The sequence below is a fragment of the Scyliorhinus canicula genome, chromosome 6 (assembly GCF_902713615.1).
Source record: "Scyliorhinus canicula chromosome 6, sScyCan1.1, whole genome shotgun sequence".
Classification (NCBI taxonomy): domain Eukaryota; kingdom Metazoa; phylum Chordata; class Chondrichthyes; order Carcharhiniformes; family Scyliorhinidae; genus Scyliorhinus; species Scyliorhinus canicula.
The window spans coordinates 218,163,158-218,234,991 of NC_052151.1; the positions used below are offsets into that span (position 1 = coordinate 218,163,158).

General features: G+C 52.5%; 1 protein-coding gene and 2 long non-coding RNA genes across 3 annotated transcripts in view; 1 reads left to right on the forward strand and 2 right to left on the reverse strand.

The window, feature by feature from the left end:
- The first annotated feature begins 15,901 nt into the window (after positions 1-15,901).
- On the forward strand, positions 15,902-29,491 carry LOC119966871. The gene is made up of 3 exons (XR_005460869.1): positions 15,902-15,965; positions 24,888-24,998; positions 29,247-29,491. It is a non-coding gene; the product is annotated as an uncharacterized LOC119966871 (long non-coding RNA).
- A 12,564-nt stretch (positions 29,492-42,055) lies between these two features.
- Positions 42,056-47,945, reverse strand: LOC119966872. Its single transcript, XR_005460870.1, has 3 exons — positions 47,923-47,945; positions 47,226-47,336; positions 42,056-42,406 (listed from the first exon to the last, which is right to left on the reverse strand). It is a non-coding gene; the product is annotated as an uncharacterized LOC119966872 (long non-coding RNA).
- Positions 47,946-66,236: 18,291 nt separating this feature from the next.
- Positions 66,237-71,834, reverse strand: part of LOC119967876 (vacuolar protein sorting-associated protein 37C-like) — a 22,401-nt gene continuing 16,803 nt past the window's right edge. Inside the window, exon 3 of the mRNA XM_038800958.1 lies at positions 66,237-67,224. Within this exon, the coding sequence (XP_038656886.1) occupies positions 66,664-67,224 (561 nt within the window). The 3' untranslated portion in view covers positions 66,237-66,663. The remainder of the gene's footprint in view (positions 67,225-71,834) is intronic.

Below are 71,834 nucleotides of genomic sequence, written 5' to 3' on the forward strand. Positions count from 1 at the left end.
TAGACATATTTGCAGTAGTTCCATAGGAGTTGTTTAGTTTGTTGGTTAATTTACCCTACTTATCTTATCACACTTTATTGTCTGATACACAACATGACAAATGCTCTATCCCAGCAGGGTATATGAGAATGGAACTCTATCCCAGTAGGGTATATGAGAGTGGAGCTTTGTCCCAGCAGGGTATATGAGATCGGAGCTCTTTACCGGCAGGGTATATGAGATCGGAGCTCTATACCAGCAGGGATAGAGTTCCACTCTCATACACCCTGCTGGGGTAGAGTTCCACTCTCATATACCCTGCTGGGATACACTTCCATTTTGCAGCTTTATCCCAGGAGGCTATTTGAGAGTGGAGCTTTGTCCCAGCAGGGTGTATGAGATTGAAGCTCTATACCAGCACGGTGTATGAGAGTTGAACTGTATTCTGGCTCAGTATATCAGTGGAACTCTATCCAAACAGGGCATTTAGAGTTGAACTCTATCCCAGCAGGGTATATGAGAGTGGAACTGTATCCCAGTATTGTATATGAGAGTGGAACTGTATCCCAGTAGGGTATATGAGAGTGGAACTCTATCCCAGCAGGGTATATGAGATCGGAACTCTATCCCAGTAGGGTATATGAGAGTGGAACTCTATCCCAGCAGGGTTTATGAGAGTGGAACTGTATCCCAGTAGGGTATATGAGAGTGGAACTGTATCCCAGTAGGGTATATGAGAGTGGGACTGTATCCCAGTAGGGATATGAGAGTGGAACTCTATCCCAGCAGGGAATATGAGAGTGGAACTCTATCCCAGTAGGGTATATGAGAGTGGAACTCTATCCCAGTAGGGTATATGAGAGTGGAACTCTATCCCAGCAGGGTACATAAGAGTGGAACTCTATACCAGAGGGTATATGAGAATGGAACTCTATACCAGTAGGGTATATGAGAGTGGAACTCTATCCCAGTAGGGTGTATGAGAGTGGAACTCTATCACAGCAGGGTATATGAAAATGGAAGTGTATCCCAGCAGGGTATATGAGAGTGGAACTCTACCCCAGCAGGGTGTATGAGAGTGGAACTCTATCCCAGCAGGGTTTATGAGAGTGGAACTGTATCCCAGTAGGGTATATGAGAGTGGAACTGTATCCCAGTAGGGTATATGAGAGTGGGACTGTATCCCAGTAGGGATATGAGAGTGGAACTCTATCCCAGCAGGGAATATGAGAGTGGAACTCTATCCCAGTAGGGTATATGAGAGTGGAACTCTATCCCAGCAGGGTACATAAGAGTGGAACTCTATACCAGAGGGTATATGAGAATGGAACTCTATACCAGTAGGGTATATGAGAGTGGAACTCTATCCCAGTAGGGTGTATGAGAGTGGAACTCTATCACAGCAGGGTATGTGAAAATGGAAGTGTATCCCAGCAGGGTATATGAGAGTGGAACTCTACCCCAGCAGGGTGTATGAGAGTGGAACTCTATCCCAGTAGAATATATGAGAGTGGAACTGTATCCCAGTAGGGTATATGAGAGTGGATCTCTATCCCAGCAGGGTATATGAGAGTGGAACTGTATCCCAGTATTGTATATGAGAGTGGAACTCTATCCCAGTAGGGTATATGAGAGTGGAACTCTATCCTAGCAGGGTATATGAGATCGGAACTCTATCCCAGTAGGGTATATGAGAGTGGAACTCTATCCCAGCAGGGTTTATGAGAGTGGAACTGTATCCCAGTAGGGTATATGAGAGTGGAACTGTATCCCAGTAGGGTATATGAGAGTGGAACTCTATCCCAGCAGGGAATATGAGAGTGGAACTATATCCCAGTAGGGTATATGAGAGTGGAACTCTATCCCAGCAGGGTACATGAGAGTGGAACTCTATACCAGAGGGTATATGAGAATGGAACTCTATACCAGTAGGGTATATGAGAGTGGAACTCTATCCCAGTAGGGTGTATGAGAGTGGAACTCTATCACAGCAGGGTATATGAGAATGGAACTGTATCCCAGCAGGGTATATGAGAGTGGAACTCTACGCCAGCAGGGTGTATGAGAGTGGAACTCTATCCCAGTAGAATATATGAGAGTGGAACTGTATTCCAGTAGGGTATATGAGAGTGGATCTCTATCCCAGCAGGGTGTATGAGAGTGGAACTGTATCCCAGTAGGGTATATGAGAGTGGAACTCTATCCCAGTAGAGTATATGAGAGTGGAACTCTATCCCAGTAGAGTATATGAGAATGGCACTGTATCCCTGCAGGGATATAAGAGGGGAGCTCTAACCAGTAGGGTATATGAGAGTGGAACTATATCCCAGTAGGGTATTTGAGTGGAACTGTATCCCAGTAGGGTATATGAGAGTGGAACTGTATCCCAGTAGGGTATATGAGAGTGGAACTGTATCCCAGTAGGGTACATGAGAGTGGATCTCTATCCCAGCAGGGTGTATGAGAGTGGAACTGTATCCCAGTAGGGTATATGTGAGTGGAGCTCTATCCCAGCAGGGTGTATGAGAGTGGAGCTCTATTCTAACAGATTATTTGAGAGTGGAACAGCAGTCTAGCAGTGTATATGATAATTTAACTGTATGAGAGGAATGTTTTATCTGAGCAGAGAATATGTAGCACTGTGTCCCAGCAGGGTGTATCAGAATGGATCTGGCTCCCAGCAGGGTATTTGAGAGTGGGGCTCTACCCCAGTAGGGCTTATGGGAGCGGAGCTCTATCACAGCAGGGTCTATGAGAGTTCAACTCTATCCCAGCAGGTCATATGAGAGTGATGCTCTATCCCAGCAAGGTCTATGGGAGTTGAACTCAATCCAAGCAAGGTTTATGAGAGTTCAACGCTATCCCAGCAGGATTTATGAGAATGGCACTGTATCCCAGCAGGGATATAAGAGGGGAGCTCTACCCCAGTAGGGTATATGAGAGTGGAGCTGTATCCCAGTAGGGTATATGAGAGTGGAACTGTATCCCAGTAGGGTATATGAGTGGAGCTGTATCCCAGTAGGGTATATGAGAGTGGAACTGTATCCCAGTAGGGTACATAAGAGTGGAACTATATCCCAGTAGGGTATATGAGAGTGGAACTGTATCCCATTAGGGTATATTTGAATGGAACTGTATCCCAGCAGGGCATATGAGAATGGAACTCTATCCCAGTAGGGTGTACGAGATTGGAACTGTATCCCAGTAGGGTACATAAGAGTGGAACTGTATCCCAGCAGGGTATATGGGAGTGGAACTGTATCCCAGCAGGGTAAATGAGAGTGGAGCTCTATCACAGCAGGGTACATGAGAATGAAACTGTATCCCAGTAGGGTACATGAGAGTCGAACTGTATCCCAGCAGGGTATATGATAATGGAACTGTATCACAGCAGGTTATAGGAGAATGGAACTGTATCCCAGTAGGGTATATGAGAAAGGAACTTTGTCCCAGTAGGCTATATGAGAATAAAGCTCTATCCCAGCAGGGTATGTGAGAGTGGAACTGTATCCCAGTAGGGTATATGAGAGTGGAACTCTATCCCAGTAGAGTATATGAGAGTGGGACTCTATCCCAGTAGAGTATACGAGAATGGCACTGTATCCCAGCAGGGATATAAGAGGGGAGCTCTATCCCAGTAGGGTATATGAGAGTGGAACTGTATCCCGGTAGGGTATGTGAGTGGAACTGTATCCCAGTAGGGAATATGAGAGTGGAACTCTATCCCAGTAGAGTATATGAGAGTGGAACTGTGTCCCAGTAGGGTACATGAGAGTGGATCTCTATCCCAGCAGGGTGTATGAGAGTGGAACTGTATCCCAGTAGGGTATATGTGAGTGGAGCGCTATCCCAGCAGGGTGTATGAGAGTGGAACTATATCCCAGTAGGGTATATGAGAGTGGAACTCTATCCCAGTAGAATATATGAGAGTGGAACTGTATCCCAGTAGGGTACATGAGAGTGGAACTGTATCCCAGTAGGTATATGAGAGTGGAACTCTATCCCAGTAGAATATATGAGAGTGGAACTGTATCCCAGTAGGGTACATGAGAGTGGAACTGTATCCCAGTAGGGTATATGAGAGTGGAACTCTATCCCAGTAGAATATATGAGAGTGGAACTGTATCCCAGTAGGGTACATGAGAGTGGAACTGTATCCCAGTAGGGTACATGAGAGTGTATCTCTATCCCAGCAGGGTGTATGAGAGTGGAACTGTATCCCAGTAGGGTATATGTGAGTGGAGCTCTATCCCAGCAGGGTGTATGAGAGTGGAGCTCTATTCTAACAGATTATTTGAGAGTGGAACAGCATTCTCGCAGTGTATATGATAATTTAACTGTATGAGAGGAATGTTTTATCTGAGCAGAGAATATGTAGCACTGTGTCCCAGCAGGGTGTATCAGAATGGATCTGGCTCCCAGCAGGGTATTTGAGAGTGGGGCTCTACCCCAGTAGGGCTTATGGGAGCGGAGCTCTATCACAGCAGGGTCTATGAGAGTTCAACTCTATCCCAGCAGGTCATATGAGAGTGATGCTCTATCCCAGCAAGGTCTATGGGAGTTGAACTCGATCCCAGCAAGGTTTATGAGAGTTCAACACTATCCCAGCAGTGTTTATGGGAATGGCACTGTATCCCAGCAGGGATATAAGAGGGGAGCTCTACCCCAGTAGGGTATATGAGAGTGGAGCTGTATCCCAGTAGGGTATATGAGAGTGGAACTGTATCCCAGTAGGGTATATGAGTGGAGCTGTATCCCAGTAGGGTATATGAGTGTGGAACTGTATCCCAGTAGGGTATATGAGAGTGGAACTATCCCAGTAGGGTATATGAGAGTGGAACTGTATCCCAGTAGGGTATATGATAGTGGAACTGTATCCCAGCGGGGTATATGAGTGTGGAACTGTATCCCAGTAGGGTATATGAGAGTGGAGCTGTATCCCAGTAGGGTATATGAGAGTGAAACTCTATCCCAGCAGGGTACGTGAGAATGGAACTGTATCCCAGTAGGGTACATAAGAGTTGAACTATATCCCAGTAGGGTATATGAGAGTGGAACTGTATCCCATTAGGGTATATTTGAATGGAACTGTATCCCAGCAGGGTATATGAGAATGGAACTCTATCCCAGTAGGGTGTACGAGATTGGAACTGTATCCCAGCAGGGTATATGAGAGTGGAACTGTATCCCAGCAGGGTAAATGAGAGTGGAGCTCTATCGCAGCAGGGTACATGGGAATGAAACTGTATCCCAGTAGGGTACATGAGAGTGGAACTGTATCCCAGCAGGGTATATGAGATTGGAACTGTATCCCAGCAGGTTATAGGAGAATGGAACTGTATCCCAGTAGGGTATATGAGAATGGAACTGTGTCCCAGTAGGCTATATGAGAATGAAGCTCTATCCCAGCAGGGTATGTGAGAGTGGAACTGTATCCCAGTAGGGTACATGAGTGGAACTGTATCCCAGTAGGTTATATGAGAGTGGAACTGTATCCCAGTAGGGTATATGAGAGTGGAACTGTATCCCAGCAGGGTATATGAGAGCGGAGCTATATTCCTGTAGGGTGTATGAGAGTGCAACTGTATCCCAATAGGGTATATGAGAGTGGAACTGTATCCAAGCAGGATATATGACAGTGGAACTGTATCCCAGTAGGGTATATGAGAGTGGAACTGTATCCCAGTAGGGCATATGAGAGTGGAACTGTATCCCAGCAGGGTCTATGAGAGTGGAATTGTATCCCAGCAGGGTTTATGAGAGTGGAACTGTATCCCAGTAGGGTTTATGAGAGTGGAACTGTATCCCAGCAGGGTTTATGAGAGTGGAACTGTATCCCAGCAGGGTTTATGAGAGTGGAACTGTATCTCAGTGGGGTGTATGAGAGTGGAACTCTATCCCAGTAGGGTATATGAGAGTGGAACTGTATCCCAGTAGGGTATATGAGAGAGGAGCTCTAACCCAGCAGGGTTTATGAGAGTGGAACTGTATCCCAGTAGGGTATATGAGTGGAACTGTACCCCAGTAGGGTATATGAGAGTAGAACTGTATCCCAGTAGGGTATATGAGAGTGGAACTGTATCCCAGTCGAGTCTATTCTGACTGTGTTTCATTTTCTTGTTTTACAGAAATTTGGGAAGTTCTTCTCTCGGGTCAGTCAACTCCATGTTCCGGAGAACTGGAACTGTGGGTGGGCGATTCTCGGAAAGCCCTCTGCCCGAGTGGCTTCTCCATGCGGGAGGCGGACATGGTCTGCAGGGAGCTCCTTTGTGGTTCTGCGCATGCGATCGTGCCTGGCAGTTTATTTAACGCTTCGGGGGCTACTGTATGGAATCAGAGGCTGGAATGTTCGGACAATGCAACCCGGCTGAGGCAGTGCTACATCGTCCCGCAGGAGTGTCACGGAAAGGGCAGAGTGGGGATCATGTGCCAGGGTAAGGCAGAATCTTCATCCGTACTCCCCCTTCCCCCCCGACCCATTTCACAACGACCCTCCTTCCCGGAACGCCTTCCCTTCTCCCCCCCCATGTCACCTCCTCATTCCATCCACTCCCTGGACCCACCCCCTCTGCCTTTCACCCAGCAACTTCCTCCACCCTCCTCTCCTCCTCCTCCCAACACATCCACCCTTCCCTTCCTCCTGCTCCCATTCCATCCTATCCAATACTCCCCACCCCTTCAGTCTCACTTTCCCCTCCCGCTTCGTACTTTGCCCCGTTTCTTCATCATTCCCTTCATCCCAACCCGTCCCTCCTCCTGCCTCCGTCCAGTTTTCTCCACTCCCTTCATTCACACTTACGTTTTCTCTCTGTCTCCTTTGGGTCAGTTTCTGGTCCGCGTCACACTCTCTTGCTCTCTCTTCACCTATACTCTCTCTGCTTCTCTTTATTGTCATGTGAGAGTACCTTTAAGAAATAGGTGTTTATAAATGGGTATGTATATAAATATCTGTAGTGAGAGTACCTTTAAGAAATGGGTGTTTATTACTGCAGTGATGTCAGAGAGTGGGTGGAGCTGGGCTGTCTCAGCTTTTTACTTTTGTTTTAGACTGTTTGCTGCAGGGTGTGTTTTAGTTTCATTTTCAGAGTTGAATAGCTGCAGTTACAGCCAGAAGGTGTGCGGATCTCTCTCTGTAATCTAAAGGCTGTAAATCGATCCTGGTGATTTAAATCCTGATGTGCTTCTGGTAAAAGGTATTTTAAGTCGGATGGATGTTAAAAGGAAAGCTTAAAGGATTACTTAGTGCTGTATTATTTGGGGGTTGTATTTGAATTGATGGTTGGTAAGATGTTCACTGTATGTTTTAAAAGTTTAACTTGAGTTCATAGAATAAACATTGTTTTGTTTTAAGAAATACTTTTCCATTTCTGCTGTACCACACCTGTAGAGTGGGCCGTGTGCTCCCCATACCACAATCTAGTAAAAGTTGTGGGTCAGGTGAACTCCATGATACACTTTGAAGTTCTCTAAATCCTGGCCCATGACACGATACTTACTGCATTTTTCTCTCACTCCTTCTTTGTCTCTCTCTCTCTATTATCACATCATCCCTCTCTCTCCCTCAATTTTCCTCCCTCTCATGCTTTCTTTCCCTCTATCTCTCTTTCCTCCTGCATCACCCCTTCTCTACTCTTCTCTCCCGCTGTCTTCTCTTCCCTCTCTCTTCTTGCTCGCTCGTCCTCTCTCTCGTCATCTTTTCTGTCCTTTCTTCTCTCTGTTTCCTGTTCTTGCTTCCTCTATTCCTTTGCATCCTCCCTCTGCTCCTTCCTTTCCTTCTTTCAGCTCTCGTTCCCCTTTCCACTTTCCCTCTCACTCTGCTTCCACTCTTTCAGTCTCCATGCCTCTCTCTATATCTTTCTTTCTCTCCTCTCTCTTCCCCCTCGTGCATTACTGTTTAATATGCTCTTTCTTGCTCTCTCTATCTGCCCATCTCCCCCCTTCTCAATCTCCCTCACTGTCTTCCCCTTAAGTTCCTCTCTCTATCTCTTTGTTTGCCTCTTTACCACTCTCCACCTTTCTGCTTTCCCCTCTTCATATTCTCTCCCTCTTTCTCTCTGCCCCCACCAGCTAGTTATTTAACTTCGCCCTCTATCTCTCTCTCTGCCCCTACAGATGGGCACTACCAGCTGCGGTTACAGGGTAGAGCTGACGGTTGTGGAGGAATTATACAAATCTACCATACTGGTTCTTGGCATGAAGCCCTCCATACAAAGACCCTGTCTGAGGATGCGGAGTGGGTGTGTCAGAGGCTGCACTGTGGCCATGCCGTGAATGTGACTCAGAATACGATGGCACGTGACTCGACCGACCATGTGGCAAACTTGACCTGTTTGACGGCAGGACGAAACGCCTCCAAGTGTCTGAAAGAAGGAAAAAATGGGAACTTGCAGAAAATCCTCCTACATTGCTCAGGTAATCGTCAGAAATGACTTGTATCTGCAAACTCCCCAGCAACACTGCAGCCCCGGCTAGGTGCCCGTTTCAGCAGAGCAAACAGGGACCAGAGGCCACATCGAGCTTTCAAACAACAGACTGATTGGATAGTTATCGAGGATAGTTTCACTTGGGGGAAGATCCGATTTCATAAGACGTTTTAATGGGAGCTTTACTCTGTTTCTAACCCCGTGCTGTCCCTGTCCTGGGAGTGTTTGATGGGGACCGTGTAGAGGGAGCTTTACTCTGTATCTAACCCCGTGCTGTACCTGTCCTGGGAGTGTTTGATGGGGATAGTGTAGGGGGAGCTTTACACTGTATCTAACCCAGTGCTGTACCTGTCCTGGGATGTTTTATGGGGACAGTGTGGAAGGAGCTTTACTCTGTATCTAACCCCGTGCTGTACCTGCCCTGGGAGTGTTTGGGGACAGTGTAGCGGGAGCTTTACTCTGTATCTAACCCCGTGCTGTACCTGTCGTGGGAGTGTTTGATGGGGACAGTGTAGAGGGAGCTTTACTCTGTATCTAACCCCGTGCTGTACCTGTTGTGGGAGTGTTTGGGGACAGTGTAGAGGGAGCTTTACTCTGTATCTAACCCCGTGCTGTACCAGTCCTGGGAGTGTTAGATGGGGCCAGTGTAGAGGGAGCTTTACTCTGTATCTAATCCCGTGCTGTTCCTGTCCTGGGAGTGTTTGATGGGGACAGTGTAGAGGGAACTTTACTCTGTATCTAACCCCGTGCTGTACCTGTCCTGGGAGTGTTTGATGGGGTCAGTGTAGAGGGAGCTTTATTCTAACCCCGTGCTGTACCTGCCCTGGGAGTGTTTGATGGGGACAGTGCAGAGGGAGCTTTACTCTGTATCTAACCCCGTGCTGTCCCTGTCCTGGGAGTGTTTGATGGGGACAGTGTAGAGGGAGCTTTACTCTGTATCTAACCCCGTGCTGTACCTGTCCTGGGAGTGTTTGATGGGGACCGTGTAGAGGGAGGTTTACTCTGTATCTAACCCCGTGTTGTACCTGTCCTGGGAGTGTTTGATGGGGACAGTGTAGAGGGAGCTTTACTCTGTATCTAACCCCGTGCTGTACCTGTCCTGGGAGTGTTTCATGAGGACAGTGGAGAGGGAGCTTTACTCTGCATCTAACCCCGTGCTGTACCTGACCTGGGAGTGTTTGATGGGGACAGTGTAGAGGGAGCTTTACTCTGTATCTAACCCCGTGCTGTACCTGACCTGGGAGTGTTTGATGGGGACAGTGTAGAGGGAGCTTTACTCTGTATCTAACCCCGTGCTGTACCTGTCCTGGGAGGGTTTGATGGGAACAGTGTGGATGCATGTTCTTCCCAGTTTTCCTGCTTGATGAACGTGTTGATTTATTTTTACAGTGGGCGAGGTGACGCCGTTCAGGCTGGTAGACGGAAGGAGCCCGTGCGAGGGCAGGGCAGAGGTGTTCCATCGTGGCCTCTGGAAGCCGGTGTGTCAGGTGAAGAGCACCAGGGGCTGGGCTTCGCCACTCCAGGATCCAATCTGCTCGCAGCTGGGATGCAGCAGCTCGGAGACCAGATTGAGAGGACCTGGATTGAGAGGGAATCCCAGGAAATCTCAGAAGCACTGTGTCAAGTGTACGAGCCTCGGGGTCAGAATGCTGATGGACAATTCAAGCCTCTGGGATTGTAAGGAACTGGCGGAATTCAAGGAAATGAACATCACTTGTCCAGGTAGAATATGGGAAAACCTCTAATATTCCGATTCCAGTCTTTGCTTCCACACAAGGCTGTTATTTGTGTGAGGAGTATGCGCTGAACGTACATTATTGCTACAGATCCCCGTTGCCCCTTTGAGGTGTATTATTACCCTCTGAGGGGGTGCAATAAAGACTTATTGAGCTTGGAGGAGAGGTAGGTGATGCGATTATTGCGTCTGTGTGTCTGGGTGGAAGGAGCTGGTGAATGGGATCCCAGAGTGTAGACGCATCGATCTCGTCAACTGTGACACACGTTAGCAAAGGCACGCAGGTAGCTGGCTCTATCTGTCGAGGGAGAGGGTTAAAGAGCGTAGGTGTTATGCTGAACTTGGAGAAAGTTTGGTTCGATTGCACGTAGAGTTCAGGTGAAGATATAAGAAGGATATAGAGACAATGGATAGAGGGTCTGGAAGATTTATAAGGATGAAGCTAGATCTTTGTGGGTACACATATCAGGAAAGGAGTGACAGACTGCATTGCTTCACTCTTGAAATGGATTACCATCGCTGAATCCCCCACAATTAACGTCCTGGGGGTTATCATTGATCAGGAACTGAACTGGACCCAGCCACAATTGAAGGTGATTTAGCGGTTTGGATCAGTAATTGGCTAGCTGAAAGAAGACAGAGGGTAGTGGTTGATGGCAAATGTTCATCCTGGAGTTCAGTTACTAGTGGTGTACCGGTTTTGGGGCCACTGCTGTTTGTCATTTTTATAAATGACCTGGAAGAGGGTGTAGAAGGATGGGTTAGTAAATTTGCAGATGACACGAAGGTCGGTGGAGTTGTGGATAGTGCTGAAGGATGTTATAGGTTACAGAGGGACATAGATAAGCTGCAGAGCTGGGCTGAGAGGTGGCAGATGGAGTTTAATGCGGAAAAGTGTGAGGTGGTTCACTTTGGAAGGAGTAACAGGAATGCAGAGTACTGGGCTAATGGCAAGATTCTTGGTAGTGTAGATGAACAGAGAGATCTCGGCATCCAGGTACATAAATCCCTGAAAGTTGCCACCCAGGTTAATAGGGCTGTTAAGAAGGCATATGGTGTGCTAGCCTTTATAAGCAGGGGGATTGAGTTTCGGAACCACAAGGTCATGCTGCAGCTGTACATAACTCTGGTGCGGCCACACCTGGAGTACTGCGTGCAGTTCTGGTCACCACATTATAGGAAGGATGTGGAAGCTTTGGAAAGGGTTCAGAGGAGATTTACTAGGATGTTGCCTGGTATGGAGGGAAGGTCTTACGAGGAAAGGCTCAGGGAATTGAGGTTGTTTTCGTTAGAGAGGAGAAGGCTGAGAGGTGACTTAATAGAGACATGTAAGATAGTCAGAGGGTTAGATAAGGTGGACAGTGAGAGTCTTTTTCCTCGGATGGTGATGACCAACACGAGGGGACATAGCTTTAAATTGAGGGGAGATAGATATAGGACAGATGTCAGAGGCAGTTTCTTTACTCAGAGAGTAGTAGGGGTGTGGAACGCCCTGCCTGCAACAGTAGTAGACTCGCCAACTTTAAGGGCATTTAAGTGGTCACTGGATAGACATATGGATGAAAATGGAATAGTGTAGGTCAGATAGGCTTCAGATGGTTTCACAGGTCGGCGCAACATCGAGGGCCGAAGGGCCCGTACTGCGCTGTAGTGTTCTATGCTCTATGTTCTAATACTGTGGCTACAGAGCAGGTCAGAGGCTGGGAATCCTGCGGAGAGTAACTCACCTCCTGACCCCTCCCAAAGCCTGTCCACCATCTACAAGGCACAAGTCAGGAGTGTGATGGAATACTCTCCACTTGCCTGGATGAGCGCAGCTCCAACAACACTCAAGAAGCTCCACACCATCCAGGACAAAGCAGCCCCGCTGGATTGCTCCCCTTCCACAAACATTCACTCCCTCCACCATCGACCCACAGTGTCAGCCGTGTGTCCCATCTACAAGATGCACTGCAGCAACTCACCAAGGCTCCTCAGGCAGCACCTTCCAAACCCACGGCCACTACCATCTAGGACAAGGGCAGCAGATACCTGGGAACCCCACCACCTGGAGGTTCCCCTCCAAGTCACTCCCCACCCTGAATTTCGCCATATATCCCTATTTGGCACTGTTAGAGAATACTGTTGATTATTCTGATTGCCCTCATTGAAGTATTATGGGATGTTATCATATACTCCCCGTGCCATACTGAGGTGTTGGAGAATATTTGTATCGGTCTCCACTGTAGGGTATTTGAGGACACTGCCACACGCCCTTTACCCACAATCCAGGGTTAAGGATGAGGATAGTGGCTGGTTCGTAGCGGTTTTTATTAAATCAGTCAGTGAGACTGTGCAGCCCCGTTCTGTGCAGCACGGTGTGAGACGTGGCCCCCATGCTGGCTTTGGGCTTGCCTGAGCAAGGTTAGACTGAACGTTTCCCGGACAGTCGGTTCTGTCTCTGATCGGGTTAACTGCGTGGCATTAAATGGTGGCGGCTGTACCTGTGCCAGTCTGTGCACTGGTGCCGCTGGTTGCTGCGTCTGGCGTCGAGGTTAGCTGCTCTTCGTCTGTTCCTGGCCTTTAATCTCTAACCTCTGATCTTCCTGTGCTCCAGGCCACACGCTGCATCACAATCGCTTCTGAGGTTGTCAAGCCTTGCTCAGCCTCCAGGCTGCTGCACGTGTGCACCTGGCTTTGTGTGTCCGCTTGTCTGTGTGTGTGTCTGTGTGTGCGTGTGTGCGTGTGTGTGTGTGCGAATGTGTGCGTGTCTGTGTGTGTGTCTGTGTGTGTGTCTGTGCATGTGTATGTGTGTGTCTGTGTGTGTGCGCGTGTCTGTGTGTACGTGTATATGTGTGTGTGTGTCTCTGTGTGTGTGTGTGTGTGTGTGTCTGTGTGTGTCTGTGTGTGTGCGAATGTGTGCGTGTCTGTGTGTGTGTCTGTGTGTGCGTGTGTGTGTGTGCAAATGTGTGCGTGTCTGTGTGTGTGTCTGTGTGTGTGTGTGTGTCTGTGCATGTGTATGTGTGTGTCTGTGTGTGCGCGTGTCTGTGTGTACGTGTATATGTGTGTGTGTGTCTGTGTGTGTGTGTGTGTGTGTATGTGAGTGTGTGTGTGTGTGTATGCGTGTGTCTGTGCGTGTGTATGCGTGTGTCTGTGCGTGTGTATGTGTGTGTGTCTGTGTGTGTGTATGTGTGGGTGTCTCTGTGTGTGTGTCTGTGCGTGTGTATATGTGTGTGTCTGTGCATGTGTATGTGTGTGCACGTGTCTGTGTGTGTGTATGTGTGTGTGTCTGTGCGTGTGTCTGTGTGTGTGTGTCTGCGTGTGTATGTGTGTGTGTCTGTGCGTGTGTGTGTCTGTGCGTGTCTGTGTCTGTGCGTGTCTGTGTGTGTGCGTGTCTGTGTGTGTGCATGTGTATGTGTGTGTGTGTGTCTGCGTATGTGTGTGTGCGTGTCTGTGTGTGTGCATGTGCGTGTGTCTGTGCATGTGTATGTGTGTGCGTGTCTGTGCGTGTGTGTATGTGTGCGTGTGTGTATGTGTGTGCATGTCTGTGTGTGTGTGTGTCTGTGTGTGTGCGTGTCTGTGTGTGTGTCTGTGCGTGTGTGTATGTGTGTGCATGTCTGTGCGTGTGTGTATGTGTGCATGTCTGCGTGTGTGCGTGTCTATGTGTGTGTCTGTGTGTGTGTGTCTGTGTGTGTGTATGTGTGTGTGCATGTCTGTGCGTGTGTGTATGTGTGCATGTCTGCGTGTGTGCGTGTCTATGTATGTGTGTGTCTGTGTGTGTGCATGCCTGTGTGTGTGTCTGTGCGTGTGTGTATGTGTGTGCATGTCTGTGCGTGTGTGTATGTGTGCATGTCTGCGTGTGTGTGTGTCTATGTGTGTGTGTGTCTGTGTGTGTGCGTGTCTGTGTGTGTGTCTGTGCGTGTGTGTATGTGTGTGCATGTCTGTGCGTGTGTGTATGTGTGTGTGCGTGTCTGTGTGTGTGTCTGTGCGTGTGTGTATGTGTGTGCATGTCTGTGCGTGTGTGTATGTTTGTGTGCGTGTCTGTGCGTGTGTGTATGTGTGTGTGCGTGTCTGTGCGTGTGTGTATGTGTGCATGTCTGCGTGTGTGCGTGTCTATGTGTGTGTGTGTGCTTTCAACAAGCTCACACTCATCATGATTCTCCTCCCCTGCATCGTGCCAGACAGCTTGGCCATTGTAAGGAGGGTCAAAGGTCAGAGTCTGACCCACTGACCGCCCCCCACTGCCTCCACCCCCTCCCCCCCCCCTTATCCTCTTGTCTCCCCCCTTTCCCACTGATCCGCTGACTTCTTGTTTCCGCAGCACCGCGAAACTGGGAGGAGCCGAAGGTGACGGGGCGGTTGTCGGGGGGAGTGACGGCCTGCATTATCCTGGCAGTCCTCCTGCTCCTGCTCCTCTTGCTGAGCTACGGGTGGAAGGTGTACCAGCGCGACGGGAAGGAAGGTGAGAGCGCCGATCATGCGCGGGCGGACACGTGCAGCCATGCACCCACACATCCGGGGCGGGACGGAGTGGGGTACCCTGGGTGATTTGACCGCCCTCGAGAGCAGTGGTTGGGGGGGGGGACCCCCAAGGCGCAACCCAGCCAGACAGCTGCAGGCGTGGTCACAGAGGCATGGGCACAGCGTGGTCACAGAGGCATGGGCGCAGCGTGGTCACAGAGGCATGGGCGCAGCGTGCCCCTTGCACACACGCACGGACCCATTGTTATTGGGTCAGGGTTTAGAGAACCCCAAAGTGTAGCATGGAGTTCACCTGACCCACAACCTTTAATAGATTGTGGTATGGGGAGCACACGGCCCACTCTACAGGTGTGGTACAGCAGAAATGGAAAAGTATTTCTTAAAGCAAAACAATGTTTATTCGATGAACTCAAGTTAATCTTTTTAACACATCCAGTGAACATCTTAGCAACCATCAATTCAAATACAACCCCCAAAGAATACAACACTAAGTAATCCCGAATAACTTCCCAAACAACATCCAGAAGACAAAAGAAACACCTTTGACCAGAAGCATATCAGGTTTACATTCACTACTGAGAATATTTATAATTCAGAATTCACCAAATGATCAAGAGATAGTCTTTTCATGGCAGAGAGAACAACAGTAGACCTGCTCTGTCTGACTTCAGCTCCAACACTGAAAACGAAACTAAAACACAACCTGCAGCAAACAGCCTAAAACGAAAGTAAAAAGTTGACAGACAGCCCAGCTCCACCCACTCTCTGACATCCTGCAAAGGTAAACACACATTTCTTGAAGGTACTCTCACATGACACCCATACAAACGCACATGAACATGTTTCCTTACATGCATGCACATGGAGGCAAGAAAGTGCACACGGTGCGTACAAAATGCATAAACATGAGGGGCACACCTGTGCATGCCTACAGGCACACATGCATGGTCAAATTCAGGGACAGGCATGCACACATGCAGGAATAAAGAGACCAGCGACAAGGCACACATGCAGTCACGCCCACGTGCTTGAAAATGCAGACACACACGTGCAGGAAACATTCACACAGGTACACCAGTGCACAGGCACACGCGCAGGCATGAAGGCAAATGCACATGTAAATGCGACACACACACACACTCACTCACTCACTGGCTTTGCGAGCATCCTCGATGTTAACCACTTTCTAAATCTCTCCCCCCCCCCACCCCCCCACCCCCCCCCTCCCCCCCCACCCCCCCCCCCCCACCCCCCCCACCCCCCCCCCCCCCCCCCCCCACCCTCCCTCCCCTGCCTCCTCACAGTGTTCCGTCGCAAGCAGACACAGCGACAGTGGATCGGACCGACCGGCGCCGCCAATCACGCAGGTAAGGACAGATGTCGCGGTTAAAGGAACTTCACTGTGTACCCCTCCCCAACCCCCCCCCCCCCTCACCGTACCCCTCCACCCCATCCCAGCCAATCACATCCGGGCAGGGAGAGAGCCGGATCACCGGGGAGCAAGGTCGGAGGACCGTGAGTTTGTCCCCTGTCTGGAGACGGCTCACACTGCAGCACTCCCTCAGTACTGACCCTCTGACAGTGCAGCACTCCCTCAGTACTGACCCTCTGACAGTGCAGCACTCCCTCAGTACTGACCCTCTGACAGTGCAACACTCCCTCAGTACTGACCCTCTGACAGTGCAGCACTCCCTCAGTACTGACCCTCTGACAGTGCAGCACTCCCTCAGTACTGACCCTCTGACAGTGCTGTATTCCCTCAGTACTGACCCTCTGACAGTGCAGCACTCCCTCAGTACTGACCCTCTGACAGTGCAGCACTCCCTCAGTACTGACCCTCTGACAGTGCAGCACTCCCTCAGTACTGACCCTCTGACAGTGCAACACTCCCTCAGTACTGACCCTCTGACAGTGCAGCATTCCCTCAGTACTGACCCTCTGACAGTGCAGCACTCCCTCAGTACTGACCCTCTGACAGTGCAGCACTCCCTCAGTACTGACCCTCTGACAGTGCAGCACTCCCTCAGTACTGACCCTCTGACAGTGCAGCACTCCCTCAGTACTGACCCTCTGACAGTGCAGCACTCCCTCAGTACTGACCCTCTGACAGTGCAACACTCCCTCAGTACTGACCCTCTGACAGTGCAGCATTCCCTCAGTACTGACCCTCTGACAGTGCAGCACTCCCTCAGTACTGACCCTCTGACAGTGCAGCACTCCCTCAGTACTGACCCTCTGACAGTGCAGCACTCCCTCAGTACTGACCCTCTGACAGTGCAGCACTCCCTCAGTACTGACCCTCTGACAGTGCAGCACTCCCTCAGTACTGACCCTCTGACAGTGCAGCACTCCCTCAGTACTGACCCTCTGACAGTGCAGTACTCCCTCAGTACTGACCCTCTGACAGTGCAGCACTCCCTGAGTACTGACCCTCTGACAGTGCGGCACTCCCTCAGTACTGACCCTCTGACAGTGCAGCACTCCCTCAGTACTGACCCTCTGACAGTGCAGCACTCCCTCAGTACTGACCCTCTGACAGTGCAGCACTCCCTCAGTACTGACCCTCTGACAGTGCGGCACTCCCTCAGTACTGACCCTCAGACAGTGCCACACTCCCTCAGTACTGACACTCTGACAGTGCAGCACTCCCTCAGTACTGACACTCTGACAGTGCAACACTCCCTCAGTACTGACACTCTGACAGTGCAGCACTCCCTCAGTACTGACCATCTGACAGTGCGGCACTCCCTCAGTACTGACCCTCTGACAGTGCAGCTCCCTCAGTACTGACCCTCTGACAGTGCAGCACTCCCTCAGTACTGACCCTCTGACAGTGCAGCTCCCTCAGTACTGACCCTCTGACAGTGCAGCACTCCCTCAGTACTGACCCTCTGATAGTGCAGCACTGCCTTAGAACTGACCCTCTGACAGAGCGGCACTCCCTCAGTACTGACCCTCTGACAGTGCAGCATCCCTCAGTACTGACCCTCTGACAGTGCAGCACTCCCTCAGTACTGACCCTCTGACAGTGCAGCACTTCCTCAGTACTGACCCTCTGACAGTGCAGCACTCCCTCAGTACTGACCCTCTAACAGTGCAGCACTCCCTCAGTACTGACCCTCTGACAGTGCAGCACTCCCTCAGTACTGACCCTCTGACAGTGCAGCATTCCCTCAATACTGACCCTCTGACAGTGCAGCACTCCCTCAGTACTGACCCTCTGACAGTGCAGCACTCCCTCAGTACTGACCCTCTGACAGTGCAGCATTCCCTCAGTACTGACCCTCTGACAGTGCAGCACTCCCTCAGTACTGACCCTCTGACAGTGCAGCACTCCCTCAGTACTGACCCTCTGACAGTGCAGCACTCCCTCAGTACTGACCCTCTGACAGTGCAGCACTCCCTCAGTACTGACCCTCTGACAGTGCAGCACTCCCTCAGTACTGACCCTCTGACAGTGCAGCACCCCCTCAGTACTGACCCTCATACAGTGCAGCACTCCCTCAGTACTGACCCTCTGACAGTGCGGCACTCCCTCAGTACTGACCCTCTGACAGTGCAGCACTCCCTCAGTACTGACCCTCTGACAGTGCAGCACTCCCTCAGTACTGACCCTCTGACAGTGCAGCACTCCCTCAGTACTGACCCTCTGACAGTGCGGCACTCCCTCAGTACTGACCCTCTGACAGTGCGGCACTCTCTCAGTACTGACCCTCTGACAGGGCGGCACTCCCTCTGTACTGACCCTCTGACAGTGCAGCACTCCCTCAGTACTGACCCTCTGACAGTGCAGCACTCCCTCAGTACTGACCCTCTGACAGTGCAGCACTCCCTCAGTACTGACCCTCTGACAGTGCAGCACTCCCTCAGTACTGACCCTCTGACAGTGCAGCACTCCCTCAGTACTGACCCTCAGACAGTGCCACACTCCCTCAGTACTGACACTCTGACAGTGCAGCACTCACTCAGTACTGACACTCTGACAGTGCAGCACTCCCTCAGTACTGACACTCTGACAGTGCAGCACTCCCTCAGTACTGACCCTCTGACAGTGCGGCACTCCCTCAGTACTGACCCTCTGACAGTGCAGCTCCCTCAGTACTGACCCTCTGACAGTGCAGCACTCCCTCAGTACTGACCCTCTGACAGTGCAGCTCCCTCAGTACTGACCCTCTGACAGTGCAGCACTCCCTCAGTACTGACCCTCTGACAGTGCAGCACTCCCTCAGTACTGACCCTCTGACAGAGCGGCACTCCCTCAGTACTGACCCTCTGACAGTGCAGCACTCCCTCAGTACTGACCCTCTGACAGTGGAGCACTTCCTCAGTACTGACCCTCTGACAGTGCAGCACTCCCTCAGTACTGACCCTCTGACAGTGCAGCACTCCCTCAGTACTGACCTTCTGACAGTGCAGCACTCCCTCAGTACTGACCCTCTGACAGTGCAGCATTCCCTCAGTACTGACCCTCTGACAGTGCGGCACTCCCTCAGTACTGACCCTCTGACAGTGCAGCACTCCCTCAGTAGTGACCCTCTGACAGTGCAGCACTCCCTCAGTACTGACCCTCTGACAGTGCAGCACTCCCTCAGTACTGACCCTCTGACAGTGCAGCATTCCCTCAGTACTGACCCTCTGACAGTGCGGCACTCCCTCAGTACTGACCCTCTGACAGTGCAGCACTCCCTCAGTACTGACCCTCTGACAGTGCAGCACTCCCTCAGTACTGACCCTCTGACAGTGCAGCACTCCCTCAGTACTGACCCTCTGAGAGTGCAGCACTCCCTCAGTACTGACCCTCTGAGAGTGCAGCTCTCCCTCAGTACTGACCCTCTGACAGTGCAGCACTCCCCCAGTACTGACCCTCTGACAGCGCAGCACTCCCTCAATACTGACCCTCTGACAGCGCAGCACTCCCTCAATACTGACCCTCTGACAGTGCAGCACTCCCTCAGTACTGACCCTCTGACAGTGCAGCACTCCCTCAGTACTGACCCTCTGACAGTGGAGCACTTCCTCAGTACTGACCCTCTGACAGTGCAGCACTCCCTCAGTACTGACCCTCTGACAGTGCAGCACTCCCTCAGTACTGACCTTCTGACAGTGCAGCACTCCCTCAGTACTGACCCTCTGACAGTGCAGCATTCCCTCAGTACTGACCCTCTGACAGTGCGGCACTCCCTCAGTACTGACCCTCTGACAGTGCAGCACTCCCTCAGTAGTGACCCTCTGACAGTGCAGCACTCCCTCAGTACTGACCCTCTGACAGTGCAGCACTCCCTCAGTACTGACCCTCTGACAGTGCAGCACTCCCTCAGTACTGACCCTCTGACAGTGCAGCACTCCCTCAGTACTGACCCTCTGACAGTGCAGCACTCCCTCAGTACTGACCCTCTGACAGTGCAGCACTCCCTCAGTACTGACCCTCTGACAGTGCAGCACTCCCTCAGTACTGACCCTCTGACAGTGCAGCATTCCCTCAATACTGACCCTCTGACAGTGCAGCACTCCCTCAGTACTGACCCTCTGACAGTGCAGCACTCCCTCAGTACTGACCCACTGACAGTGCAGCATTCCCTCAGTACTGACCCTCTGACAGTGCAGCACTCCCTCAGTACTGACCCTCTGACAGTGCAGCACTCCCTCAGTACTGACCCTCTGACAGTGCAGCACTCCCTCAGTACTGACCCTCTGACAGTGCAGCACTCCCTCAGTACTGACCCTCTGACAGTGCAGCACTCCCTCAGTACTGACCCTCTGACAGTGCAGCACTCCCTCAGTACTGACCCTCTGACAGTGCAGCACCCCCTCAGTACTGACCCTCATACAGTGCAGCACTCCCTCAGTACTGACCCTCTGACAGTGCGGCACTCCCTCAGTACTGACCCTCTGACAGTGCAGCACTCCCTCAGTACTGACCCTCTGACAGTGCGGCGGCACTCCCTCAGTACTGACCCTCTGACAGTGCAGCACTCCCTCAGTACTGACCCTCTGACAGTGCAGCACTCCCTCAGTACTGACCCTCTGACAGTGCAGCACTCCCTCAGTACTGACCCTCTGACAGTGCGGCACTCCCTCAGTACTGACCCTCTGACAGTGCGGCACTCTCTCAGTACTGACCCTCTGACAGGGCGGCACTCCCTCTGTACTGACCCTCTGACAGTGCAGCACTCCCTCAGTACTGACCCTCTGACAGTGCAGCACTCCCTCAGTACTGACCCTCTGACAGTGCAGCACTCCCTCAGTACTGACCCTCTGACAGTGCAGCACTCCCTCAGTACTGACCCTCTGACAGTGCAGCACTCCCTCAGTACTGACCCTCAGACAGTGCCACACTCCCTCAGTACTGACACTCTGACAGTGCAGCACTCACTCAGTACTGACACTCTGACAGTGCAGCACTCCCTCAGTACTGACACTCTGACAGTGCAGCACTCCCTCAGTACTGACCCTCTGACAGTGCGGCACTCCCTCAGTACTGACCCTCTGACAGTGCAGCTCCCTCAGTACTGACCCTCTGACAGTGCAGCACTCCCTCAGTACTGACCCTCTGACAGTGCAGCTCCCTCAGTACTGACCCTCTGACAGTGCAGCACTCCCTCAGTACTGACCCTCTGACAGTGCAGCACTCCCTCAGTACTGACCCTCTGACAGAGCGGCACTCCCTCAGTACTGACCCTCTGACAGTGCAGCACTCCCTCAGTACTGACCCTCTGACAGTGGAGCACTTCCTCAGTACTGACCCTCTGACAGTGCAGCACTCCCTCAGTACTGACCATCTGACAGTGCAGCACTCCCTCAGTACTGACCTTCTGACAGTGCAGCACTCCCTCAGTACTGACCCTCTGACAGTGCAGCATTCCCTCAGTACTGACCCTCTGACAGTGCGGCACTCCCTCAGTACTGACCCTCTGACAGTGCAGCACTCCCTCAGTAGTGACCCTCTGACAGTGCAGCACTCCCTCAGTACTGACCCTCTGACAGTGCAGCACTCCCTCAGTACTGACCCTCTGACAGTGCAGCATTCCCTCAGTACTGACCCTCTGACAGTGCGGCACTCCCTCAGTACTGACCCTCTGACAGTGCAGCACTCCCTCAGTACTGACCCTCTGACAGTGCAGCACTCCCTCAGTACTGACCCTCTGACAGTGCAGCACTCCCTCAGTACTGACCCTCTGAGAGTGCAGCACTCCCTCAGTACTGACCCTCTGAGAGTGCAGCTCTCCCTCAGTACTGACCCTCTGACAGTGCAGCACTCCCCCAGTACTGACCCTCTGACAGTGCAGCACTCCCTCAGTACTGACCCTCTGACAGCGCAGCACTCCCTCAATACTGACCCTCTGACAGTGCAGCACTCCCTCAGTACTGACCCTCTGACAGTGCAGCACTCCCTCAGTACTGACCCTCTGACAGTGCAGCACTCCCTCAGTACTGACCCTCTGACAGTGCAGCACTCCCTCAGCATTGACCCTCTGACAGTGCAGCACTCCCTCAGTACTGACCCTCTGACAGTGCAGCACTCCCTCAGTACTGACCCTCTGACAGTGCAGCACCCCCTCAGTACTGACCCTCTAACAGTGCAGCACTCCCTCAGTACTGACCCTCTGACAGTGCAGCACTCCCTCAGTACTGACCCTCTGACAGTGCAGCACTCCCTCAGTACTGACCCTCTGACAGTGCAGCACTCCCTCAGTACTGACCCTCTGACAGTGCAGCACTCCCTCAGTACTGACCCTCTGACAGTGCAGCACTCCCTCAGCATTGACCCTCTGACAGTGCAGCACTCCCTCAGTACTGACCCTCTGACAGTGCAGCACTCCCTCAGTACTGACCCTCTGACAGTGCAGCACTCCCTCAGTACTGACCCTCTAACAGTGCAGCACTCCCTCAGTACTGACCCTCTGACAGTGCAGCACCCCCTCAGTACTGACCCTCTGACAGTGCAGCACTCCCTCAGTACTGACCCACTGACAGTGCAGCATTCCCTCAGTACTGACCCTCTGACAGTGCAGCACTCCCTCAGTACTGACCCTCTGACCGAGTGGCACTCCCTCAGTATTACTCTCAGGTTGCCAGTCTGTATTATGTGATGCCAGTCTCCCGTGTGGCACCTGACCCCATGACCTGCTGGCTCAGTGTCAAATGAGAATCCTCGGACACCCCTCCCACAGACGCACCTGGGGGCATCTTGGGATGGAGTTCCTCGTAAATTCTGAAATGGGGGGGAACGTTTCCAACACTTCTTTTCTGGACGTGGGGAGGATGTTTCCTCATGTGGGAGAATCTCGAACGATGGGGGGGGTGGGGGGGGGGGGGGGGGGTGTTGGGGAGGGGGGTGGGGGGGGGGGGGGGTCAGTGTTTATAAATAAGGGGGTGGCCCATTTCAGATGGAGATGAAAGGAATTATTTTCCCTCTGTGTCCCGAATCTCTGCAACTCTCTTCCTCAAAAGGCAGCGGGAGCAGAATCTCGGAATGTTGTTAAGGCCGAGCGAGATGGATTCCTGATTAACGTGGGGGGTTGAAAGGTCATCGTGGGGTCAGCAGCAATGCGGGGTCGAGGTCACAATCAGATCAGTCACGATCTTCTTGAATGGGGCAGCAGCAGGCTGGAGGGGCCGAGTGGTCCTTGTTCAGATATTCGTTATGTTTTTGGAATTGAGCCTGGGAGACCCATTTCACTCAGTCAAATGGAAGAGGCAGTCATAGATACACAGAAGATAGGAGCAGGAGGAGGCCATTTGGCCCTTCGAGCCTGCTCCGCCATTCATCACGATCATGGCTGATCATCCAACTCAATAACCTAATCCTGCTTTCTCCCCATAGCCTTTGATCCCATTCTCCCCAAGTGCTATATCCAGCCGCTCTTCAATATATTCAATGTTTTAGCATCAACTACTTCCTGTGGTAATGAATTCCACAGGTTCACCACTGTTTGTGTGAAGAAATGTCTCCTTATCTCTGTCCAAAATGGTTTACCCTGAATCCTCAGGCTGTGGCCCCTGGTTCTGGACACATCCACCATCGGGAACATCTTCCCTGCATCTACCCTGTCTAGTCCTGTTAGAATTTTATAAGTCTCTATGAGATCCCCCTCATTCTTCTGAACTCCAGCGAGAACAATCCCAACCTAGTCAATCTCTCTTCATATGACAGTCCCGCCATCCCTTGAATCAGTCTGGTAAACCTTCGCTGGAAACCCCTCGAGAGCAAGAACATCCTTCCTCAGAGAGGGAGACCAAAACTGCACACAATACTCCAAGTGTGACCTCACCAAGACCCTGTACAATTGCAGCAACACATCCCTGCTTCTATACTCGAAACCTCTCGCAATGAAGGCCGACATACTATTAGCCTTCTTTACCGCCTGCTGTACCTGCACGCTTACCTTCAGCGACTGGTGCACAAGGACACCCAGGTCCCGCTGCACACTCCCCTCTCCCAATTTACAAACATTCAGGTAGTAATCCGCCTTCCTGTTTTTGCTTCCAAAGTGAATAACCTCACCCTTATCCAAATTATACTGCATCTGCCATTGAATTGCCCACTCGCCCAACCTGTCCAGACCATGCTGTAGGATCCCTGCATCCTCGTCACAATTCACCCTCCCACCCAACGTGGTATCATCTGCAAACTTTGAGATGTTACATTTTGTTCCCTCATCCAATCATTCATAGATATTGTGAATGTATCATGCCCTTTCGGGGTGAAAGGTCAACGTTTTAATTGATTTTTCCCCATTCATTTGCGGGATGTGGGTGTTGCTGGTTAGGCCAGCATTTATTGTCCATCCCTTGTTGCCGTTCAGAAGGGGGTGGTGAGTTGACTTCTTGAACCACTGCCGTCCTTAAGGTGTAGGTACACCCATTGTGCTGTTAGGGAGGGATTTAAAGATGTTGCCCCAGCGACAGTGAAGGAACGGCTGATATATTTCCAAGTCAGGATGGGGAGTGACTTGGAGGGGAACCTCCAGGTGGCGGGGTTCCCAGGTACCTGCTGCTCTTGTCCCTCTAGATGGTAGAGGCCGTGGGTTTGGAAGGTGCTGCCTGAGGAGCCTTGGTGAGCTGCTGCAGTGCATCTTGTAGATGGTACACACGGCTGCTGCTGTGCACCGGTGGTGGACTGATCCCTCTTAGAGTTGATTAGAGAGAGAGGGGAGCCCTCCATGCTCACTGTCCCGAGTGGGGTTAACCCATACCCGCCCTCCCCCCCACCCCACCCTCCCAACTCTGCCAGAGGTGAAGGTCAATGTCTAACTGTCTCTTTTTTTTTTTCATAATCTTTTGCAAAGTGTCGTTCCACCGAAACAACAACGCCAATCTCAGACCGGTCTCCAGCCAAAGTGCGGACGGGCACCTGTACACAGGAACGCCAGAGAAAGAGTCTTTCTCTGCCTACCCAGGTAAGGAGATGGGTGCCACGGGCAGGTGAGAACAAGCAAAGGGTTTCATTTCTGTAGCACCTACCACCACCTCAGGACGTCCCAATGCGACGAGCAGCCAATGACACGCTTCTGGTCACCGTTGTGGTGTCGGAAATGCGGCAGCCATTTTGTGTTGTCAAGGTTACAGGACGTGACTGACAATAACAGTAGTCTTCACGAACGACTTGTAACTATATATAAATGTGGGCAGCAAAGGAGGGGCCAGTGTTGCTCAGTTGGCTGGATGAGGTTGTTCATTAAGGCCTGGCCTTCTCAACCTCCGCCCTTGGCTGAGGTGTGGCGATCCTCAGGCTAAATCACTGCCAGTCGTCCCTCCAGCCGATGGTCATCAGTGACTACGGTGACTTTACTTTTACTACAAGGAGCCATCTTCACGTTTAGATCTTGCCAGATCACTGGGCGACACAACACTGACCCTAGCTCTGGGACATGTACCTCCTTATATCACAGAATGGGCGCTACTGCATTCAGTCTCACGTTAACCCCCAATATGCCAGACCCTCACACTGCACCTCCTCCCAAGTCTTTATCCCATGGTTATAGTTTGTTTCAAGTCTTACATTGTTGGAAGCCTTGTGCATTAACTTATTATGACAACGTCTCTGCTATCCAACATTATTGCTGTCACAGTATTTGCGTTAACAACATTCTCGCTGCCCTGTCTCTTCAAGGCCTTGCAGTTGGAGATTTAGGTGGTGCTGGGGCCTGATCGCCCTTTCTGTATCCTGTTGGCCACCCTGTGGGCAGGGTGGCAGAGGTTCTGGTTCTTGTTGTTGGCCTGGCGGTCGCCGTTCCTTCCACTACTTCAAGTTGACCCCTGGTCGGTCCGGCGTTGCCCGGCCGCTGGAACCCTCGAGCTTTTTCTTGCGGGGTGGGCGAACGTGGTTTCTGTCCCCCTCGGCGTCACTTTTCCTCCTTTTTCCGTGTGAGCCACCCCCAATTCCCCCCCCCCCCCCCCCTTCCCAGGACCAGGAGGAAGGGCGGCAGCAAGGAGGCGCTTTCACCTCGTCCCTTTCTTTTTGCCATCGATGGCGAGAGACTGCGACCGGTGCCCAGCATCCCTCCTGGTTGCGACATGGCGGCTGGAATGTGTGTGTGTGTGACTGTGTGCGCGTGTATGTGTGTGTAGGTGCGCGTGTTTGTGCATGCGTGTGTGTGTGCACGTGTTTGTGTGCACGTGTATGTGCATGCGCGTGTATGTGTGTGCGTGTGTGTGTGCATGCGTGTATGTGTGCATGTGTATGTGTGCGCGTGTGTATGTGCGCGCGTCTGCGTGTGCGTGCCTGTGTGTGTGCGCGCGTGTGTATCTGTGCGTGTATGTGTGCATGTGTATGTGAGCGTGTGTGTTGTGTGTGCGTGTGCCTGTGTGTGTGTGCGCGCCTGTGTTTGTGTGCGCACGTGTATGTGCGTGTATGTGTGCATGTGTATGTGTGCGCGTGTGTATGTGAGCATGTGTGTTGTGTGTGCGTGTGCCTGTGTGTGTGTGCGCACGTGTATGTGCGTGTGTGTGTGTGTGTGCTTGTGAGTGCGTGTGTCTGTGTGTGAGCGTACAGGGTTGGCGTATCGGCCACATGTACTGTGATGATGTGGAGAAGCAATCATGTAAATATTAATAGATACAACATCCAACCAGCAGGTGTCAGTAAAGAACAACCAAGTGACACTTCCCTCGGGGAGACCGGTGGTAGTCACGGTCGTGGATAATCGCATTTGTAGCAGCTCTTAGATAGTTTATAATAGTGATATAATAGTCAGCAGATTTTGATAGTTTGTTATCTGACCCATGTTATTGTTTAACGATAAACATTCAACTAGTCATGAACTAGACATTCCCTAGTGCACTAATCCATCCAGCCAAGCACCAGGACGTTAATACTACTGCCGCAGTCAGAAGCAGATCATTGCTATGGTAACGCCCCCCCCAACGCCCTCCACCCCGTGGCCGGTATTGGGGGCTTTCAGGGGCCTGAAACGATAACGGAAAAACCCGCCCCGCAAAAGACAGAGCGAGAGAGAGACAAGGGAGATCTGAGGTGAAATCAGTCGGAATACTGTTTGGTGTTTGAGCAGCAGGGCCACAGGGCCATGTTCTCCCCGCGTGGTCAGTGACAGTGGTGGTCTTTACACCCCCCCTGCCATTGGAGGGGGGGGGGGGAGATCCAGGGCAACACAGGCATTCCCCACTCAGGAGGGAGAGAAGGGCAGGGTACCAACAGCTCAAGGATCTGTTTTCTGACCCAGTTCCTGTACTCCCTTGATGCTCAGTTTTCTCTTTCCCGTATTATTCCGAGTATCGTTCCTCTGTGCAACCGTACCTCCTCTGCAATTGCGCGTCTCCCAATTCCCTTTCAATGACCTCTCGCTCTTTCCCAACCTCTGTTGGCCATTCCACGTCCCGCTCTTTCCATCTCTTCCCACAACTCCTTGGGAACGTGACGTTCTTCCGGAGTGTGGTGATGTGCATCATTGTAAATACACAAGGGGTTAATGTAAATACACGTAGACTAGCTAGACACTAGAGACATCACACACCCACACACACTCAACCAATAGATCAGTTAGATAGGACACGACCAATGGGCATTCACGATACACACAGAGGTGAGACGACCACAGGAGGGCATTACACCAACTGACATATAAAGGACACAACACACATGATCTGCCTCTTTCCAGTGGAGACACTCAGTGAGTACAGACACAGGGTTGATTCAATATCACTCCCACCACGTGGATTGTAGCAGACTGGTTCGTCAGTCTGAGTAGCTATAGTAGGATTAACAGTAATGTCGAACCCGAGTTATAGAAGTGTAAATAGTTTAATAAACGTGTTGAAGTTATCTCCATGTCTGAACCTTCCTTTGTCAAGTGCACCACAAGGAAGCCCCTTACGCCACACTTAGAGCATAACAAGACAGGGGGGTCCCTTCCTGCCACGCGACTGTTTGCTTCAAGCGCCGCAGCCTCCTTCCTCAGACCTCCCGGGCTTCCTGCCGGAATATCGAACGTTCCTTCAGCCTTCCCGGGTAACCTAGTTCGGCGGTTCCTTCAGAGCGGCGCTCAGTTCAATCGTGGCTCACTTTGTGTCGTTGCCGAGGGGACGGTCTCCGGTCCTGAGGGACCCTTGCCACGCGCGAAGGTCCCGTCGGCGGCCTTTCCTTCCCGTTGCCGAGCTCCAGGACTGAGCCTGACGTTTTATCGTGACGCCCCGCTGAATTTGTCCTGCTCATTCGGCTGTTCACGCCATTCTTTGATCCAATGTTGCCAAAGGGTGGGAAAAATGTCGTCACAATCCCTGAGGACCATCGGCTGCTCTACCCCGTTTGAGAGAGAGAGAAAGAGACAGAGAGAGTGAGGGAGAGAGAGGTGACTGGAGGTGATTAAACCCGAGGATTAGCACACCTCAGGCGAGGAGCAAGGTTGAGAAGGCGGGGCCCTTCATAGATAACGTCAGCCGGTCCAGGAATCGAACCCGCGCTGTTGGCGCCACTCCGCATCACAAACCAGCCATCCAGCCAACTGAGCGACACCGACCCTCCCCCCCCAATGGAAGGAATGGACTGCTCCAAACGTTTAACTCACCCTGGCAGGAGAGTCACCTCTCTTCCGTAAAAGGCCGCGGAAGCTGAATCTCTGAATGTTGTTAAGGCCCAGAGAGAGGTGGAATCTTGATTTACGAGGGGGGATGAAAGGTCATCGCGGGGTCAGCAGGAATGTGGGGTCGAGGTCACAATCAGATCAGCCACGATCTTAGTGAATGGGGCAGCAGCAGGCTGGAGGGGCCGAGTGGCCTCCCCCTGATCCTAATTTGGACGTTTGTCCAACATGGTGGCAGCTGGGGCTCAATAAACCCTCAAATCTCACAAGAACGCGATATTCTCTGTGGGGAACTGGAGAGATTCTATGAGCTCCATGTGCTGAAGATCGACATCCGAGGGAGGGTCTATGGAGACTTCTGCTGCAGGAAAACGCCTGTCCGGATTTCCTCCGGATGCTCCGGTTTCCTCCCACAGTCCAAAGATGTGGAGGTTAGGTTACGGGGATAGGGTGGGTGGGTGGGGGGAGTGGCCCTGGATAAATTGTTCTTCCAGTGAGTTGGTGCCGACTCAATGGGCTGAATGGCCTCCTTCTGCACTGTATGAATTTGATGGATTGTGTTTTCGCCACTGCCGTTAGCTCATCACTCAATGTCCTTATTCCCTACAGCCTTGGAGCGAAGGGCTAACCTCGCAGTGAACCCACGGGAGAATTCCTCAGAGAGTGACTATGACTTCTTCGACACAAACGCCCAGCGATTGTAGAGCCCTCGGGCAGAGTGAGTATCCGGAGACGTCGCCGGCAGAGCTGAGGGTGAAGGAGGAAGAGGTCACGGCGATGATCCCCGTTTCGATTCTCCACTCTCCCTTCGCACTAACTGGACAAGTTCCTCACCCCCCACCTGCCGCGGCCATTCTGATCGATCTCCCCCACTCCCTCTCAAAAGCCCTTTGTTTACAACCTTCCCCAAAGGGCGGGGCCCAGAATTGGGACTCAATACTCCAGATCAGGACCCCCCAGAGTCCTGGTTAGGCCTGAGCGGATTGTTTAAACTCAAACCAACCTGGTTAGTCGCCCACGAATGTGAAAGCTGAAGGAAAGGGCTAGATTAGTCAGACTTCATTCACCTCGGGTGAAGATCATATTGATCCACGTCCGACTGAAAAGTGATGGTGCCAGTGGCGAGGAAGGGTAACACACCAGTGGTTTCCCAGAAAGCCTTAGGTCATCGCATCATACAGCACAGAAGGCGGCCATTTGGCCCGTTGAGTCTGTACTGGTTCACTGAAAGACTCCATCCTATTAATCCCATCACCGTTCCCCTCATAACCCTACAGACCTCTCCCCGCGTAAATATTCCCCCGGTTCCTGTTTAGAAAATATTCTACCTGGTAGATAGCGGACAGGCTTTGGGGAGTCAGGAGGTCAGGTAATCACAGAATCTCCAGCCTCTGGCCTGGTCTGGTAGCCAGGGTATTTACATAGCTTTTCCAGTTCAGTTTCTGGTCAGTGGTTCACTCCCAGGGATGTCGGCTCGCTGAGCTTTATCTGTTGGTGGTTAAGAATCTAGCACATTGCTATTGATCCAGATGCATGTGTCGACCAGACCAGACACAAGGAAGCCAGATTTCCTCTTCGGAAGAACTCGCATGGTCATTTTGACAAACGTTTCATTCCAGATTTATTTGTTGAGTGTGAATTGCCTCAGCTGAACTCGCGTCTCCCGTGCCAGGCATTGTCAGCCCAGCAGTCGTCGGATCACTCTGCTACTTTTCTCAACTCATTCTCCCCTCGCCCCCCCCCCCCCCCCCCCTCGCTCCCTCCTCCCCGCGTCACTCACATCGTCCGGAATTACGTTCCGAACTCATCACCCCTTCAGGCGTTCTGCCCAAGCTCCTACCAGTCAGGAAGGACAATAGTTAACCGCCACACGGGGACCGCTGCCCGCTAGGTTCCCCTCCAAGTCACTCACCATCCCAGCTGGGAAACATATCAGCCGTCCTTTTCGCCGTGGTTGGGTCGAAATCCTGGAACTCCCTCCCTAAGAGCGCCGTGGCTGTACCTACACCACGTGGACCACAGCGGGTCCAGTAGGCAGCTCACTCACCACCTTGTAAAGGGCAATTCGGGGTGGGCAATGGATGCCGGCCGAGCCAGCGACACCCACATCCCCTTGGTAGGATGAAAACGTTGACCAATAAAGGTTGTTACAAAGAGAGGGCAAAGTTGGCGGAAGCTTTCCATCTTGCACTCCTCAGGCCAAATGCAACAATGCCAAATTTCACGCAACCACAAGAATCTATGCCGCAGGACACGTGGGTGCGACTAGCTGGACTTAGGACCAATTTGAATCAGTGAAGTTGGCAACATGGTTCATTCAGTGCTGGAGGTGGCAAGCGTTCATACAGAAGGGGCCCGTTCTTTGCAAACAAAAGGAATATGATCAAGCCTTGCGCCATTTCCGAATGACCGGGGAGCGTGGGAGCCGATGGGTTCTTCTTTCTCCGAGTTGTACAGGTTGTACAGTTGTACAGGGCCTTGGTGAGGCCACATCCGGAGTACCGTGTACAGTTTGGGATATAGAACATAGAACATAGAACAGTACAGCACAGAACAGGCCCTTCGGCCCTCGATGCTGTGCCGAGCTTTGTCCAAAATCCAAGATCAAGCTATCCCACTCCCTGTCATTCTGGTGGGCTCCATGTGCCTATCCAATAACCGCTTGAAAGTTCCTAAAGTGTCCGACTCCACTATCACAGCAGGCAGTCCATTCCACACCCTAACCACTCTCTGAGTAAAGAACCTACCTCGGACATCCCTCCTATATCTCTCACCCTGAACCTTATAGTTATGCCCCCTTGTAACAGCTACATCCACCCGAGGAAATAGTCTTTGAACGTCCACTCTATCTATCCCTTCATCATCTTATAAACCTCTATTAAGTCGCCTCTCATCCTCCTCCGCTCCAAAGAGAAAAGCCCTCGCTCCCTCAACCTTTCCTCATAAGACCTATCCTGCAAACCAGGCAGCATCCTGGTAAATCTCCTTTGCACCCTTTCCAATGCTCCCACATCCTTCCTATAATGAGGTGACCAGAACTGCACACAATACTCCAAATGGGATCTCACCAGGGTCATGTATAGTTGCAGCATAACCCCACGGCTCTTAAACTCAAGCCCCCTGTTAATAAACCCGAACACACTCTCAGCCTTCTTCACGGCTCTATCCACTTGAGTGGCAACCTTCAGAGATCTGTGGACGTGAACTTCAAGATCTCTCTGTTCCTCCACATTCCTCAGAACCCTGCCCTTGACCCTGTAATCCGCATTCAAAGTTTTCCCACCAAAATGAATCACCTCGCACTTATCAGGGTTAAACTCCATCTGCCATTTCTCGGCCCAGCTCTGCATCCTATCAATGTCTCTTTGCCGCCTACAACAGCCCTCCACCTCATCCAGTACTCCACCAATCTTGGTGTCGTCAGCAAATTTACTGACCCACCTTTCAGCCCCCTACGCGTTAGAAGTAGATCAGGGACTACTTCCGGATGAAGGGGTTGTCTTGGGAGGAAAGGTTGGTATCCATTGGGAACGTGGAAGAATGAGAGGTGATCTTATTGAAACAGATAAGATCCCGAGGGGGGACTTGACAGGGTGGATGTGGAGAGGATGTTCCCTTTGTGCGAGGTACAGCGTAAAAATAAGGGGGTCTCCCATCTAAGAGGGAGAAGAGAATGATATTTTTCTCTCGTGGAGAAATCATTTGTCTGTGGCGACCTCTTTGAGATTTCAGAGAGGGGAGGTTAAGAATCACTCCCATTGCTGAGGGATTCCTCCAATGGTGGGATTTGAAATCACGTCCCCAGACCAGGGCGTCTGGATTCAGAGTCCAGCGACATTACAATTGAGCCACCATCTCTGCCAAACACTTTCTAATCCCGCCCTGCTCCTACAGCACGATGGCACAGTGGTTAGCACTATTGTCTCACAGCCCCAGGGACCCGGGTTCGATTCCCGGCTATGGTGACTGTCCGTGCGGAGTCTGCACGTTCTCGCCGTGTCTCTGCGTGGGTTTCCTCCGGGCGCTCCGGCTTCCCCTCGCAAGTCCCGAAAGACGTGCTCGTTGGGTGAATTGGACGTCCTGAATTCTCCCTCGGAGTCCCCGAACAGGCGCCGGAATCTCCCTGCGGTATTCTCCTTTGGCGGAATCCTCTGGTCCGTCGTTAGCGTGGAAACGGAGAATCCCGCTGCCGGCGAGAGGGGGGGGGGGGGGGGGCCACGCAGCCGGCGGACTGGGAAAATCCTGCCCCCCCCCCACCCCCACTTTGATCGTGTGAAGACTAAGCCATTTGGTGAGAGCCCTTTGTGTTCCAATTCCAATGGGAACTGTGCATAGCCCTCCCTCACCATAATAATAATAATAATAATCGCTGATTGTCACGAGTAGGCTTCAAATGAAGTTACTGTGAAAAGCTCCTAGTCGCCACATTCCGGCGCCTGTTCGGGGAGGCCGGTACGGGAATTGAACCCGCTCTGCTGGCCTTGTTCTGCATTACAAGCCAGCTGTTTAGCCCACTGTGCTAAACCAGCCCCTGCCCACCCCCCCCCACTCCCTCCTTCAAAGTCTTCCCCCCCATTGCCAATCATGATCGACTCACTCCCAGAGGGGTAGAAACCTCCACATGGATATTTTCCCATAAGGACATTGTGCACTGTTTCCCCTGTCCGCTCCCATTTTCCCGGTCAGTACCGGTGCGTGGGTCACAATGGGCAGCCGATTGTGAATACAGGTTCCTCCTGACAACTCTGCCTGCGGAGGTCCTGCCGACTACGTGCACTACATGGAAGGACATGGGGAGCCAGGAGCGTCGCAACATGAAGAATGCAAGGATACAGGAAGATAAGGTCATGGGGACATAGGACCTGGAGGAGGCCATTCTGCCCCTTGAGTCTGTTCTGCAAGCTCAGTCAGATCAGGCGCCAGCTGTGTTTTTACCCCAGCTTGGTCCCATCAACCTTAATATAAACAGTCATTTGATGGCGTAGAACCTGAGTATTGCTGAAAAATAAAAGAGACATGCCGTCAAAGCTTTTCATCTGGCACTTATCATGCCAACTACTCAAGATGAAATGAAAAATGAAAATCGCTTATTGTCACGAGTAGGCTTCAATGAAGTTACTGTGAAAAGTCCCTAGTCGCCACATTCCGGCGCCTGTCCGGGGAGGCTGGTATGGGAATAAACCAATAGTAAAGGGAACAACAATTTATACTGCATGGGAAGAGAGTACTTGATTGGTCGGCCAGTGAACCCCAATTGGTAGAGGCGTTGCCATGGTGAATGCAACAGGGAACAGTTAACTGCAAAACTTTTATTTCAAATTCAAACTGGGTGGGGCAGTTTTATAAATTGTAAAACTATAAATATAAACTGTTGTCCCCTTTAGTGTTGGTTTATCTTGCATAACTGTCTCAATGAGTGCAAGATGGAAAGCTTTGACAGTATTTCTCGCTTTCCGGCAATAGTCCTTGGCAAACAGGAAGGGTTGTGTATCTGTATCAGCTCTGTGGCATGTGTCACACGTCTGTGAAGTGAGGCACATGCCTGTGCCATGTGTCACACGCCTGTGCCATGTGTCACATGCCTGTGACATGTGCCGCACCTTGACGGCACCCACCAGCATGAGTGTCACTTGTTGTCCAGCCTGAGCCCCCCCCCCAATGCCCCTCCCTCCCTAGCCAGCTGTAACAGCTGACAGCCAACCCCAGCTCGCACTAAACATCCCACCCCCATGGAGTCTCCCATGATGCCGAGAGACGGAGTCTGGGGTGTCACCGTGGCACAGTTGTGACCGGGCTCCGTCACCCCTCACTGACCCACCTCGTGCCACCGACGGTTTGTGCCCATCTGCAGCCACTGCGCCCCCCCCCCCCCACCCCACCACCAGCCCCCCCAACCCCCACCCCGCACTCTCCCTCCCACCCCAACCCCGATCGGCCAACAGGAAACATGCCGTCCGGCCGATTGGAGGTTCCAAAAAGGCCAAGGGCTCAAAGGCTTGGGTCGATCGCAATGTCACCGACCTCGGGGTGGGAGCGGAGAGGCGAGGGGGAGGCAGAAGAAGCGGAACGGCAAGACGCCAATGGTGCACGAGACCCTGATGTAAAGGAACATGGTGAAGTGGGTCTTGAGAATTCCCCCTTTTAAATCTCGTACTGTCGACCCCCCCCCTCCCCAAGACATTGGGTCACAGCCTAGAGTTGATTGGACGAGATGGCCGAAGCTGCACTCACGGCCGACTGGGCTGGTGAAAGTAGGGTAGGGTTAACAATCTCCAAAGTACGGGCACTTGAAGGACTGCGGGTGTTGATTGGGATTGGACGAGGGGGATTGAAACTGAGGTGAATGCCCCAACGAGAGGTGGGCACTGACTAGATGGGCGGGGCTGGAATAACTCCAGCATTCAGAGAATAGGGACGCGAGTCGGCTCATGTGGAGCATGAACACTGGCTCTACCTAATGGCCGAATGGCCTGTTTTCTGTGTTGTAAATACTGTGTAAAAAGATCGTATATATTATATATATATAGATATACAGACAAGTTTTGGATATTGGTGACTGCCATGTTTTTTCAGCCCTGTGTATGAAGCAAAACTGCGCTTGTTAAAAACCTCAATAAATTTTTTTTTTGAAACGAGATGTCAATTTCCTGTCGTTCCCTTGGTGCCTTCAGATATTTTGTGAGAGGGAATAGTTAGCGTTTTGGCCCTTTTTGGAATTTGTTCGCGGGACGTGGGCGTGGCCGGCATTTCTCGCCCGCCCCTAATCGCCCCTCGAGAAGGTGGGCAAGCCGCCATCTTGAACCCGCCGCGCGGTCCCTGAGACGTAGGAGCATCCGCCGCACCGTGAGGGGGGGAGGGAGGTCCAGGAGTGGGACCCGGCGGCAGTGAAGCGACGGGCCGACCTATCTCCAAGTCAGGATGGGGAGCGGGGTCCTCCAGCTGATGGATGTTCCCAGCCGCCTGGTGCCCTTGGCCTGCTGGATGGTATTCCCATTAAATATTGGAGAGACCGGAGCAATTGTTTTTGGGACCTATTACAAATATCTCTTTCCCGGCTGCTGACCCTCGCCCTCTCACGGCGGGTGTTGTGGAGCAAGGGTGGGCGGAGATGGGGGGGGGGGGTCGTTATTTCCTATTGGTGGGACGTTCAATCTCGAGATAGGCGCCACAACATCGCCAAGACCGTCCGTTTCTACGTCCGGATCGTGACTGAACTGAGCCCCCTTCACAACAAATACATGAATAGGATGGGAATAGAGGGATACGGACCCCGGAAGTGTAGATTTTAGTTCAGACGGGCAGCCTGGACGGCGCAGGCTTAGAGGGCCGAAGGGCCTGTTGCTGTGCTGCTTTGTTCTTTGTTATCAGCGCATCTGCTCCAGAAACCCTCACCCGTGTCTCCGTTACCTCTGGAGTGCCCTCTTGCACCGAACTCCTGCCTGGTCGTCTCCCAGGCCCTACCCCCTCTGTCAGCTCAAGGTCAGGTCCCGTTTCCCCTCTCACCCCTCGACGCTCCGTGGCTCCTGGTCAATCGAGGGTTGGGTTTTTAAAAAACATTCCCGTCCTCATTTTGAAATTCCACCACGGCCATGACTTCACTTTCCTCCATTGAGACACCCCTCCGACTCAACCACTTCCACAGGCAGTGTATTCCATGCCCCCACTACTCTCTGGGTAAAGAACCTACCTCTGATATCCCCCTATATCTTCCACGATTCACCTTAAATTTACGTCTCCTTGTAATGGTTTGTTCCACCCGGGGAAAAAGTCTTTGACTGTCTACTCTATCTGTTCCCCTGATCATCTTATAAACCTCTATCAAGTCGCCCCTCATCCTTCTCCGTTCTAATGAGAAAAGGCCTAGCACCCTCAACCTTTCCTCGTAAGACCTACTCTCCATTACAGGCAACATCCTGGGAAATCTCCTTTGCACCTTTTCCAAAGCTTCCACATCTTTCCTAAAATGAGGCGACCAGAACTGCACACAGTACTCCAAATGTGGCCTGACCAAGGTTTTGTACAGCTGCATCATCACCTCATGGTTCTTAAATTCAATCCCTCTGCTAATGAGAAAGGCTTCGGCTGCCAGAGAAAATATCTCCTTACGTGGCTGCGTGTCAATGCAGTCTTTGTCGTGGGATGTTTTGTTATGTTCAAGGCCTGGGTTACAGATAGGCTTTTGGTTCTGTTGTTGGAAAGGTCACGGGCGAAGCGGAGACACTGCACCTGGTCTGCACTGGAGTGCTTGGACCACAGTAGAGGGTGACACTCGGAGTTTTGTGAACGAGGGAATTTAAGGGTTAACTTTTCATCTGAAGTCTAGTCGTTCTTTAATAGAGCAATTAGGTAAACATTGCTTTGTGGGTTGGAAGGTGAGGTTCAGTTATAGCTTTGAAACAAGGTTGATTCAAGTTCTGCTTGCAGCTGCAACTAGCTAATTAGATAGTCACTTGACTATAAATGTAGGCATTCTTAAAGATTCTTTCGTCTGCACTGGAGTGAGCATTTGGACTGCAGTAGAGTACGACGGTTGGAATTTGGTGAGAGAGGGAATTCGGTGAGGAGGGAGCCAGGCGATACTTTCGCTTTCTACCTTTCCTCAGAAAGAGGAGTGATAGCCTTGATGGGTATTCCTACTGTCCTTATCATACCCTAAACTCAAGGAGGTAAAGGGAGCAATTGAAGGGTAAGGCATGGTAGTGCAGCTCAACCACGTGGAATGCTCCTCCTGTGCGATGTGGGAAGTCAGGGACACTTCCAGTGTCCAGGGTGACCACGTGTGCAGGAGATGCCTCCCAGCTGCAACTGCACGAGGCAGGTAGTTCAGGAGTCCCTGGGATCCATATTCCCCTCGGACAGATTTTCTGCTTTGGATACTGTGGGGGGGGGGGGGGGGGGGAGCGGTTTCTCAGGGAAATGAAGCAGGTGCTGGCGAGAACAGGAAGAGGAAACTAGACTGGGTGAATGCATGGCTCGAGAGATAGTGTAGGAGAGAGGGTTGGGGTTCCTGAGGCATTGGGAATGTCCTGGGGAAGATGGGACCTGAACAACCTGGATGGGTTGCACCCCACTCAGGGGTGTTGTTGGGGAGGGGGGGGGATGGGAACCTGAGGGGGTAGGGGCACAAGAGAGGGAAAGGAAGATAGAAATAAAAGACAGAAAGTAGAAAGCAAATGGAAGGGAGGAGAAACAAGGGTCAGCTGTAAATAGGGCCACAGTAAAAAGATTGGGAGTAAAAATGTTAAGAAGCCAAGTCTAAAAGGATTGTATCTGAATGCAGGGAGCATTCGTAATAAGGTGAATTAACAGCGCAAATTGGTATCCATGGGTCCAATATAATTGTGATTATGGAGACATGGCTGCAGGGTGACCAAGACTGGGAACTGAATATCCAAGAATATTCAATATTTAGGAGGGACGGACAAAAAGGGAAAGGAAGTGCGGTGATGTTGTTTGTTAAGGATGACAGCAGTGCAACAGATATTGGCTAAAGAAATCTAGTCGAATGAGTCTTGGTGGAGTGATTGAGAACCACTGGTTGGACACTAACGAGATCTTCAGGCTGGAACATTCCCAAACTGTGGGATTCCCTCTGGGGAGTCACTTTAACTTTTATTAACCTGGGCCTTCACTCAAATTAACAGCCTCAGGCTTGTTTAATTCATATTTGTTTCCAACTCCACCAGAACGACCAACCGCTTGTCTTTTTTTTAAATAAGTTTAGAGTACCCAATTATTTTTTCCAATTAAGGGGCAATTTAGCGTGGCCAATCCACCTACTCTGCATATCTTTGGGTTGTGGGGGCGAAACCCACGCAGACACGGGGAGAATGTGCAAACTCCACACGGACGGTGACCCAGAGCCGGGATCGAACCTGGGACCTCAGCGCCGTGAGGCAGCTGTGCTAACCACTAGGCCACCATGCTGCCCTACCAACCGCTTGTCTAAGATCTTCCTTGAGCTCTGAGTTCAAAACAAAATTAAAAACTCCAGGTGCAGCCTTCCTTTCCTTGCTAGAACATTCCGGAGTAGTCAAGATCAATCAGCATAGAGTATTAGCTAAAAGCCCGGCAAAGTAAAGAGCTCACTGGCTGACAGCCAAGTCCATCAAGTTGTGAGTACATCAGGCTGGATTCCTCTTTGCATAATTAAAAGCGAAGTCCGTCTTAAAGGCAGAGATGAACTTTTGTCCAGGTACAAAAATGATAAAAACCAAAATAACAGAAAATAAAAGGAATACACGGGGAAAACAAATATTAAACAAGAGGATCCTTTCAATATATAGATTGGGTACACCAAATTAGTAACAATACTATGGCAGATGAGTTCAAAGAGTGTGTAGGAGATTTATTTCAGACCAGTAAGTAGAGGAACCAACTAGGGAAACTGGTACCTTTGATTTGGTATTATACAATGAGAAGGGGTTAATAAATAATCTTGTTGTGCAGGGGTTTTTTTTGGAGCATAACATGATAGAATTCTTTATTCGGATGGAAAGTGAAGAAGTCAGATCTGAAACCAGGGTCCTAAATCTGAACAAAGGAAAGTATTTGGCATGAGGTGACTAAGATAGATTAGAGATCTTCATGAAAAGGCATGACGGTGGATAGGAAATGGCTAATATTTAAGGAACTAATGTATGCAATGCAACAGGTAGACATTCCTTTCTGGCACAAAAACACAACACGGAGAGCAGACCAACCATGGCTTATAAGGATATATTAAGGATAACAACAGACTCAAAGATGAGTTACATAAAGTTGCTAGAAAAAGTAGCAAGCCTGATGATTGGGGGCAGTTCAGCCCCGTTATTGGGGTAATTCAAATCAATCGATTGGGAAGAGACCCAATCGATTGCAGGTTTATAGCGGGTCCGCCCAGAAGGGCTCGAAGCCCCTGGGACCTATAAAAGTCAGGTCCCAGCACTGATTCTTTCTTCTTGACCAGCCGGCCCTCCCAGCAGAATACCTTTGCAGCAGAAGACCTTGAGAAGGAGAGGCCTGGTCAACAGCAGCCGCCATCAAGTAAGTGTCATACAACACACGCTACGAGAGTAGGCACTCCTGACCCCTTTAGTCCACACCGACTGGAAACCTGCGGACCCAGTACAGAGCAAGAGGCCATTGTTTCCTGATCCGGCAGTTCCCTTATTCCAGATAAGTACTGGCCTAGTAGTGGTAGGAATAGTTTAGTCTTAGTATTATATGCATGAGTAGTAAATAACTATGTTATAATAAACGTGTCTTGTTTTGAGCTTACTAACTGGTGCATTGAGTCATTGATCTAAACTTGAACTTGAGCCTTGTGGCGGTATCATAACGATACCTGGCGACTCCAGAGTTAAGTGATAAACAGAGCCAATTGAGTGTAAAGCACACTCACCCAGAACGAGCCACAGACATAATTGTCATGTGAGGAGGGATTAGGTCGACTGGGACGGTATTCGCCGGGATTCAGAAGAATGAGTGGGGATCTAATTGAAATGTTCATAATTCTGGCAGGGCTGATGTGACTGGGGAGTGAATGTGTTTTCAGTTCGGAGAGATGATGTCATTGCTGGGCCGAGCTAAGCTATTCAAACTATTTGCGAAAGCTTCTTGAGTTGAGCTCTAACCTGGCTCCCCCCCATCGGCAAAGTCTTTTACTCTCTCATGTAGGATAGTTTAAAAAAGAAAGAATAATAGCATTTGAAGCAGAGCAGACTTGTCTGAGGACAAAGGGGAAAGCTGAAACAAACCAATCCTGGTATGGAGGGCATTAGCTATGAGGAGCGGTTGAATAAAGTCGGTTTGTTCTCACTAGAACGACAGAGGTTGAGGGGCGACCTGATAGGGGTCTATAAAATTATGAGGGGCATAGACAGAGTGGATAGTCAGAGGCTTTTTCCCAGGGTAGAGGGGTCAATTACTAGGGGGCATAGGTTTAAGGTGCGAGGGGCAAGGTTTAGAGGAGATGTACGAGGCATATTTTTTTTACACAGAGGGTAGTGGGTGCCTGGAACTCGCTGCCGGAGGAGGTGGTGGAAGCAGGGACGATAGTGACATTTAAGGGGCATCTTGACAAATACATGAATAGGATGGGAATAGAGGGATACGGACCCCGGAAGTGTAGAAGATTGTAGTTTAGTCGGGCAGCATGGCCGGCACGGGCTTGGAGGACCGAAGGGCCTGTTCCTGTGCTGTACTTTTCTTTGTTCTTTGTTCAATCCAAACAACGGTTTGAAGACCTATAGGGGGAGCCTGCAGGGGCTCTAACAGGAGGCAAGTCTGTCCTGGAAGGCAAGTATTACTGTGCGCCATTGGGATATGGGGATGGATTGAGAGCTCTATGTTTTTTATTTTTCCCTTTCTTGTTGTTTAAGTGGGAATAAAGATAGCAATTAAGGGTATTGTATTCACTGTTTTGAGTCGTATTTTTTGAAGGAGCAATTGCAAATTATTTTCTGGTGTGATGTGAAAGATATTTGAATACTGTGTCATTAATAAAGTTTGTTTTAATAAACTGTATCCATATTTCTTTGTGTAATCGTTCCTGGAGCGAAAATATCCTTTCCTCACAGTCTTACAAAACTACATTAAATATTGGGGTTTGTGTCTCACTGTTGGGGTCTGGACTGGGATTGTAATACTGGACACTGGATGCTGAGATGCTGTTTCCTCTGTCTGGGGAGGGGGTTGGGGGCTAGAACAAGGGGTCACAGTGTCAGGACACCGGCTGGGCCATTTAGGACGGAGATGAGGATAGATCTCTCTCTCTGAGGGTGACCAACCTGTGGAATTGTCCACCACAGAAGGTGCGGAGGCCAAACCACTGAATATACTGAAAAAGGAAATAGATTTCCGGACCCGAAAGGCGGGAAGGGATATGGGGAGAGCGCGGGAGTGTGGTGTTATGGCAGAGGAACAGCCACGATCAAACTGAACGGGAGAGCAGCTCCGAAGGGCCGAGTGAGCTACTCCTGTTCCTAATTCGCATCTCCTGTGGAAAACACGGCACCTCTTACAGTGGAACTCCCCCTCAATCCTGAGCCTCCAACAGCGGAGGAGCAGTTTGCCTCTCTCTCTATCCCTGTCAAGGCCAACCCCTTCCAGCCGCCCTACAAACCTATCTGATATCTCTGCCATCCTGTCAAAATCCCCGCAAGGTTCGATTTTAATCCATCCAGCGATGGCGGCAATGCCTCAATTGCTGAGGTCCCCAAGCTCGAGGATTCCTTCCTCAACCCTCTCTGCCTCTCCCTTTTCACCCTTCTTAAAACCCACTTCTTTCAGCAAGAGTTTGGTCACCGTTCCCTCCAGACTCTCAATGCTAATTTAGTGTCAGATTGACCCCCTCCTGGAATGCACTGTTGCTGCCCCCTGCTGGCATCAACTGACGACGCAGACAAATTGAGCCCTCACTGAAAGTTGGATTTATGTTTGCAGCGATACCTTTATTGAACTCAATTCTTTAGCGAGGTGCTGATTTAAACAGCTACATAGGTTTCAAGACTCACAGCTTTAAAAATAGCGCACGCTGAGAGGGAATCTGCCCTCCGAGAGGGCGTGCGGCTGTGAGCTTCTGAAGGTCAGGCCTTGCGAATGCAGATCGCTGGGGTGATCGCCATTGAATCTGTTATTTTCGAATGTTTCAGCTTGCAGTTTACTGGCATCGGTCGTCCTGGAGCGTGCCTTGTTCCCGGTTTCCAAAATAAAGTATTATCAGCAAAATGTCAGGTTGTCAGCCGTCTTTTGATCTGCTCCCATGAAAGTTGGGGTGATATGCATCACTGTAAATACACAAGGGGTTAATGTAGATACACTAGGACTGAGTAAACACTAGAGGGAGCACCAGAGACATCGTGACACACAGACATTCAACCAATAGGCCAGTAAGATAGGACACGACCAATGGGCAGTCACGGCAGCAGGGTAGCATGGTGGTTAGCATAAATGCTTCACAGCTCCAGGGTCCCAGGTTCGATTCCCGGCTGGGTCACTGTCTGTTTGGAGTCTGCACGTCCTCCCCCTGTGTGCGTGGGTTTCCTCCGGGTGCTCCGGTTTCCTCCCACAGTCCAAAGATGTGCGGGTTAGGTGGATTGGCCATGCTAAATTGCCCGTAGTGTCCTAATAAAAGTAGGGTTAAGGGGGGGTTGTTGGGTTACGGGTATAGGGTGGATACGCGGGTTTGAGTAGGGTGATCATGGCTCGGCACAACATTGAGGGCCGAAGGGCCTGTTCTGTGCTGTACTGTTCTATGTTCTATGACACAGCCAGAGGTGACATGACCACAAGGGGGCGACCAATATATAAGGACAAGGCACACATGCTCTTCCTCTTTCCATAGGCGACACTCAGGGAGACAGGGGCAGACCAGGGAAGCATCACACCCACCGCATGGCTTAGAGCAGGCTGGTTAGTTAGACTGAGTTACTACAGCAAGATCAACAGGAGAGTCGAACTCAAGTAGGAGACTTGTTAACTGTTCAATAAATGAGTGAAAGCTATCTCCAAGTCTGAACTATCCTTTGTCAGAGTATACATCAAGGAAGCAGCTTATAAGAACATAAGAACTAGGAGCAGGAGTAGGCCATCTGGCCCCTCGAGCCTGCTCCGCCATTCAATGAGATCATGGCTGATCTTTTGTGGACTCAGCTCCACTTTCCGGCCCGAACACCATAACCCTTAATCCCTTTTTTCTTCAAAAAACGATCTATCTTTACCTTAAAAACATTTAATGAAGGAGCCTCAACTGCTTCACTGGGCAAGGAATTCCATAGATTCACAACCCTTTGGGTAAAGACGTTCCTCCTAAACTCAGTCCTAAACCTATTTCCCCTTATTTTGAGGCTATGCCCCCTAGTTCTGCTTTCACCCACCAGTGGAAACAACCTGCCCGCATCTATCCTATCTATTCCCTTCATAATTTTAAATGTTTCGATAAGATCCCCCCTCACCCTTCTAAATTCCAACGAGTACAGTCCCAGTCTACTCAACCTCTCCTCATAATCCAACCCCTTCAGCTCTGGGATTAACCTAGTGAATCTCCTCTGCACACCCTCCAGCGCCAGTACGTCCTTTCTCAAGTAAGGAGACCAAAACTGAACACAGTACTCCAGGTGTGGCCGCACTAACACCTTATACAATTGCAACATAACCTCCCTAGTCTTAAACTCCATCCCTCTAGCAATGACACTTTCCACATACACACACACCACTCTGTGCGCCTCTTTTACCAGCATGCCTCATGGCACAATGTCGGCCCATCTTCAGGTTTATAAATGGAGGCACAGGATATAAAAGCAAGGAGGTGATGCTCCACCTCTACAAATCATTTGGATTATTGTGTTCAGTCCTTGGCACCTTATTTAAGGAAGGATGTTAAAGCTCTGGAGGGAGAGCAGATGAGATTTACTCGAGTGATACCAGGAATGAGGAATTTTAGATTCAAAAAAAGATTGGAGAAATTGGGCTTGTATCCTTGGAACAGAGAAGATTGAGATGAAGAGGTCACCATCACTAACAGTCTGTCCTGGCCAACTCACGTTGATGCAACAGTCAAGAACAAAGAAAGGTACAGCACAGGAACAGGCCCTTCGGCCCTCCAAGCCTGTGCCGACCATGCTGCCCGTCTAAACTAAAATCCTCTACACTTCTGGGGTCCATATCCCTCTATTCCCATCCTATTCATGTATTTGTCAAGATGCCCCTTAAACGTCACTATCGTCCCTGCTTCCACCACCTCCTCCGGCAGTGGGTTCCAGGCACCCACTGCTCTCTGTGTAAAAAACGTGCCTCGTAAATCTCCTCTAAACCTTGCCCCTCGCACCTTAAACCTATGCCCCCTAGTAATTGACCCCTCTACCCTGGGGAAAAAGCCTCTGACTATCCACTCTGTCTATCCCCTCGTAATTTTGTTCGATCAGGTCGCCCCTCAACCTCCGTCGTTCCAGTGAGAACAAACCAAGTTTATTCAACCGCTCCTCATAGCTAATGCCCTCCATACCAGGCAACATCCTGGTAAATCTCTTCTGCATCCTCTCTAAAGCCTCCACATCCTTCTGGTAGTGTGGCGACCAGAATTGAACACTATACTCCAACTGTGGCCTAACTAAGGTTCTATACAGCTGCAACATGACTTGTCAATTCTTATACTCAATGCCCCGGCCAATGAAGGCAAGCATGCCGGATGCCTTCTTGACTCCCTTCTCCACCTGTGCTGCCCCTTTCAGTGACTTGTGGACCTGTACACCTAGATCTCTCTGACTGTCAATAGTCTTGAGAGTTCTCTATGTAAGAAAGCCCAACAACGTCTCTACTTCCTACGGAAGCTAAAGAGATTCGGCATGTCTGCATCGACTCTCACAAACTTCTACAGATGTGCGATAGAGAGCATCCTGTCCGGCTGCATCACAGCTTGGGTATGGCAACTGCTCGGCCCAAGGTCGCAAGGAACTGCAGAGTGTGGTGAACTCAGCCCAATGCATCACACAAGCTTGCCACCCCCACATTGACTCCGTCTACACCTCCCGCTGCCTCAGGAAGGCCGACAGTGTTGTCAGAGACCCCTCCCACCCAGGCATTGCCTTCTTCCAGACCCTTCCATCAGGCAGAAGGTACAGAAGGCTGTAGACCCTCACATCCAGACATAGGAACATCTTCTCCCCCACAGCTACTAGACTCCTCAACGACTCCCCCTCAGACTGATCTGTTCCCTGTAAGAACACTGGGCGCGATTCTCCCAAAATGGGAGAAATCGTAAGGCTGGCGTCAAACCCGGGCAGGTTTGACGCCAGCGCGCCCCTTCTCGACCGGGAACCGATTCTGGTCCCCGGTCGGGGCTAGCAGCCCGACGCCGTAAGCTCCGGCATCACGGGCTTAACGAATTTCGTTAAGCCCGCTTGCCCGAGTTAGCGCCGGCTGACGCGTCATATGACGTCAGCCGCGCATGCGTGGATTGGAAGACTCCAACCCGCGCATGCGCGGATGACGTCATCGCGTATTTGCGCGAAACCCGCGCATGCGCGGGCCGGGATGCCCCTCAGCCGCCCCGCGAATGGATACTGCGGGGCGGCGGAAGGACAAATAGTGCGCGGGCATCGGGCCCGCTGCCCGCGATCGGTGCCCACCGATCGCGGGCCCATGGCACCCTTGGCACGGCCGTGGTACTGCCGTGCCAATCGGTGCCATGGTTATAAAAAGCGAGTTGTTCCCGCCGTTTTTACGAACGGCAAACACACCTGGTCTGGCCGTTCGTAAAAACGGCGGAAAGGGCTGGGACTTCGGCCCATCGAACAGCTGTGAATCGCTGCCGGCCGTAAAAAAACGGCGGCAGCGATTCGTGTCGGGAGTTGGGCGGGGGGGGGGGGGGGGGGGGGGCGGGGGGAGAATAGCGGGAGGGTGGGAAAAATGTCGGGAAGGCCCTCCCACTATTCTCCGACCCGTCATGGGGGGCGGAGAATCGCACCCACTATTCACGGCGCCCTGCTCTTGCTCTGTATTTGCTTTGTTTGGCCCCTTGTTCCGCACTGTAACCAATCACTGTTTGTCTATGTTCTCTGTTGATTATTCTTTTTGTCTACTATGTAGGCACTGTGTACGTTCCCGTGGCCGCAGAAAAATACTTTTCTCTGTACTTCGTTACATGTGACAATAAATCAAATCAAATCAAACTTTATTGAAGTGTTCACAATTCTGAAATAGAACAGTACAGCACAGAACAGGCCCTTCGGCCCTCGATGTTGTGCCGAGCAATGATCACCCTACTCAAACCCACGTATCCACCCTATACCCGTAACCCAACAACCCCCCCTTAACCTTACTTTTTAGGACACTACGGGCAATTTAGCATGGCCAATCCACCTAACCCGCACATCTTTGGACTGTGGGAGGAAACCGGAGCACCCGGAGGAAACCCACGCACACACGGCGAGGACGTGCAGACTCCGCACAGACAGTGACCCAGCCGGGAATCGAACCTGGGACCCTGGAGCTGTGAAGCATTTATGCTAACCACCATGCTACCCTGCTGCCCACAATGAAATGAAATGAAAATGGCTTATTGTCACGAGTCGGCTTCAATGAAGTTACTGTGAAAAGCCCCTAGTCGCCACATTCCGGCGCCTGTTCGGGGAGGCCGGTACGGGAATCGAACCGTGCTGCTGGCCTGCTTGGTCTGCTTTCAAAGCCAGCGATTTAGCCCAGTGAGCTAAACCAGCCCCTTTTTAAAAAAAAAAAAAAAATTCCGTTTCCACTCGTTGGTACGTCAGTGACTGGGAGTCACAATTTCAAGATGGCCAGCAAGAGATCTCGGAGTGCGATGAGGAGAAACCGCTTTACTCAGAGTTGTTGGGATTTGGAATGCGCTGTTCTGGGAGAGTGGTGGGGGTGGATTCCATAGGAGGTTTCAAAAGAGAGCTGGAGATATATTTGAAGGAGGTAGGGCTGGGAAATGGGAGTAGCAAGGCAGCGTTTGGGAGCCAAGGCTGTGTTTATTGTGAACAGGCAGACACCGAGAACAATCTAACTGACATTTTAAACTTGACTGAAACTGCTGACATGGGCTCCACATTGTGTGAGGTGCGTGGGAAAAATACCCTTTGTACTCACACCCAGGATTTTCAGCTCCTTGCTGACAAAGGTGTTTACAGCCTTAAGAAACCAGCCGTCATCCTTGACTGTTTCAATGTAGAGGGTGGACACATCTCTGATTTGGGATAGCTGGAAAAAAAAGGAAAAGCTTGGTTTCCACGCAGCATCGTTTATCATCTATCGATAGAATTTCATCGAATTCACAGTGCAGAAGGAGGCCACTCGGCCCATCGAGTCTGCACCGGCTCTTGGAAAGAGCACCCTACCCAAGCCCCACACCTCCACCCTATCCCCATAACCCAGTAACCCCATCCAACACGAAGGGCAATTTTGGACACTAAGGGTAATTTATCATGTCCAATCCACCTAACCTGCACATCTTTGGACTGTGGGAGGAAACTGGAGCACCCGGAGGAAACCCACGCAGACACGGGGAGAATGTGCAGACTCCGCACAGACAGTGACCCTAGTGGGGAATCGAACCTGGGACCCTGAAGCTGTGAAGCAATAGTGCTATCCACAATGCTACCGTTTTGCCCCTTATGGCAGTGTTCTTCAAACTTTTTTTCCGGGGACCCATTTTTACCACAGGCCAACCTTCTGGACCCAACCCGGCCGACCATCGCGACCCACGTCGGCCGACCTGAGTGACCCACGTCGGCCGACCTGAGTGACCAACGCCGGCTGACCTGCGCGACCCACCATTTTCTCTTACCTTGTTTGCTGCTGACAAAAATGATTCACCTGAAGAAGGAGCCGTGCTCCGAAAGCTCGTGTTTGAAACAAACCTGTTGGACTTTAACCTGGTGTTGTAAGACCTCTTACTGTGCTCACCCCAGTCCAACGCCGGCATCTCCACATCATGACAAAAATGGAGGAAATGGTTTTGGGTCCCTTTGGCCCTCGTACACGCTCCTCCAATGGAACCTGTTGGATGAAGGTGAAGCCTTCCGGTGTCGGAAAGTATGGAGTCTCCATCTGTCCAAAGTTCTGAATTTTTTTCCTGTACAATTTAATAAAAATAAAATCCCCGCCCTGAACTTGCAAAAATAAAATAAAGAGTAAAATAAATGAAAGAATTGAAAATTGAAAATGAAAAACCCCCACTCCCCCCAAACTTGTAAAACAAAAAGCTGCGGCTGTTTAAAAAAATAGCGGCCGGAGGGGCCAGAGTCACAGAGAGAGGGGGGGCCGGAGTCACAGAGAGAGGGGGGGGGGGGGGGGCGGACACCGGAATGGGCAACGCAGGGGGTGGGCACACACTGGGGATGGGGATAGGGGGGAGAGGGCAGGATGGGGGGGGGGGGAAGAGGGCAGGATGGGGTGGGGGGGGGGGGGGAGAGGGCAGTATGGGGTGGGGGGGGAGAGGGCAGGATGGGGGGGGAGAGGGCAGGATGGGGGGGGGAGAGGGCAGGATGGGGGGGAGAGGGCAGGATGGGGGGGGAGAGGGCAGGATGGGGGGAGAGGGCAGGATGGGGGGGGAAGAGGGCAGGATGGGGGGGAAGAGGGCAGGATGGGGGGAAGAGGGCGGGATGGGGGGAAGAGGGCGGGATGGGGGGGAAGAGGGCGGGATGGGGGGAAGAGGGCGGGATGGGGGGAAGAGGGCGGGATGGGGGGGGAAGAGGGCGGGATGGGGGGGGGAAGAGGGCAGGATGGGGGGGGGAAGAGGGCAGGATGGGGGGGGGAAGAGGGCAGGATGGGGGGGGGGAAGAGGGCAGGAGGGGGGGGAAGAGGGCAGGATGGGGGGGGGGAAGAGGGCAGGATGGGGGGGGGGAAGAGGGCAGGATGGGGGGGAAGAGGGCAGGATGGGGGGGGAAGCGGGCAGGATGGGGGGGGGAAGAGGGCAGGATGGGGGGGGGAAGAGGCAGGATGGGGGGGGGAAGAGGGCAGGATGGGGGGGGGGAAGAGGGCAGGATGGGGGGGGGGAGAAGAGGGCAGGATGGGGGGGGGAGAAGAGGGCAGGATGGGGATGGGGGGGGGGGAGAGGGCAGGATGGGGATGGGGGGGGGGAGAGGGGGCAGGATGGGGATCGGGGGAAAAGGGCAGGATGAGGCTTCCCCGCTCCAAACCCCGCCTCACACAGCCCGCTGCAGCTTCCCCACCTCACACAGCCCGCTGCAGCTTCCCCGCTTCACACAGCCCGCTGCAGCTTCCCCGCCTCACACAGCCCGCTGCAGCTTCCCCGCCTCACACAGCCCGCTGCAGCTTCCCCGCCTCACACAGCCCGCTGCAGCTTCCCCGCCTCACACAGCCCGCTGCAGCTTCCCCGCCTCACACAGCCCACTGCAGCTTCCCCGCCTCACACAGCCCGCTGCAGCTTCCCCGCCTCACACAGCCCGCTGCAGCTTCCCCGCCTCACACAGCCCGCTGCAGCCTCCCCGCCTCACACAGCCCGCTGCAGCCTCCCCGCTCCAAACCCCGCCTCACACAGCCCGCTGCAGCTTCCCCGCCTCACACAGCCCGCTGCAGCTTCCCCGCTCCAAACCCCGCCTCACACAGCCCGCTGCAGCTTCCCCGCCTCACACAGCCCTCTGCAGCTTCCCCGCCTCACACAGCCCGCTGCAGCTTCCCCGCCTCACACAGCCCACTGCAGCTTCCCCGCCTCACACAGCCCGCTGCAGCTTCCCCGCTCCAAACCTCGCCTCACACAGCCCACTGCAGCTTCCCCGCCTCACACAGCCCGCTGCAGCTTCCCCGCCTCACAGCCCACTGCAGCTTCCCCGCCTCACACAGCCCACTGCAGCTTCCCCACCTCACACAGCCCGCTGCAGCTTCCCCGCTCCAAACCCTGCCTCACACAGCCCACTGCAGCTTCCCCCGCCTCACAGCCCACTGCAGCTTCCCCGCCTCACACAGCCCACTGCAGCTTCCCCGCCTCACAGCCCACTGCAGCTTCCCCGCCTCACACAGCCCACTGCAGCTTCCCCACCTCACACAGCCCGCTGCAGCTTCCCCGCTCCAAACCCTGCCTCACACAGCCCACTGCAGCTTCCCCGCCTCACAGCCCACTGCAGCTTCCCCGCCTCACACAGCCCACTGCAGCTTCCCCGCCTCACACAGCCCACTGCAGCTTCCCCGCCTCACACAGCCCACTGCAGCTTCCCCGCCTCACACAGCCCACTGCAGCTTCCCCGCCTCACACAGCCCACTGCAGCTTCCCCGCCTCACACAGCCCGCTGCAGCTTCCCCGCCTCACACAGCCCGCTGCAGCTTCCCCGCTCCAAACCCCGCCTCACACAGCCCGCTGCAGCTTCCCCGCCTCACACAGCCCGCTGCAGCTTCCCCGCCTCACACAGCCCACTGCAGCTTCCCCGCCTCACACAGCCCGCTGCAGCTTCCCCGCCTCACATAGCCCGCCTCACACAGCCCGCTGCAGCTTCCCCACCTCACACAGCCCGCTGCAGCTTCCCCGCTCCAAACCCCACCTCACACAGCCCGCTGCAGCTTCCCCGCCTCACACAGCCCGCTGCAGCTTCCCCGCCTCACACAGCCCGCTGCAGCTTCCCCACCTCACACAGCCCGCTGCAGCTTCCCCGCCTCACACAGCCCGCTGCAGCTTCCCCGCCTCACACAGCCCGCTGCAGCTTCCCCGCCTCACACAGCCCGCTGCAGCTTCCCCGCCTCACACAGCCCGCTGCAGCTTCCCCGCCTCACACAGCCCGCTGCAGCTTCCCCGCCTCACACAGCCCGCCTCACACAGCCCGCTGCAGCTTCCCCGCCTCACACAGCCCGCTGCAGCTTCCCCACCTCACACAGCCCGCTGCAGCCTCCCCGCCTCACACAGCCCACTGCAGCTTCCCCGCCTCACATAGCCCGCTGCAGCTTCCCCACCTCACACAGCCCGCTGCAGCCTCCCCGCCTCACACAGCCCACTGCAGCTTCCCCGCCTCACACAGCCCGCTGCAGCCTCCCCGCCTCACACAGCCCGCTGCAGCTTCCCCGCCTCACACAGCCCGCTGCAGCCTCCCCGCCTCACACAGCCCGCTGCAGCTTCCCCACCTCACACAGCCCACTGCAGCTTCCCCGCCTCACACAGCCCGCTGCAGCTTCCCCCCCCAAACCCCGCCTCACACACCCCGCTGCAGCTTCCCCGCCTCACACAGCCCGCTGCAGCTTCCCCGCCTCACATAGCCCGCCTCACACAGCCCGCTGCAGCTTCCCCACCTCACACAGCCCGCTGCAGCTTCCCCGCTCCAAACCCCACCTCACACAGCCCGCTGCAGCTTCCCCATCTCACACAGCCCGCTGCAGCTTCCCCGCCTCACACAGCCCGCCTCACACAGCCCGCTGCAGCTTCCCCGCCTCACACAGCCCGCTGCAGCTTCCCCGCTCCAAACCCCGCCTCACAGCCCGCTGCAGCTTCCCCGCCTCACACAGCCCGCTGCAGCTTCCCCAGCTCACACAGCCCGCTGCAGCCTCCCCGCCTCACACAGCCCACTGCAGCTTCCCCGCCTCACATAGCCCGCTGCAGCTTCCCCGCCTCACACAGCCCGCTGCAGCTTCCCCGCCTCACACAGCCCGCTGCAGCTTCCCCGCCTCACACAGCCCGCTGCAGCTTCCCCGCCTCACACAGCCCGCTGCAGCTTCCCCGCTCCAAACCCCGCTGCAGCTTCCCCGCCTCACACAGCCCGCTGCAGCTTCCCCGCCTCACACAGCCCACTGCAGCTTCCCCGCCTCACACAGCCCGCTGCAGCTTCCCCGCTCCAAACCCCGCCTCACACAGCCCGCTGCAGCTTCCCCGCCTCACACAGCCCGCTGCAGCTTCCCCGCCTCACACAGCCCACTGCAGCTTCCCCGCCTCACACAGCCCGCTGCAGCTTCGCCACCTCACACAGCCCGCTGCAGCTTCCCCACCTCACACAGCCCGCTGCAGCTTCCCCACCTCACACAGCCCGCTGCAGCCACCCCGCCTCACACAGCCCGCTGCAGCTTCCCCGCCTCACACAGCCCGCTGCAGCTTCCCCGCTCCAAACCCCGCCTCACACAGCCCACTGCAGCTTCCCCACCTCACACAGCCCCCTGCAGCTTCCCCGCCTCACACAGCCCGCTGCAGCTTCCCCGCCTCACACAGCCCACTGCAGCTTCCCCCCCCCAAACCCCGCCTCACACAGCCCGCTGCAGCTTCCCCGCCTCACACAGCCCACTGCAGCTTCCCCCCCCAAACCCCGCCTCACACAGCCCACTGCAGCTTCCCCGCCTCACACAGCCCGCTGCAGCCTCCCCGCCTCACACAGCCCACTGCAGCTTCCCCGCCTCACACAGCCCGCTGCAGCTTCACCGCCTCACACAGCCCACTGCAGCTTCCCCGCCTCACACAGCCCGCTGCAGCTTCCCCGCTCCAAACCCCGCCTCACACAGCCCACTGCAGCCTCCCCGCCTCACACAGCCCGCTGCAGCTTCCCCGCTCCAAACCCCGCCTCACACAGCCCGCTGCAGCTTCCCCACCTCACACAGCCCGCTGCAGCTTCCCCGCCTCACACAGCCCGCTGCAGCTTCCCCGCTCCAAACCCCGCCTCACACAGCCCGCTGCAGCTTCCCCGCTCCAACCCCGCCTCACACAGCCCGCTGCAGCTTCCCCGCCTCACACAGCCCGCTGCAGCTTCCCCACCTCACACAGCCCGCTGTAGCTTCCCCGCCTCACACAGCCCGCCTCACACAGCCCACTGCAGCTTCCCTGCCTCACACAGCCCACTGCAGCTTCCCCGCTCCAAACCCCGCCTCACACAGCCCGCTGCAGCTTCCCCACCTCACACAGCCCGCTGCAGCTTCCCCACCTCACACAGCCCGCTGCAGCTTCCCCGCTCCAAACCCCGCCTCACACAGCCCGCTGCAGCTTCCCCGCTCCAAACCCCGCCTCACACAGCCCGCTGCAGCTTCCCCGCCTCACACAGCCCGCTGCAGCCTCCCCGCCTCACACAGCCCGCTGCAGCTTCCCCGCCTCACACAGCCCGCTGCAGCTTCCCCGCCTCACACAGCCCACTGCAGCTTCCCCGCCTCACACAGCCCACTGCAGCTTCCCCGCCTCACACAGCCCACTGCAGCTTCCCCGCCTCACACAGCCCGCTGCAGCCTCCCCGCCTCACACAGCCCGCTGCAGCTTCCCCGCTCCAAACCCCGCCTCACACAGCCCACTGCAGCTTCCCTGCCTCACACAGCCCACTGCAGCTTCCCCGCTCCAAACCCCGCCTCACACAGCCCGCTGCAGCTTCCTCGCCTCACACAGCCCGCTGCAGCTTCCCCGCCTCACACAGCCCGCTGCAGCTTCCCCGCCTCACACAGCCCGCTGCAGCTTCCCCGCCTCACACAGCCCGCTGCAGCTTCCCCGCCTCACACAGCCCGCTGCAGCTTCCTCGCTCCAAACCCCGCCTCACACAGACCGCTGCAGCTTCCCCGCCTCACACAGCCCACTGCAGCCTCCCCGCCTCACACAGCCCGCTGCAGCTTCCCCGCCTCACACAGCCCGCTGCAGCTTCCCCGCCTCACACAGCCCGCTGCAGCTTCCCCGCTCCAAACCCCGCTGCAGCTTCCCCGCCTCACACAGCCCACTGCAGCTTCCTCGCCTCACACAGCCCGCTCCAAACCCCGCCTCACACAGCCCGCTGCAGCTTCCCCGCCTCACACAGCCCGCTGCAGCTTCCCCGCCTCACACAGCCCGCTGCAGCTTCCCCACCTCACACAGCCCGCTGCAGCTTCCCCGCTCCAAACCCCGCCTCACACAGCCCGCTGCAGCTTCCCCGCCTCACACAGCCCGCTGCAGCTTCCCCACCTCACACAGCCCGCTGCAGCTTCCCCGCTCCAAACCCCGCCTCACACAGCCCGCTGCAGCTTCCCCGCCTCACACAGCCCGCTGCAGCTTCCCCGCCTCACACAGCCCGCTGCAGCTTCCCCGCCTCACACAGCCCGCTGCAGCTTCCCCACCTCACACAGCCCGCTGCAGCTTCCCCACCTCACACAGCCCGCTGCAGCTTCCCCGCTCCAAACCCCGCCTCACACAGCCCGCTGCAGCTTCCCCGCCTCACACAGCCCACTGCAGCTTCCCCGCCTCACACAGCCCGCTGCAGCTTCCCCACCTCACACAGCTCGCTGCAGCTTCCCCACTCACACAGCTCGCTGCAGCTTCCCCACCTCACACAGCCCACTGCAGCTTCCCCTCCTCACACAGCCCACTGCAGCCTCCCCGCCTCACACAGCCCACTGCAGCTTCCCCACTCCAAACCCCGCCTCACACAGCCCGCTGCAGCTTCCCCGCTCCAAACCCCGCTGCAGCTTCCCCGCCTCACACAGCCCACTGCAGCTTCCTCGCCTCACACAGCCCGCTCCAAACCCCGCCTCACACAGCCCGCTGCAGCTTCCCCGCCTCACACAGCCCGCTGCAGCTTCCCCGCCTCACACAGCCCGCTGCAGCTTCCCCACCTCACACAGCCCACTGCAGCTTCCCCGCCTCACACAGCCCGCTGCAGCTTCCCCACCTCACACAGCCCGCTGCAGCTTCCCCACCTCACACAGCCCGCTGCAGCTTCCCCGCTCCAAACCCCGCCTCACACAGCCCGCTGCAGCTTCCCCGCCTCACACAGCCCACTGCAGCTTCCCCGCCTCACACAGCCCGCTGCAGCTTCCCCACCTCACACAGCTCGCTGCAGCTTCCCCACCTCACACAGCCCGCTGCAGCTTCCCCACCTCACACAGCTCGCTGCAGCTTCCCCACCTCACACAGCCCACTGCAGCTTCCCCGCCTCACACAGCCCGCTGCAGCTTCCCCACCTCACACAGCCCGCTGCAGCTTCCCCACCTCACACAGCTCGCTGCAGCTTCCCCACCTCACACAGCCCACTGCAGCTTCCCCTCCTCACACAGCCCACTGCAGCTTCCCCACCTCACACAGCCCACTGCAGCTTCCCCACTCCAAACCCCGCCTCACACAGCCCGCTGCAGCTTCCCCACTCCAAACCCCGCCTCACACAGCCCGCTGCAGCTTCCCCACTCCAAACCCCGCCTCACACAGCCCGCTGCAGCCTCCCCGCCTCACACAGCCCTCTGCAGCTTCCCCGCCTCACACAGCCCGCTGCAGCTTCCCCGCCTCACACAGCCCGCTGCAGCTTCCCCGCCTCACACAGCCCACTGCAGCTTCCCCACTCCAAACCCCGCCTCACACAGCCCGCTGCAGCTTCCCCGCTCCAAACCCCGCCTCACACAGCCCGCTGCAGCCTCCCCGCCTCACACAGCCCACTGCAGCTTCCCCACTCCAAACCCCGCCTCACACAGCCCGCTGCAGCTTCCCCGCTCCAAACCCCGCCTCACACAGCCCGCTGCAGCTTCCCCGCCTCACACAGCCCACTGCAGCTTCCCCGCCTCACACAGCCCGCTGCAGCTTCCCCGCCTCACACAGCTCGCTGCAGCTTCCCCGCTCCAAACCCCGCCTCACACAGCCCGCTGCAGCTTCCCCGCCTCACACAGCCCGCTGCAGCTTCCCCGCTCCAAACTCTAAGACCTTTAATTCCAGATTTTTATTGAATTGAAGGAGGATTTGGCTTTTGCTGGACAACATCCCCCTCTACTGGCCAAGGCGAAAGACTGCAGCTCTCAGTGATTAACCTGGTAGCCAACGATGATTGTGGCAGAGTGGATGGAAGGGACCTTTGGGAAGGGGCCTTTGGGAAGGGGGTCTGTCGAGGGTGGTTGGTGATTGGGAAAGCAAAGGGGAGCAGGGAAGGAGGGTTTCCCGGCCTTGGGAGCGTGATTGACTGGCAATTGAGGACAGAACGGGGGAGAGTCCTAAAACCACAGGATACAGTGGGGAGGAAGTGAAAATGAAGAATGAGGGGGCGTGTGATAGAAAGCAGGGCACTTATGGAAGGAGGGGAGGATGCAGATTGAGATGTCCACAGTTAGGCTAACAGAGTGAGTGCTGGCTCAAGACTCGCTCTCCAAGCCTTTGGATGGGACGGGGCGGGGGGGGGGGGTGCAACTTAACCTACAATCTTATCATGCGTAAGATGGGAGTGCTACTAACTGAACTGCAGGAGGGAGAACATTGGGAGTGTCCTGAAGGGATGTACATATGCGCAGAGTCTGTGTTCGTGATGCTCATCCTCTCACAGGCCCCAGTTGGAGCAGTGTTCAGCCCTGACCACCACACTGGCCAAGACTTTAGAACGTGGCCAGATAGAATTTACCAGAATTCTCCCAGCCATGACGGAATTTGGATTATCATAGAATTTACAGTGCAGAAGGAGGCCATTCGGCCCATCGAGTCTGCACCGGCTCTTGGAAAGAGCACCCTACCTAAGGTCCACACCCCCACCCTATCCCCATAACCCAGTAACCCCACCCAACACTAAGGGCAATTTTGGACACTAAGGGCAATTTATCATGTCCAATCCACCTAACCTTGCACATCTTTGGACTGTGGGAGGAAACCGGAGCACCCGGAGGAAACCCACGCAGACACGGGGAGGATGTGCAGACTCCGCACATACACTGACCCAAGCCGGAATCAAACCTGGGACATAAGAACATAAGAACTAGGAGCAGGAGATGGCCATCTGGCCCCTCGAGCCTGCTCCGCCATTCAATTAGATCATGGCTGATCTTTTGTGGACTCAGCTCCATTTTCCGGCCCGAACACCATAACCCTTAATCCCTTTATTCTTCAAAACACTATCTATCTTTACCTTAAAAACATGTAATGAAGGAGCCTCAACTGCTTCACTGGGCAAGGAATTCCATAGATTCACAACCCTTTGGGTGAAGAAGTTCCTCCTAAACTCAGTCCTAAATCTACTTCCCCTTATTTTGAGGCTATGTCCCCTAGTTCTGCTGTCACCCGCCAGTGGAAACAACCTGCCCGCATCTATCCTATCTATTCCCTTCATAATTTTAAATGTTTCTATAAGATCCCCCCTCATCCTTCTAAATTCCAACGAGTACAGTCTCAGTCTACTCAACCTCTCCTCATAATCCAACCCCTTCAGCTCTGGGATTAACCTAGTGAATCTCCTCTGCACACCCTCCAGCGCCAGTACGTCCTTTCTCAAGTAAGGAGACCAAAGCTGAATACAATACTCCAGGTGTGGCCGCACTAACACCTTATACAATTGCAACATAACCTCCCTAGTCTTAAACTCCATCCCTCTAGCAATGAAGGACAAAATTCCATTTGCCTTCTTAATCACCTGTTGCACTTGTAAACCAACCTTCTGTGACTCATGCACTAGCACACCCAAGTCTCTCTGAACAGCGGCATGCTTTAATATTTTATTGTTTAAATAATAATCCTGTTTGCTGTTATTCCTACCAAAATGGATAACCTCACATTTGTCAACATTGTATTCCATCTGCCAGACCCGAGCCCATTCACTTAACCTATCCAAATCCCTCTGCAGACTTCCAGTATCCTCTGCACTTTTCGCTTTACCACTCATCTTAGTGTCATCTGCAAACTTGGACACATTGCCCTTGGTCCCCAACTCCAAATCATCAATGTAAATTGTGAACAATTATGGGCCCAACACGGATCCCTGAGGGACACCACTAGCTACTGATTGCCAACCAGAGAAACACCCATTTATCCCAACTCTTTGCTTTCTTTTAATTAACCAATCCTCTATCCATGCTACTACTTTACCCTTAATGCCATGCATCTTTATCTTATGCAGCAACCTTTTGTGTGGCACCTTGTCAAAGGCTTTCTGGAAATCCAGATATACCACATCCATCAGCTCCCCGTTATCTACTGTACTGGTAATGTCCTCAAAAAATTCCACTAAATTAATTAGGCATGACCTGCCTTTTACAAACCCATGCTGCGTCTGCCCAATGGGACAATTTCTATCCAGATGCCTCGCAATTTAGAACATAGAACATAGAACAGTACAGCACAGAACAGGCCCTTCGGCCCTCAATGTTGTGCCGAGCCATGATCACCCTACTCAAACCCACGTATCCACCCTATACCCGTAACCCAACAGCCCCCCCCCCTTAACCTTACTTTTATTAGGACACTACGGGCAATTTAGCATGGCCAATCCACCTAACCCGCACATCTTTGGACTGTGGGAGGAAACCGGAGCACCCGGAGGAAACCCACGCAGACACGGGGAGGACGTGCAGACTCCTCACAGACAGTGACCCAGCCGGGAATCGAACCTGGGACCCTGGAGCTGTGAAGCATTTATGCTAACCACCATGCTACCCTGCTGCCCCTTGATGATAGATTCCAGCATCTTCCCTACTACCGAAGTTAAGCTCACTGGCCTATAATTTCCTGCTTTCTGCCTACCTCCTTTTTTAAACAGTGGTGTCACGTTTGCTAATTTCCAATCCACCGGGACCACCCCAGAGTCTAGTGAATTTCGGTAAATTATCACTAGTGCATCTGCAATTTCCCTAGCCATCTCTTTTAGCACTCTGGGATGCATTCCATCAGGGCCAGGAGACTTGTCTACCTTTAGCCCCATTAGCTTGCCCATCACTCCCTCCTTAGTGATAACAATCCTCTCAAGGTCCTCACCTGTCATAGCCTCATTTCTATCAGTCGCTGGCATGTTATTTGTGTCTTCCACTGTGAAGACCGACACAAAAAAACCTGTTCAGTTCCTCAGCCATTTCCTCATCTCCCATTATTAAAACTCCCTTCTCATCCTCTAAAGGACCAATATTTACCTTAGCCACTCTTTTTTGTCTTATATATTTGTAAAAACTTTTACTGTCTGTTTTTATATTCTGAGCAAGTTTACTCTCATACTCTATCTTACTCTTCTTTATAGCTTTTTTAGTAGCTTTCTGTTGCCCCCTAAAGATTTCCCAGTCCTCTAATCTCCCAGCAATCTTTGCCACTTTATATGCTTTTTCCTTCAATTTGATACTCTCCCTTATTTCCTTAGTTATCCACGGTCGATTTTCCCTCTTTCTTCCGTCCTTCCTTTTTGTTGGTATAAACCTTTGCTGAGCACTGTGAAAAATCGCTTGGAAGGTTCTCCACTGTTCCTCAACTGTTCCACCATAAAGTCTTAGCTCCCAGTCTACCTTAGCTAGTTCTTCTCTCATCCCCTTGTAATCTCCTTTGTTTGAACACAGGGACCCTGGAGCTGTGAAGCCATTGTGCTATCCACAAGGCTACCGTGCTGCCCCTTGTTAGGATTGTTAGGAATTTGTGAGGTTTTAAGAACCCCGCTGACTTTACCCCACAAGAGTGTCTCAAACCCAATGGGCAACTTGAAACACTGGTGGTGTAGATTCGATTGGAGTCATTTTTTAAAAAGAGTACCCAATTATTTTTTCCAATTAGGGGGCAATTTAGCGTGGCCAATCTACCAAGCCTGCACATCTTTGAGCTGTGGAGGGTAGGACCCACGCAAACACGGGGAGAATGTGTAAACTCCACACGGAGTGACCCGAAACGGGATCAAACCTGGGTCCGCAGCACCGTGAGGCAGCAGTGCTAACCACTGAGCCACTCGCTGCCACCCCAGATTTGTCTGGAGTAATGTAAAGGACCATGTACAACCCCAGAGAGGAACCAGTCCAGGCGGTGTGTAAACGATTAATAAAGAATATTTATTGAAGCAACAGGAAATAAAAACACGCAATATGCTACGACACTCAATTAGATGAATAACTAAACATGCCATTTTATCTGAAGTGACCTCTTGTTCCCAAAATATACCACGAGCGAGATTCTCCCATCGGGAGACTGAGTGCCGACGCCAGAGTGAAAATCGGAGTGTTTCACTCCGGCGTCGGAGGCCGCTCCTCGCCCCCTATTCTCCCACCCCGGGGGGGCTAGGAGCGGCGCCGCGTCATTTACGCAGCCGGAGCTGCGTAAATTACGCCACCCCAGCGGGCGCCCCGCAAGAAATGTCAGATTGATCTTGCGGGGCTGCGGAGGAAAGGAGGTCCTCCTTCAGAGAGGTTGGCCCGCTGATTGTGGGCACCGATCGTGGGCCCCCCCCAGCGTTTCCACGCTGTTCCCGGCAGCAGCGACCAGGTGTGGACGGCGGCGGCGGGAATCCGTCGTATTGGGCAGGCCGCTCGCCCGTTACAAACGTTGCGCCGGTTTGGGGGGGGGGGTGGGAGAATCGTGTGCGCGTGCCGGAGCGGCGTGGCGGGACTCGCCCAGCGCCCCAACGATTCTCCCACCAGGCATGGGGGGGGGGGGGGAAGAATTGCGCCCCATGTTCCCTGAACTCACATACACTCCCTTGCCCAAAACAGCATCTGATTTAGTAACTCTAAAGGTCAAATCCAGTTAATAGTTACCACACAATATCACTTTGACGACCAAGTCTGGGAAACATCTCTTCCTGGTTCAGAGAAGGCTTGAACCTGGGCTCGGATCACAGGTGGAATTGGCCCGTCCGGCTGTTGGATGGAATACTTTGATGCAAAGACCAGAGAAGCCGGAGGTCGTTGCCCTTCCAGCAGAGAGATTAAGGAATTTTAACGGAGAATTTCAATAATTGCTTGGATTGTTGATCTTCCTCGGACACAGACACAGCAGGAGGATATTTGGCTCGTTGAGTGGCTGATCATCCTGCTCAATGGTGTTTCCCCCGGCCACCATCTCCATGCCCCTCGGCGTTACATCCAGAAATCTATTGCGTTTTGTCTTGCACTTGCTCCATGACTGAGCTTCTGCAACCCTCCGAGGGAATCCCAAAGTTTCATCGCCCTATAGGTGAAGATATTCTCCCTGATCTTGGTCTCAAATGGCCTGCCGCTTGAGATTGTGCGCCCTGGTCTAGAATCACCAGCCCGGGGGGGGGGGGGGGGGAATATCCAATCTACATCCACACCGGGTCCCACCCTGGATGTAATATGTAAGCTTCAATTAGATCAACCCTCACTCTTCGAAACTCTGGGTAACATAGCCCCAGTCCCCTCAATCTCTCATAAAACAATCCCACCTTCCCAGTGATTAATCTGCTGAACATCCATTGCACTTGATCTCTGGTAAGTATGTCTTTCCGGAGATCAGCGGAACAAAAACTGTGCACAGTACTCCAGGTGAAGCCGCACAAGGCTCTGTCATTTGCAGCAAGGCATCTGCCCCCCTGTACTCAAACCCACTTGGGATCAAGGCCAATGCACCGTTTGCATTCCCAACTCACCAAGGCACCTTCCAAACCCATCGAGAAGGATAAAGAGACACATGGGGAACACCACCACCTGCAAGTTCCCCTCCAAGTCACTCACCACCCAGACTTGGAAATATATCGGCCGTTCCTTCGCCGTCGCTGGGGGCAACATCCTGTAACTCCCTTGCTAACAGCACTGTGGGTGTACCTACACCTCAGCGACTGCAGCAGTGCAAGGCGGCAGCTCATCCCCACCTTCTCCCTTTTTAAAAAAATTTGGAGTCACAAATTATTTTTCTTTTCCAGTTAAGGGGCAATTTAGCATGGCCAATCCACCTACCCTGCACATCTTTGTGTAGTGGGGGTGAGACCCACGCAGACACGGGGAGAATGTGCAAACTCCACACGGACAGCGACCCAGGGCCGGGATCGAACCTGAGTCCTCACCTCACTTCCACCCTATCCCCATAACCCCTCCTAACCTTTTTGACACTAAGGGCAATTTGGCGTGGACAACCCACCTGACCTTCACATCATTGGACTGTGGGAGGAAACCGGAGCACCCGGAGGAATCCCACACAGACACCGGGAGAACGTGCAGACTCCGCACAGACAGTGACGCAAGCAGGGAATTGAAACTGGGACCCTGGCGCTGTGAAGCCTCATGTGCTTCCGTGCTGCCCTGATGCTTTTGAACAATGAGATACAGTTTCTGCCACCAGGGAGGTTGGTAACAAGAGGATAGAGATTTCATATAATTAACAAAAGAACCAGAGGACGACATTTTCTTTCAAAAGTGAGTTGTGAGGTGTAATGTATTGCATTGCATGGAAGAGCAGTCAAAGGAAATTTGATTGTGTTCTCTGAAAGGGGCAAGTGGGCTACTTGATAAGGGGGAAGCGGGGGGGGGGGGGGGGGGAGCGAGAAAGTTCATGGAGAGCACGTTGAGGAGAGTCGGGCTAACCAGGTAGCTCTTTCAAAGTGCTAGCATGGAAGGATGGGCCCTATGGACTCCTCTGCTCCTTCCGTGAGGCCAGACGTGGGATATACGTGCTTGGACATATTTAAATAGATCCCCGGCACGCCTTCGATGCTCTTTCTCACTATCCTCATCACTACCATCCAACTGTACGTTTCCCTTTACATCTGCCAATTTTAACTGTCTTGTTTCATGACCATTTTCTGAAGTTCAAACACTCCCTCTATCTTTTTCCCTGGTCTGTATCTCCCTTTCTCTTTTTGTTCTGCGAGGGCTATTTTTTTCTCCATTCTTCTCTCTCCTTTTCTTTTTCCTCTCTCTCTTTCGTATTCAAGCCGCTTTAATTCTTTCTCATGTTCCATTTGTTTAATTTGCAGCTAAATTTGTGTCTTTTCCAATGAGTCAAACTGTATCTCAGGCAACTTTAAATGCTTGGCCACCGCCATAATTACTTCACCTTTTCGCATTTTGTCAGGTAATGTTAACTGCGATGTTTTTGCTTTTCGTCTTTGTCTGTAAGGTACTGTGTATGACTGTCTCCACCCCAAAATCCTCTGAGCCTCTGAAAGAGCCATTGTCCACAACACACTAAATACCACACCGGAAAAGCAACAATCCTTCACTGTCTTTAAGTTCACAAAAGCCAATCCAATAGATAAGACTTTTATCCCCCTCGAGCCCCCAATTGTTACGGGAGCGGCGTTTTCAGAACCCCCAAATGTATCAGGAGTTCAACCAACCCCCACTTTTAATGGATTGCTGCTTTTGAAGCACACGGCTTGGTCTCCAGGTGTAGTATCACAATTATGGACACGTGGTTTTTAAAACAAAACAATGTTTATTCCATGAACTCAAATTAACCTTTTAAGTAAACATTGGATCTATTAACACCTTACTTCAAAGATAACCCCAAAAATAAAACACTACCCAATCCTACAAACTGTTCCTTTACACATCCAAAAGACTTAACAAATCCTTCAAACAGAAGCACATTAGATTTATATTCAATAGAGACCTTTTTACAATTCTGATTTCACCAAAGGATTAACAGATAGTCCTTCATGGCAGAGATCACCAGCAATGCAGCTCACAGCCACACCTAAGCTTTCTTCAAACTGAACCTAAAACTCCCAAAAAGCAGAAGTGAGCTCAGCTCCACCCACTCTCTGACGTCACTATTTTCTTAAAGGTACATTGCTTAAACATCCATTTCTTAAAGGTACTCTCACATGACAGCGCTTTGCAATTTACTTCAGTGAGGAAGTGGACCTGCGGTGGGGACTGAATCAAGGCTGTTTGATGGTTTTGGCAACATATTCGCAATTCCATGGAACATACACACTCACACTGCAGAGTCTACTTCAGATGTAATGCAGGGGAGAAGGTAATGGAAAAAGATTTTGGAAAAATATACTTCACTGAGCTTGTGAATGAAGAACATTCAGAAACACTCGTACCCTGCCAAATGTAACTGACTGAATGGAAACTCTGAGCACAACTCAATCCACACCCTGCATCTGCTGCTGTCGGGTTCCTCTGGAACCACACAGAGAAATAAGTATTTATCAAATCAGCCTCGTAAGCTGGGAACTTCACCTAACCTGGGGAGTGTAGAGGGAGCTTTACTCTATCTAACCCCGTGCTGTACCTGTCCTGGGAGTGCTTGATGGGGACAGTGTAGAGGGAGCTTTACTCTGTATCTAACCCCGTGCTGTACCTGTCCTGGGAGTGTTTGATGGGGACAGTGTAGAGGGAGCTTTACTCTGTATCTAACCCCGTGCTGTACCTGTCCTGGGAGTGTTTGATGGGGACAATGCAGAAGGAGCTTTACTCTGTATCTAACCCTGTGCTGTACTTGTCCTGGGAATGTTTGATGGGAACAGTGTAGAGGGAGCTTTACTCTGTATCTAACCCTGTGCTGTACCTGTCCTGGGAGTGTTTGATGGGGACAGTGCAGAAGGAGTTCTAACCCTGTGCTGCACTGTGAATAACTGCAATAAGCAAATTGATTACAGGGATAGTCAGGTGTTGATACAAACACTGCAGAAACAAGCACGGAGACAAGCAAAAACTTTAATTTGGAAATACAATGGCAAAGATTTTAATTTTTTTTTTACATTTTGTTTTAATATCATTCAGATCAATCAGGCAATCAGATGCTTTGCAAGAGAAAAGCAGGAAACTGAAATTATAACAAACCCTATAATCATTCGTGTAAATGGTCAATACATTCATTTCGAACAGCAGCATCTTCTGAATGCTGCGTATACCAGGCTGTAAAAGGCAGTTTCAGACCCGTCTAGAGGTGAGTAACCTTCGATGGCTGCAGTATCCCTCGCTGCCGTTGCATCGCGTTATGCCCCACATTCCACCGTTCCTTCCCCTGCACCATTCCAACCCAGTGGCAGACCCGTGCCTTGATAGCCATGCCCGGGAGCCATTGTAGCCCCGCCAGCCTGGTCTCCCCACCACCTCCTCATTCAGAAAGGCCTCTGGGGAATACGGGCTGCTATTCCACTGCAGGAGGAAGAGCCTCTGAACTAAATGGCCTCCTCCTGTTCCTGTGTAACAGGCTGGAGAAGGGGCTGAATGGGGCCTCCTCCTGTTCCTGTGTAACAGGCTGGAGAAGGGGCTGAATGGGGCCTCCTGTTCCTGTGTAACAGGCTGGAGAAGGGGCTGAATGGGCCCTCCTCCTGTTCCTGTGTAACAGGCTGGAGAAGGGGCTGAATGGGGCCTCCTGTTCCTGTGTATCAGTCTGGAGAAGGGGCTGAATGGGGCCTCCTCCTGTTCCTGTGTAACAGGCTGGAGAAGGGGCTGAATGGGGCCTCCTCCTGTTCCTGTGTAACAGGCTGGAGAAGGGGCTGAATGGGGCCTCCTCCTGTTCCTGTGTAACAGGCTGGAGGAGGGGCTGAATGGGGCCTCCTGTTCCTGTGTAACAGGCTGGAGAAGGGGCTGAATGGGGCCTCCTCCTGTTCCTATGTAACAGGCTGGAGAAGGGGCTGAATGGGGCCCCCTCCTGTCCCTGTGTAACAGGCTGGACATCACTCTCTCCTCTCTCACATGCAACCCCCTGGCAGAGTGCACTGTGTCCACCAGGGGGGCTGCACTCGAAAACTGAAACTAAATCTCTCCCCCCTTGAACCCTGCCTTTGCGCCAGCCATTCCCCCCCCCCCCCCCCCCCCCCCCCCCGCTCCACCCCACTACCCCCTCTGTTGTTCAAGGGACACCTCGTTGCCTCATTCAAAGAGAGCCTGGTACAAACAGAAGGAGAACACGTGCGTTGACGTCGCCCTTGTCGGAAGCGGAAGAGATGTCCACAAGATTCAGTTTGTGTGAATGACATTGGCTGAACTGCAGTCGCTGCTTTACCATTGGAAAGGTGGCAGTCTGTGAGATCTTACTGTGCTCATTCAATCACGGTCAGATCGTGCATTCCCTCAATACGACACTGGCTGAGGAGCAAAACTTGTAGCTATTGCGCTCGGGAGAACATTCCTGCACTTCCTGCAATACTGCTGCTCACAACCTTCATCAGGAGCAGGTGGGACAATACTGACCCTCTGACAGTGCAGCTCCCTCAGTACTGACCCTCTGACAGTGCAGCACTCCCTCAGTACTGACCCTCTGACAGTGCAGCACTCCCTCAGTACTGTCCCTCTGACAGTGCAGCTCCCTCAGTACTGACCCTCTGACAGTGCAGCACTCCCTCAGTACTGACCCTCTGACAGTGCAGCACACCCTCAGTACTGACCCTCTGACAGTGCTGCTCCCTCAGTACTGACCCTCTGACAGTGCAGCATTCCCTCAGTACTGACCCTCTGACAGTGCTGCTCCCTCAGTACTGACCCTCTGACAGTGCGGCACTCCCTCAGTACTGACCCTCTGACAGTGCAGCACTCCCTCAGTACTGACCCTCTGACAGTGCGGCACTCCCTCAGTACTGACCCTGTGACAGTGCAGCACTCCCTCAGTACTCCCTTAGTACTGACCCTCTGACAGTGCAGCACTCCCTCAGTACTGACCCTCTGACAGTGTGGCGCTCCCTCAGTACTGACCCTCTGACAGTTCATTGCTCTCACTGTACTGGAACTGGGCAAGTTCCCACTTGAGATTCTGCGGCTTAAACCTCTCGATGTTGGGGTTTGTACAGCGCCATTCTGACTCAGAGAGCAGTAGCGAGGCCACAAGCATATCAGGCAGGAAGGGACCTCTGTGCAGGAATACGGAGACAACACTGGCACCCCACTCAGGCAGAGGGATGCGGTCCAGCGCCGGGCGCATGTTACACCCACAGAACATTATCGTGCAACCCAGGGATACAGCAGCCAAAATAAATACTATGGTATGTATAATATTTACACACACTCTCACATCACAGGCAGCTCACAGTGCCTGTGCCTCCTATTGGGAGTAGGACTGGGGCAGATGGTAACCAGGCTGTGGTTGTCTGCACCCAGGCCTGGGTGGGAGAGGTGGAGGGCCAGAGGGGCCGTAGCTGTAGGCGGGCATGGGATAAGCTACGTATGGAGGCCGGATGGATGGTAAGTGCCCCTGGACTGGGTACGGGACGTACTGAGCCTGTCTGGACGGTGGGTAGAAGTGCGGGGCGGGTGCAGCAGGCGGGTACGGGGACATGACCTGCTGGGGGACGCCCGCCATGCCTGGGTTGGGGTCGTAGGGCAGGGGATAGGCGACAGAGGGTTGCTGCTGGATGTCGGGGGGCCGGGGAACGGGAGGCGGGGGCCGCAGGGGCATGCTTGGGCTCGGCTTGGGCCGGGGCTCATCCGGGGCCTGGGGGGGCATGGTCGTCGTCGCGGCGACGGGCTGCCGGTGCCGGCTCAGTATCTCCTGCAGCTTCTCAATCCGGATGCGACGGAGGTGGGCCAGCTTACGCTGCTCGTTGTACTGCTCCAGAAACACCTCCAAGGCAAACTGCCCTTCCAGAAACTTCTCCGCTAGCTCCTGTAACAACAAACATAATCATGCGGCAATATTGAAAACCGTCAACATGTCACCCTACTGTCGTGTTTCTAATTGTCATTGCCCATGTAAACATCAGAATGGGAATTATCTATGTAAACATGTCACAATGTGAAGACATTCATCATGGGAATTATCTATGTAAACATGTCACACTGTGAAGACATTCATCATGGGAATTTCCTATGTAAACATGTCACATTGTGAAGACATTCATCATGGGAATTTCCTATGTAAACATGTCACATTGTGAAGACATTCATCATGGGAATTTCCTATGTAAACATGTCACATCGTGAAGACATTCATCATGGGAATTTCCTATGTAAACATGTCACACTGTGAAGACATTCATCATGGGAATTTCCTATGTAAACATGTCACATTGTGAAGACATTCATCATGGGAATTTCCTATGTAAACACGTCATGTTGTAAAAGAGGTGATCATGGCTACTGCTGATGTAAGTGTCTCACGCTGGTGTCATGTCAATAAGACACGGAAATAAATCACATAGCGCACAACAAATCTGAATTTCTCATTTTGTGCTATTTTGAAATGAACTTTTACTGAACCAGAAAGATGGCTGCTATCAATCACATGACTCAAGATTGGCCATTTGTTCTGGAAGCCAACAGGAGTTTACAAGACCAAAAAAAAAGTTCCCCTCTTATCCTTGTGGAATCTTGCACGTTACCGTACGGACATTGCAATGACAAAACCAGAGGACCGGCAGAGATCGAAACAAGTTATTCCTATAAAGTTGCTAACTGACTTATCTCACATTTAGGGCTGTTGTTCGGGGTCCGTTTCAAGGGGGAAACCATGGAGGGGAAGATGGGCATCATTTGCACCTTGATGAGCTTACCGCTCTAGCGGACTCACAGGGTCTGCTCCCCGAAACAAGACCCTCAACATGGATGGTGACTCCTGCAGAGGCCAGTGGCTGGGGCACGATAAGCCAGATTACCATGGGCAGAGCCAGACACCAAATCAGCGTCTCTCTTGGAACCGTGACCATTCTGAAATCTCTGCATTCATTTGGAAACTGAGAAACAACAGGTCTGCTGATTACTTTCAACTGGAAAAGAGCAACAGCAGGGTTTCTGGCTGACTAAAGCGTGAGGTGATGCATTTTAGGAGGACTAACAAGGCAAGGGAATTCTCAGTGAACGGCAGGACACTAGGAAATGCAGAGGACCAGAGGGATCTTGCCGTTCATGTTCAAAGGTCTTTCAAGGCAATAGGCCAGGTTGATTAGGTGGTTAAGAAGCCATATGGGATTCTTGCTTTTATTAATGAGACATAGGATATTGGGCAGCACGGTAGCATTGTGAATAGCACAATCGCTTCACAGCTCCAGGGTCCCAGGTTCGATTCCAGCTTGGGTCACTGTCTGTGTGGAGTCTGCATATCCTCCCCGTGTGTGCGTGGGTTTCCTCCGGGTGCTCCGGTTTCCTCCCACAGTCCAAAGACGTGCAGGTTAGGTGGATTGGCCATGATAAATTGCCCTTAGTGTCCAAAATTGCCCTTAGTTTTGGGTGGGGTGACTGGGTTATGGGGATAGGGTGGAGGTGTTGACCTTGGATAGGGTGCTCTTTCCAGGAGCCGGTGCAGACTCGATGGGCTGAATGGCCTCCTTCTGCACTGTAAATTCTATGAAAAGAGCAGGGAGGTTATGATGGAGTTGTATAAAACACTGATTACACCACAGCTAGAGTACGGTGTACAGTTCTGGTCGCCATGTGATGATTACATTAGAAAAGGTGCAGAGGAGATTCACCAGGGTGTTGCCTGGGTTGGAGCGTTTCAGAGATTGAGAGAGGCTGGTTGAACTGGGGTTGTTCTCAGACAGAGAAGGTGGAGAGGGAACCTGATTGAGGTCTACAAGATTATGAAGGACACAGATCGGGTAGAGAGGAAGAAACATTTCTCCTTAGTTGACCATTGACCAGGGGCCATAGATTTAAGGTCAGAGGCAGGAGGTTTAGAGGAGGTTTGAGGAAAATCTTTTCACACAGAGGGTGGTGGGACTCTGGAACTCACAGCCTGAAAGGGTGATGGAGGCGGGAACCCTCGCAACGTTTAAGAAGCAGTTGGAAATGCCACAGCATACAAGGCTGCAGACAAAGTACTGGAAGATGGGATTAGAATAGGTGCTTGATGGCCGGTGAGTGTATGATGGGCCAAAGGGCCTCTTTCTGTGCTGTCAAACTCTATGACTCTATGACAAACAGGCAGCCATCATCTCCACTTCGTGGACACGTCGCAGCCTATTACAAAATAAATTCAAAAACACCTCTGCTTGTGGACAGACAGTGAGAAGATAAAGAAGCTAAAGTTTGCCTCTCTCCTGTCCGTAACACTACAATGACATTATAATGGGAATTGCCTTTGACAAAACCAGGATGGAAATTGTCTATGTAAACATGTCAGGCTGCACAGGCTTATAATGGGAATTAGCTATGTAAACCTGTCACACTGCAAGAGGTTTATAATGGGAATTACCTATGTAAACGTGTCACACTGTAAAAGAGGTTTATAATTGGAATTACCTATGTAAACGTGTCACACTGCAAAGTGGTTTATAATGGGAATTATCTATGTAAACGTGTCACACTAAGAGGACTATAATAGGAATTACCCATGTAAACGTGTCACACTGTAAAAGAGGTTTATAATTGGAATTACCTATGTAAACGTGTCACACTGCAAAAGTGGTTTATAATGGGAATTATCTATGTAAACGTGTCACACTAAGAGGACTATAATAGGAATTACCTATGTAAACATGTCACACTGCAAGAGGTTTATAATGAGAATTACCTATGTAAACGTGTCACACTGCAAGAGGTTTATAATGGGAATTACCTATGTAAACGTGTCACACTGTAAAAGAGGTTTATAATTGGAATTACCTATGTAAACGTGTCACACTGCAAAAGTGGTTTATAATGGGAATTACCTATGTAAACGTGTCATGCTTTAAAGACATTTATAACTAGCACTGTTTATGTAAATGTGTACTGCTGCAATTACATGTATTATGGCAATTAACTGTTTAAACATTTATAATAGGAACTGCCTATGTAAACATGTCACTGTAATGGTATTGGGTGGTGGGGGGGGGGGGGGTAGCATATACGGCAGCATGGTACAGTAGTCAACACTGCCTCCTTACAGCGCCAGGGACCTGGGTTCAATTCCGGCCTTGGGTGACTGTGTGGAGTCTGCACGTTCTCCCCGTGTGTGCGTGGGTTTCCTCCTGGTGCTCCGGTTTCCTCCCACAGTCCAAAGATGTGTAGGTTGGTGGATTGGGCATGCTAAATTACCCCATAGTGTCCAAAACGTTAGGTGGGGTTACAGGGGTATGGGTTGGGGAGTGGGTATGGGTAGAGTGCTCTTTCAGAGACTGGTGCTGACTCAATGTGTTGAATGGCCTCCTTCCGCATTGGAGGGATCCTACTGTTCTTTGATAATTTCAAAAGTTTTAGCAATCCATAGGCCTCCGGACTACTGCTCTGGAGAAATTCAAAACCACCACGACACCTCATTAAAATTTGTAACAAAATACTAGTCGTGTTAATCATGACCACAAAATGGCAGGGGAAATCAAGTTCATGATCGTCCTTAAGGGGAGGAAGCAAGTCTCCGTGCCCTGGTCGGTATTACAGGGGACTCCAGCACACAAAACCTGCCTCTGAATGGCCCAGTGTGTCACTCAATCGGCTCACCACCACCGACTAGAGGGCAATTAAATACTGACCAAGCCCGCGACCCTCAAATCCAGGGTGCAAATTAAAGATATTCATGACTGGAAATTGGCTATGTCGCCATTTCTAATGGGAAATAGCTAAGCAAACATTTATAATTGGAACTATCTCTGTAAATATATACCTCTTGGGACGGAAAGCTGCCATCCTTACCTGGTCTGGCCTACATGTAATTCCACACCTACAGCAATGTGGTTGACAGAGGTTGACTCTGAAATGGCCGAGCATGTAACTCGATTGCATCAAATCCCTACAAAGTCAATAAAAGAGAAAGAAACCGGACGGACTGCCCAGCATCGAACCAGGCACCGGAAACGACAACGGCAAACCCAGCCCTGCCGACCCTGCAAAGTCCTCCTGACTAACGTCTAGCGGCTAGTGCCGAAGTTGGGAGAGCTGTCTCATAGACTAGCCAAGCAACAGCCTGACATAGTCATACTGACTTCCAGACAATGTCCCAGACATATCCCCATTCCTGGGTATATCCTGTCTCACCGGCAGGACAGACCCAGCAGAGGTGGCAGCACAGCGGGTACAGTCGGGAGGGAGTGGCCCTGGGAGTCCTCAACATCGACTTCGGATCCCATGAAGTTAAACATGGGCAAGGAAACCTCCGGCTGATTACCACGTACCAGCCACCATCAGCTGGTGAATCAGTACCCCTCCATGTTGAACACCACTTGGAGGAAGCACTGTGGGTGGCAAGGGCACAGAATATACTCTGGGTGGGGGGACTTCAATGTCCATCGCCAAGCGTGGCTCAGTAGTACCACCACAGACCGAGCTGGCCGGGGCCTAAAGGACAATAGCTGCTGGACT